The sequence below is a fragment of the Seriola dumerili genome, unplaced genomic scaffold (genome assembly GCF_002260705.1).
Source record: "Seriola dumerili isolate Sdu_G_001 unplaced genomic scaffold, Sdu_1.0 BDQW01000110.1, whole genome shotgun sequence".
Classification (NCBI taxonomy): Eukaryota; Metazoa; Chordata; class Actinopteri; order Carangiformes; family Carangidae; genus Seriola; species Seriola dumerili.
The window spans coordinates 4,150,956-4,219,347 of record NW_019174365.1 but is presented as its reverse complement, the minus strand read 5'-3'; the positions used below and the strand labels follow the sequence as shown (position 1 = coordinate 4,219,347).

Here is a 68,392-nt window from a genome sequence, read left to right as displayed (position 1 = left end):
AAACAGTGGATGATAAACATATTCAGTTTCATTTTTGAATAGCTTCATGAGGACAGTCAGGTATTGCTTGAATCACACTGCAGTCCAACTGAAGAGAAATGTTGTAGCCTTTCAATGTAGGAATGTGGTAATGTGGTTGTGAAACTAAATAAAAAGACTTCACAGTGGATCTGACAGTATTCTGTATCTGTTCCAGAATACTTCTGCAGAGAGACAATAATCAGGATGGATCTAACTATGTAAGTGATTAACCTTCCACTAGGTGACACTGTTCTGATCATACGGGTGGTGGAGGGGGTGAAGTTCATTTTCAAGCACCATTCATGTGTGGGGCAGAAAATAAAAACAGTTTTCTCATTTTTAAATTGTGGACATGAAATTTTGTGTTATGTTTGCACATTTTATTTGAAATTGAATTTAACAAAATCAGTCAGTGTCTATATGAATGTATAAAAGTGTGGAGAGAAAGATGACATTTTGAAACAAAGCAGAAACTTGACTTTTGTTTTGAAGAGAGTTCCTAGACAACTATATCAATCAATCACTGAATCACATAGTCTAACCATTACATAATTCTTAACCATAAAATAAAAATACAAGTGTCCTTACTGCCAATACAACAAAAACAAACACACACAATATTTCTCATTCCTCCTCTGAGTAGCTGTTGTGTGTCGTTGCTCACTCCTTTTTTAGGCAGGGTTTACTCTGACTTTCAAAAAGATTGGTTTGGCATTGGGATCGCATGTTTGACAATGTCGCCCGCTTCTGTGGCTGTAATAGCAGCAGCAGCAGTACTTGTGGAACTGCAGGATATTGTTACATAAACAGAAGTAAGTGATTCAAAACGTTTTCTAAAAGAGGCCTCTTCTTGTCTGATAAATTTGGCATAAATGTTGCAGCTTTATGTCTCAAGTATTCAAATCGTTTTTGTTTCTTTCAGGAAATAATCACCATGGAACCGCTGCTCCTCACGTCGAGAGGGGCCAGTTGAGTGGTTCGGGGCATCTGGTGAGGTTGCCTCCCGGACGCCTCCCTGGGGAGGTGTTTCGGGCATGTCCAACTCGGGGCCGACCAGGGAACGCTGAAGGGATTAAAATCTCTCGGCTGGCCTTGGAACGCCTCGGGATTCTCCCGGAAGAGCTGGTGGAAGTGGCTGGGAGAGGTCCGTCTCGACCCCTTTGCTGAGGCTGATGCTACCGGGATCCGGATAAGCACGAGACTACGAGTACGAGAAAGGAGTAGAGGAACTGGCATGGACTCGTGTTCTTCTTCAACTTAATGATATTCATGTCTAAGTAAGATTTTGAAGAAAATTTCTGAATTAACAACTTCAAGCTTACTTGATCTATATATCATTGTGTTGGTTGCTTGCAAACAGTAAAATGGCACTGATTCATTTTTGTTTAAATGCAAACAAGCTGATCTGGTGATCACATACCACACAGCTCTTTTTCCACCATTTTAAAAAGGACATTAAATTACCATTAAATACATTTTGGTAATTTAATGGTTTCTATAGGTTTCTCCGCTCTTAACCTCCAGCTTTTCCTAGAAAGTATAATCTTAAAAAAAGGACAAACAAAAGTTGTTTATCTTGATGACACACCCTGAACCAAACTTACAGGGTATTACAGCCCTCAACTTAACTCAGTTAAACTGGAGCTGATTTTAGACTATACTGAATGAATAGGTTTTATAGAAGTAGTATTGTATCACCTGTTCATATGAGGAAAGACAACTGCTGAAGCAAATAAATGGCTTTTCTCCATAGTCTGTTTCTGTGAGGCTGTAGCAGGTATAATGTTTAACTTACCATGTTTAGTCTCTTAATTCAGTCTGTTAACATGCTAACAACTGCTAGCACAATACAAAAAGTAATGTTGATGTGAATGTCATTGGTTACCAAATTTATTACAATCCACCCTGAGGGGAGCATGCCTTTATCAATTGTCAGGCATGAATAAAATGCATTACTGTCATACTGCAGTGAGTAAATATAGATGCAGGGATAATAGCTGTGTCGTTGCCAATTTGGGCACCACACCTATGTCAGTATTTGTTTTTGATGACCTTAAATTACCAGAAGCTTATTCTGTGTGACTCTGCAGATTCACATTGTGAGATAAGAGGGCATTAGTCTCCTAGATAAATACAGTAAATAAACTTGAGAAGCTCTGATGAATATCTGTGCTGCCACTAGGTGATGACAAAGCTTCAGAGTGTGTCTAGCAGCAAAGTGCAGTTGGTCATCTTACCTTTCCTACTGCACTGGTGAAGGTGATCACAACTGAAGCACCCTGTGCTATTTCCTGTATAAATGGTGGAATTTCTGTGCACTTTATGAATGTAAATCGGTGAGTTTTCCACTTTATATAGGGCATAGCAGTAAAATCACATTGTGGCTGTATGATAGGTAATATTATCAGATGATAATATAAAACACCAAGTGTTGGGGATATTTGGGGTGTGATTCTTGCATGAGAAAACATTCAGAGCTATTTAACTCTGGTAATTAGTGGATTCATTAAAGACTATTATTTCATCTTGAATGAGTAAGAATTAAACTTAAAGGGCAATACAGTGTGTTCTGTGGCAGAAATGGCATATATGAGATACATCTAGAAATAAAGTTAAATCACCCCATCTGGCTTTAGTCATTGAAAATGTCATATACTATTATTATATATTATTAATATTTTCATCCTGCTCTGAGTAACTGTTGTTTGTCATTGTTGCTTTCTCCTTTTCTTTGGGAGAGGTGAACTCTAACTTTCACAAAGCTCTGCATTGACTTTGATGGAGGGTTTGGCAACGTCGACCCCTTTTAGCTGTAGCAGCAGTGGTTTTTTGTTTCTTTCAGGAAAAATGACCAAAAACTAAAGAAGCACAAACAGAAGTTGTTGATCTAGATGATACACCCTGCACGAACTTACAGGGTATCACCTCTCAAGCTTAATTCAGTTAAGAGGTTTTGGAAGCAGACTTTAGACTCTACTCTAAAGTGAAAGATAGAACACCTGATTTATCTCACATCCACAGACTGATAAGATACTTTAAGCAATTTTTGTGTCACCTGTTCATAAGGGAAAACAGACACTGTGTATGAATACATTTATGTGATCTTTTTGTTATTGTTGTAATTTCCCAGAACAAATATAGTTTTTACATTTGGAGGTGTCACATCAGTGAAAGCAGCACATGTAATAATCCCATATTATTATGCTGAAATGGTGGCAATATGCATCCCATTGATCGTCCTTGGAATCTTCATGTTCGCCAAAGAGCATTCTTCATACACTTCTATCTACATTTGTTCACACTGCTCACACAAAATTTTTACTCATTGACTTTTGCATTGGATCAAATTACACTGTCTCCCTGCTGGGACACAGCTGTTATTTTCATTGTCTGTGAGACATTTATGAAGTTAGATTTAGAAAAGAAAAAGTTTAGTCTGTTCTAACTCATCTTGAATTAATTAATCTTTTTTTTTTCCAGAGAAAAAGCCAAGATGGTGATTGGAATGATCGCACTGAACGTCACTAATTTGATCAGAATGGAAACTAAGATGGCATGTGGATTCAATGCTTTGGTGATACTTGCCCTTGTCTATTTGTCTTTTAAGGAGAACCAGGGATCAGTTAAGAAGAAGGAAAACAAGTTAAAAAAAACAAGTTCAGAAAATATAAAGCCCAAGAAAATGCTATAGAGAATTACAATACATACACTGTAAATACACTGTATGCTGACAAGATGCCATGTTCGGAAATGCTTGTAGAAAACATTGAAAACATTGAATGGATTTTCAGGATGTCAAAAAATAAAATGAATGCATCCCTTTGCTTTGAGGTGTGTTACATTTATACTTTCAGTTTACAAGCTCCACACACTCTCAGAGCGGCAAAAGGGAAATGGCAAGCTGACTGGCTTTAATGTTGTGTAACTGCTGGGCACTGGGAATGTAACATGAAGATACACCCTGAAAGTAGAAAAGAGATTAACACATTTACCCTCAGTGTGCAAACATATCCCAGTAGCTCTATTATGGACACTGTCTAGGGCAGTGGTACCAAAACTGGGGGTCACAACCTTTATAAGGGCTTGATCAATCTGAGGGGGCTCAACATGATTAACAGGGAGGTTCTCTAGCTGAGTCTTTATCTTGTGTTGCCTCCGTGGAGCCCTGAACTTGACATATAGATCACATCTCGTACCTTACGTATTTCTGTCCTTTGTTTGTTCTCTCAAATAAATTGTGTGGCTTATAGGCCAGTAATACATTGTGCTGAAAGTTGAGATAGTACAGATGCCAGAGATGAAAAACCAATAAATTCTACGTCAGTTTTTGCGTTTAGTGTCTGTAAAATGACTAGAAGCTCATTCTGTGTTACACAACAGAAGACTCGCAGTGTGAGATGATAATAAGAGGACATCAGTCTACTACTACTTAAAGATGATTATTTTACCTTGAATGAGTAAGAACAAAAACTGAAAGTGTAATACAAAAACGCACTGTAAGATAGCAGCATTGGACAAGAAATATAACTCAAGATGTGTCAAAATTACATTGTAAAGAACAAATGCACAACTTTTGATTAAAACTTTCAGATATTTTCAACTGCTGAATGTCCTGCAGGAAGCCTGACAGGGAGCCCAATGGGAGGGGCTGATGCACAACAGAAAATAAACACAAAACCTATCATAAATCTGAGCCAGAGCTGTTGGAACGCAACAAGCAGGAACACTGTTAAGAGAGATATTAAGAAAAAAAGGAAAGTTGATGCTGGTGTGAATGTCATCACTATTACACATGTTTGTTTTTACACTAAAGTACAAATTAAAAAAGTGACAAAATGAGAAGTCAGAGGATCACCAAAAGTCATTACAATTCACCCTGAGGTGAAACCCTGAAACCTGCAGTTTGCTGATAATGGCAGTTGCAGTGGTGATGCTCGCTGTGATCTACTTTCATGAGTGATTCAATAATCTCTCAAAAAGCTTTTGTTTAAGAATTGAATAAATAGCACTATATTAATTTTCTTCCTTTTTTCTTATTTTTTAGAGATGAAGATAAAATGAACTTTATTCCCAAAGGGGGAAATGTGCAATACATGGCTGACAAATTTATTCATTAATTAACTTCAAGTATCGGTGGATCAATTGAATCATTACTCAGCAATAAAATAATTGTAAACAATCTGTGGTTTGAAAACACACTTTTGCATTGACAACTTTTTTTGCTGAATACTTTGTACATTCCTTACTGATGGTTGTACTGTAAACATTTTAAGCACATGATTTCAGTCATGGTTCAGTTAAAGTGAAATATGTCTTTTTGTAGGTGAACTGATTCAGTAATGTAATGGCTGCTATAACGTCCCCCGCCCCCATCCTCAAATTGTTCTAGTGTGATTGTCTGCCCCGCCCTAATGTGTTACACTTGCCCTGCCTTCCTGGTGTATTTAAGTCTCTGTCTTCGCCAGTTCATCTATTTTGCTCCTGTTTGTATCTGCTGTGGTTTTCCTGTTTCCACTCGTGCTCCCGTTTCATTCCTCAGTTTGGATTACTTGACTTTGTATCTTAAATTATAACAGATAGATGTTATTCAAGTTAGGTTAGGTTCAGTATCTAGGGTAAGTATCACTATCTTACTTGCTTATTTCACCGGTTACCAAAGTTATTACAATCCACCCTGAGGGGAGCATGCCTGTACCAAATGTCAGGCATGAATAAAATGCAGTAGTCGTGCTTCAGTGATTAAGTATAGATGCTGGGACAATAGCAGGGTCATTGCTAATGTGAGCTCAACACCTATAAATTCTATTTCAGTATTTGTGTTTAGAGACTGTCAATTAGCAGAAGCCTATTCTGTGTCTTAACATAGGATTCACAATGTGAGATGATAAGAGGGCATCAGTCTACCAGATAGATAGTAAATAAACTTGAGCAGCTTCGATAAATAGATGACGAAGCTTCAGAGTTTGTCTAACCGCAAAGTGCAGTTGGTCATCTTCTTCTGCAATGGTGAAGGTGATCAGACAACTGACGCAACTTTGAGGACACAAAGACAAGTCTCCCTGAAGCCAAGTACCAACTGCTGAACCAAATAAAAGGCTTTTCTCAAGATGATTGATTCAATCTCTCTGTGAGTACAGTCTGTCACTTCACTGTTAGTGTTGACATGATGCATTTCTGTGTATAAATACATTTATGTGATCTTTTTGTTATTGTTGTAATTTCCCAGGAGTAAGATAATAGTTGGATGTGGTGCATTAGTAAGCAGCACAATTCTGATCATTTTAAGTTGTGAATTTGGAATGCTGGGAATAATCATCACATTGATCTTACTTGGACTCTGCCTGTTCGACAACTGGCATTCTTCAGAGTAAGTCTATATTTGTTCACACTGCTCACACAAACTTTGGTTTCCTCATTGGATCAAATTACACTGTCTCCCTGCTGGGACACAGTTGTTATTTTCACTGTCTGTGAGATATTTATGAAGTTAGATTTATGAAAGAAAATGTTTAGTCTGTTCTAACTCATCTTGAATTAATTAATCTAATTTTCCAGAGATAAAGTTAATATCATCATTGCAATGATCGCACTGAGCATCTCTAATTTGATCAAAAATGGAAACTAAGATGGCATGTGGATTAAATTTTTTTGATACTCATACTTGCCTAAATGTGTTTGAAGGGAAACAAGAAACCAGTTCAGTAGAAGTACAAATAAGGAAGAAAGGAACATGACTGTAATGAAATTAATATCAAGAACTGACTGTTTGTGTAGGTAATTTTACCTTCAGTTATGGGTGATGCAGTTCTGTTGATTAGTGGTTGAGTGAAAAAGGGGTTCATTGTTGATAAAATTGGCATTGTGCTTCAAACAAGCAAAGTGATAGTTACAAGCTTTGATTTAATAATTGTTACAAATTTTTTGTGTTATGTTATTTCTTGGTCTTGTTTGAATGAACGGAATTAGTTTTTCTCTGAGGCTGCACAGTGGTTCTTTGACTTTAGTATTTAGCTATAATGTTTAATATACCATGTTGACTCTCTTAGCTTAGCATATTAAAATACAATGCAATGCATGTAAAAATGATGCTGGAGTGAATGTCATTACCTGTAGAAGTTTGTCTTTACACTAAAGTCCAAATAAAAAATGTGACCTGATGATGGCACCAAATGAAAGGTCTAAGGATCACCAAAGTCATTACAATTCACCCTGAGGGGAAGATGTCTGTACCAAATGTTATAGCATAAATACAGTACTGTCACTGTGACTGTGACTGAACAGACGGTGTCTGTTTCCCAACTTCTGTTGTAGGCAAATGAGGTCTTCACGATGACTCTTGGGTCATTAGAGTTTTTGCATACATCCACCTTCGGTTTGACAATTGCAGTTGTAGTGGTGATGCTTGCTGTGATCTCCTTTCATGAGTGATTCAATAATCTCTCAAAAAGCTTTTGTTTGAGATTTGAATAAATTGCACTATATTTAAACATTAAAGCACAACACACTTCTAAAACATCATTTTCAATTGTTAATTTCCTGTTTTGCTTTTTTTAAGAGATGAAGATAAAATGAACTTCATACTCCCACAGGGGAGAAATCTGTAATACCTGGCTGGCAAGTTTATGCTTCTCTAATTAACTTCGAGTATGAGTGGATCAATGGAATCATTACTCTGTAATAAAATAAAAATTCTAAACAATCTATGTTTGGGAAGTACATTTTTGCATCGACAACCTTTTTGCTTAATAATACCTCATAGATTTCTTACTGATGGTTGTATTGTAAACATTTTGAACACACAATTTCAGCCATTGTACTGATTCAGTTTAACCTAAATGCAGACTTGAGTTGATGTTGAGAGGCGACACTTCCCCGTGTCAGTTTTTCAAAAGGACAGTTTTAATCACCTCAAATAGTTCTAAATACAACATTCAGTTACTGTTACAGTGAAATAAATCTCTTTGTAATGGAAGATGTTTATCAATTTAATGGCTGCTATGAGGTCCAGCATCCTCCAATTCTCCTTGGAAAGAACCACGTGAGGGAAAGAAAACAACTTGTTTACATGTGGGACAGAATATTTTTGAAGTCCTGACCTCAGTAACCTAGAAACATTAACCCTTTAATGGTATTTTCCAGTGTTTGTTAATGCACATTTTGAGTTGCGATATCTTGAACTATCTCATTCATCAAACAGTGATTTCTCGTATATGTGTCAAAACTGACATAATCACACACACCCAGAATGAGCCAGTTGGACTGGGACAGACAATAAAACAGAAGCTTCATATAAAACAACTTTAATGAGTCGAGTTCAATCTGCAGATTTCTCAACTCTGACATCAGAGCACAAATATTTCAATATTTATAAATGTGTGACTACTGAGGAGTTACAGACTTCAATTTTAAGCAGTTGTTCCTGAAAATTTGCCAGTGTTACATTTTTATGTGTGTGTGTCCTACTTGCAGGAGGACTGCTGTGTGTGTTTGTCTTGTTTTCTGGTTATTTCAGCTGTGGGTGGACGCTGGAGGACCGGGCTGAGCTGGTGCGATCCCATCAGGCTGTGAGGACGGGTCTGTAGAAGAAGAAGTTATTGTCGTCACACCCACAGAATCAGATGAAAATAGCAACAGCATTTTAAACATATGACAACAGCTAAGACTACTCACACATGCCGTTCGGAGCTCCAGGGTGTCGCGGGGCCATCGGCTGGGTATTGCCTCCACTGGGCATCATACGGTTGGGCATGGACTGACCTGAAGAAGAAGGAAGGACTAAAATGTTAGGAGTACGCTCTTAAAAAATTAAGAGCTGAGTGTGAAAATGTGTCTGTAGTTTAACTTGACTTGTGGGTGCACAAAGTCCAAAAAGTGTTTGATTTTCTGCATGTGTGTGTGTGTGTGTGTGTGTGTGTGTGTCTGTGTCTGTGTGGCCTGACCAGAATGCTGCATTGTGTATCCTGGCTGCCCCTGCTGCTCCCTCTGCTGGCGGACCTTCATCTCTGCCTGTTTCAGCTGCTCGGTGTGAAAAGTCTGTCTCTCTGATAGAAGCTGCTGCCGCTGCTGCTCCAGCTGCATGACACACATACATATAAGACTTGGTGACACGAGATAGGTATGCTACTGTTGCTTCTGGACATAAACCTTGCAGAAAGTTTCATTGTCTTTGTTTTGGCCAGAAGCAGATATTAGGTTCACTCACAGCCTCTTTCTCGCGGTCCATGATGGTCTCCAGCTCCTCAAAGTGTCTCAGTTTGATCTCCAGCTTCTTCATCTGAGTCTCCACCAACAGAGCCACCAGGGACTTGATCTTCCTCTCTTCTACTGCAGCCAAGTGCTGTGAATACAGGAAGAAAAAGATGAAGACAGTTAGAAGGAGATGAAGTTAGAAGAAAAATGAAAACAAAAATGAGTGAGGGACTGGGTGGTAAGTGCCCGTGACACGGTTTAGAACAAAAGGAAAATGAAAGAAGTATCAGAGTTCAGATAAAGAAAACAATGAGGAAGAAGAGAAAAGATACGAGGCGAGAGGAGGTGGAGGAGGGTAGAATAAATTAGGTGTGCCAGAGCGTGGCAGGGATGGAGAGAGAGAATAAATGAGGAGACTGAAGGGAAGAAAAATAGCAAATCAATAATCAGCAAATAAGGGGTTGGACAGTAATTGATCTAACCATACATGTTGACAGGACACATTTTAAGTAATCACAATGTTGCAGGTTTATATTATTGCTAGAACTATATCACAGTAGTTGGCCAGTAGTTGACTGGACATAAACACATCTTTGCCACACGCTAGACAAAGACACAAGGCAGAGACTTACATTGAGACCTTAGATATAACTGCAGCCTTCTCTGTTTAGGAGAAATATATTATTTACTTTCTTGCCAGTTGGATGAGAAGACTGATACCACTCTTGGCAACCAGTCAGCTTAGCACAGACTGAAAGTAGGGGGACACAGACAGCCTGGCTTTTTTCAAGTCCACTTTTGGATTCAAAAATGATCAAGATTACAATGGACAATGTGTCAATTTTGTTTGTATATTATACTTTTTTTTTTTTTTTTTTTTTTAAATCAGTACATGGCTGTTACCAACAGAGGCTTGCTGGTGAAGTAATACGCCCTCTATGCCATATTCAATGTATTATACAGAAAACTACTAAGGGCAGATGATTGCATGTCTGAATTTTCTTCCCCTCCATTGCAACATAAAACAACAATTTTTGTTTTTGGCCGGAAAAACTGGATAATCTCAGCCTCTGCCAATTATATGTGCAAAGCCAGGTATTAAATTGGTTTCCGAGATGGTGGCTGTTTTGGTTGCTAGGAGACCTCTGACACAACTGGAAAAAAAAAAAAACTATTTAAAATGACGACCATTGCCTCACTTTATCCTCCTGTGATTGGTCAGTTTTGAAGTGGGAGGGCCGGCTTTACCTTGGCCTTTGTGGCAGCTGAGGCCAGAGCAGCTGCTGCTGCCGTGGTAACACTGCCCTCCACCAGCTCCAGCTCCATCACTCTCCTCCCCTCGTCCGCGTCTCCCTCTCGCCGCACTACGCTCTCGTCATCATCTCCCCTTCCTGGATCATAGACAGAATTTCATGAATACAGCCAGTCATATACACATGCAATATATATATACAGTAGATACATACTGTACATATTTATATACCATCTCTCTCCTCTCCAAGAATATTTTCCGCATTTTCCCTTTTGACTTGTTCTCCCTCCACTTTTGCCCCACTAGGTTCCACCTTGAGCCCATCCGCCCTTCCAGGGACCTGAAACACAGACAGACACAGACACACACACCGTAAGCTACAAAAATCACAAGTAGATACAATAAAACTCTCTCCAAGCTCTTGTTGTTGCATTACCTGATGGGAGGTGGAGTTTGTCTCCATTTTTTCTGCATCCATCGATTCTAAAGGACAGAGGAAGACAGAAAAAATATGCATCATAGACTGTATAAAGAAACAAATTCAATTGAGGGTGATTATGTGTATATTATATTTAAGTCTTACCTATTTTTTCGGGCTGATTGGACGTTTCAGAAACCTTGTCCACTGAGTCCTCCTGCACTCTGGAAAACTCCTCTGAAGACAAAGACGTAGAATCACAACACACACCCTGAACATATACAGTATACTATCTCAGAACTATACCATAACCTAGACTACACACAAATGCCCTCTCACCCAGTGCCGCCTTAGCTGCAGCTGATGCAACCCGTGGATCCACCACGGATGCCAGGAAGGCCACAGTGCTCATTACGGGATTCTCCGATTGGCTGAAAGGCACAGGCTGGTACGCCAGTGGACCCAGAGAGGCCGAGGAGTCTTCTAGATAAGGGTCTTCTATCGGCAGACGGAGGAAGTGGAGGATACACTCGTCCTGCGTTCTGGAGCCCACGTGCTCGGATACTTTGTTCCAGTCGTCTCTGTAAACCTCTAAGGCCTGAGAGAGACACGGGAGACAGGTGAGGAGGAAAGACAGAGGAACAGGCAGAACACCAGGGCCTATCTAATAGATTCTCCTAAATCAAAAACAAGCCTTTTCCCTTTTAGGGAAGCACTGAGTCATGTGTAAGATCCATGATAGAAAGCCAAAAACATACAGCAAGTGATTTCCTTACCTCTAATAACAAGAGTGTCTCTTGCTCTGTCCATTCCCTTCCTGCACTTGCTCCTTTAGTCTAAAGCAGATGGCATAAGAATATTAATATTATTAATAATAATAACGATAATTTTTCCTACAACTAATTTCAGAAAGTAATAAAAATAGGGGCTAGAAATATATATAAATGGAAAAAAATATCTATTCTACCAGACACAGTACCAGAATGTGAGAAAAATGAAAACTACAATGTCATTTTAAGTATATTTGTATTGTTACTGTGTGAGACCTTCGGGTGTTTCTTGGCATAGATGTCGGTGCGCAGACCGAAGTTCTGGCAGTCTGAAGGCTTCTCTCTGCTCTTTTCTGGGAAATACAACATGTGCTGCGAGGCGGCCACCTGCAAGAGTAAGAGCGAGCAGCAGAGGCCATCAAGAGGCGTTTCATATCCATCTGTGTTCAGCTCTTGTCACGTGCTATGCGTGTACAGTGCGTGTGTTTTTGTGTTACCTGCAGGGGTTTGTGCTGTAGTGGGGCCAGCCCGGACGGCGTGTCGGCGAGTACGTTGAAATGAGGGGTGGGTGGGGGTCCCATGGGGAGGGGTCTGCTCTCAGCATCCACTTGGTAGTTAATCAAACCCCACTGCTCCAAAAACGCATGAACCCTAGACACAGGTATATATTTTTTATTTTCTACTGGTTGCACTATAATGCTGGAAAACTCCCGCAACAAGAGAAAAAATATAAATACACTGACGAATCAGCATCATGTTGTAATTAAAAATGAAAGCTGCCTTTAAACTGCAGACTCACTAACTACACCAGCGTGTTCCTTCGCAACATTAACAGATTTAATTTGTTAACACATTTACAAACCTGAACGCCTACACACTACACTTAATTTAGCAGATGCAGCAGATGTAGCAAAAACACCCACACATACGTTATACCTCATGACAGCACAGACGTCTCCGGTGAGGTTGCGTCTGCAGGACGTTGAACTGAGGTATTCCTGGGGGTTGAGCCGGTATGTGTCGATCATGAAGTTGCGGTACGCCAGGTAACTGCAAAGTACAGGAAAGATCACGCTGTTGGTGAGGCGTTCTCCCTCATCTAAGTTAATGATGATATCTGAATGTCAGCAGTACTCACATTTCTGGAGATTTGGACTTGTTCTTGCCATTAAAGAATTCAGGCAGTGCACGTTTCTCTATTAAGTGAGTGCTGGAACACATGGACACAAAATGTTTTTTTTGGGTTTGGTTGTACTCTCTTGGCGAAAGAGAACAGGCCGGTGTCAGTAAAAGTTTGTGTATCTGTATGTGCTTGTTTACCTGTTGTAATTGAACCAAGATGTGTAGCTTGGTATTATAATGTGATGGGTTTGTTCTGTGATATTGTCCTCTCCCTCTGATAACCGTGGCATCTCTCCTCTTCCCTCTTCATCCTCCTAAACACATACACACAGTGTCAATTCAACAACTTTTTTTTACTTTGCTGAATCAAAAATACTAAAATCAATATAGATTACACAAACAAAAACATTCTGATTAAAGAAAAGTGGCATAATATTTACCCTTCCTGGAAAATCATCCTCCTGTTCATCTGGAAGAGAGACGGCGAAGGATGAAAAATCAAGATGCATTCACACAAAGAAGAGAACAAGTGAATATTAAAATTGTTTTTAAAATGTTTTGATCTAGGAACATTTACACATTCTAGTTTCATTTGGAAACATTTCCTATATGCAAGCTTACCCAGGTCGGCCATGGTGCCTCCTTTAACAGGAGTATTCTCACTGTCTTTTTTCAGGTTGACTACAAAGACAGGGTAAGATATTAAAGACAACTTGGAGAAGACATGAAATGCATCTGAAAACCTTTATGAAAAACTTGACTCGTACAAAACATTTTTAGTGAGTTATGCTGTTGCTGTCTTTGAGTGTTTTACCATTCTTGGGTAATATGACTTCCTCCATGTTAGGAACAGGCGTAGGGTCCTCCATGTCTTTGGTCAGGTCCTCTTCTGGCTCTTCCTCCTGTTGTCCACGCCTTCTACTGTACACACAAAACAATTGGTCCTGACACCTTGCACGGAAATGCCAAAGCCAGAAGTAAACCCTCATGCTCGGAAGAAACAGTTGTCTCTTACCCCTTCTTTCCTTTCTTCCTGCCTTCAGAGGAAGGAGGAGAGGGGGATCGTCTTCTCTTTTTGGATGGGGTGGACTTTGAGTCCTGGAAGATATGGTAGAGGTAGGTGAAGAAAAAAAAAACAAAGAAAGCAAGAGCGTAAGTGTCTTTGACTGAGCAACAAAGATCAACACCCTTCACATTAAAAAACGAAGGATCAAGGATCACACTTGCTTTCTCTAGTTGAATTAATTGTCCAATATTTAACTGATTATTAATAATAAGAGAATAGTGTCCTTCTACAAGCCCTCCAGACCTCCTGTGCCTTCAGCCAGACAAACCTGGTCATCTCGGAGGTGAATACGCTGGCGGAGGATTATTGGTACATTCCTCTCATCCACACAATAGTCTTCCTCGTTCATCCACTCATTGAAAACATCTGTGTCTAGAACCCAACCAGCATGGACCTGGAACAAACAAACACACACAAATATTAAATAAAGAATTCAGGTGTAGAGTATTGTGTGCTGGCCTATCTCATCATTGTCCAAACTAACACACATCAGATCACATTATCAGAGGCAAGTTAATCTCGCCGTGGCTTTTTGTCCCTGCCAACCATCATTCTCTCTCTAACGGTAAGTAAATCAAACTGCTCAGGAGCAAACAGGAGCAAACACACCCACACTGGATGCCTCAGCAGGTAGGGACAAGTTAATTTTGAACACTGTTTTGAGTGTGGTATAGAGAGTTGTAAGCCTATCCATGCTCACCCTCCAGGGTTTCTCTGGATGTGGTGGCTCTTCAACCTCTCCTTCAACATCACTTGAGGACAGCCAGCTGTCATAACTGTTAAAAAAAGAGACAAAAGACATAATGTGTAAGTGTTCTGATTGTGTGCGAGCACCTACGTGTGTGAGTGTGGGTGCTTGTGCATTACCTGTCAGGGTGCATGCCCCAATGTACCAATACATGCTTGTCTTTTCGCATGACAGGACACATCCATTCATCTGAAAATGGATGTGTATAAAAAAAATGTATCAAGTTAAATTGGTACTATACATTTACAACAATAACAAACACATAATGTGCGTGCACAAATTTCAACTGACCTTCCTCTGTAGAAGCAGATGAGGGGTAGACGTGGTGACTGGCAAGCGTTCGGTCCTCAGTGAGTGTACCCTGTGCAAGGACAAACTGTGACCCAGCAGCACTGAGAGGGAACTACATTACCATAGCTACAGTAGTTTTAATCAGTCAGATCAGCCTTAGTAAACTTCTAATCTGCATTTCCAGCATAGATTTTCTCTCTTCATTGGTTCTATTGATTTATCCCTAACTCTCTTCTGCAGCACTTTACCTGGTGCTTGGTGATGATATTGGTCAGTCTGCTTGCTAACTCCTGATCAAGAGTGGGGTCCAGATATACCACAGGCAGTGACATACAATTGTTCTGTAGACACACAAAACAGAGGTGCAAGTTCATCAGTGGTGTGTCTTTGATAGTCTGGTATCTGAATATATGTGTCTCATTGTCACCTGGATCAGTGCCCCTTCAATTGTACCAAACATCTCAACATTCCTCTCTGTTCTTGATGGATTCTGCAAGTCAAATCTTCGCCTGCGAAGGTAGGAAGAGGAACAAAGAGATATTACAGACACAGCAAGACAGAATCAAACAAATGCAGAGCAGGTTTTCCAAGGGAAAATCAATGTGAAATGGTCATGGCACATTAAGCTTGATACCCACCAGCCTTGCTCTGCTTTGAACTTGTAGGCAGTGCCAAGAATGTGGCAGAGTCCACCCCCTGGTCGCAAGTCCAGGAAGCACTGAGCCTAAAGAGAAACAATAATGATTGCTGTTTATCTTATTTTCTATGTTTTAACCCATTGTGTCATTTTAAGATCTGATTAGAGTAACATTCACCATGAAAGTTGGACACTTTGGAGTCTGCAAACAACCAAAGGAACAAGTTCTCTGATTTATAATTTTATAGTGGGACAAAGTGAAACAATGAGAGACAGACTCACAGGCAGTTTGGTGAGAGCAGGACTGGTAGCTTGTCGGCCAAAGGCATCCTCCTGAAACTGGAGCAGCTGTAAAGTGACTGCAGCCAGGGCCTGGCATGATGGAGCATCCACCAACACAAACTGACAGACACACACACATTTTGAAAGGGATATGAAGAGAATAATTTTTAATCAACATGCTTTAAATAAATAATAACACATATAATCTTTAACCTTAACAATGTCTTCCTGCATTTACCGACAGTCTCACGTACGTTAAAGCTGTGTATGGGCTGATAAATCGCTTGGATTTTGCAACATTTGTATTTCATCTTGAATAGGTAAATCACTATTCAGTCTCATTACACAAATCTTGATAGCCAGTGTAAAGGTAGCGTTATCCAGCATGAGACGTTTGTTTACAGTGTGAGCCATACTAGCAGGGGGCGGCTAGCTTGTTAGCTAGCTTCGTAGCCAGCTAACTACCTTTTTGTAGTGCTTCCCGATCCACTGTCGCACCACCTCCAGTTGGGCTAAAGTATCCGGACTCTCCCAGAACCTGGCGGACGGGCTGCTCTCTTTTTTCCGATGCACAGCCGCCCCGGAGCTGGTCTGGCTCGTCCCGGGAATCCCGAGGTTTGCTCCTCCGGACATTGTGGCCATAATAAAACGAGACTAATTTCAAACGGGAGAACAAAACTGCTAGCTTTTGTGTTCTCGCTTTGTCTCGCGAGAAGCGGCGTGATTATCGCAATTCGGTATAAGGGTTTGCTGCATTTTATTTTTTTATTTTTTACATTTTCAAGTATTCTTTAAATTTAAATATCAAAAATTTTTAATCCGTAGCATATGCTTAAAATATGCAAACATTTGATTTTATCCACTACAGAAAATACACACATTTGCAAGCTAGGACTTTTACTTTGAAGTGATACATTACAAGGAAGTAACTGGGCAGGAAATGTAAACAGAAGTGAAAAAGTGACACTGGTTAGTATGTAGCAACTCACATATTTTAATGCTGTAATTCAAAACTATCCTTCAAATATTAGTCTGAAAATGCACGTATCAGTTGTCTTCAGTGTTTTGTTGCAGTCTTTCCGTTCTTTAACAGTTTTTGGAAAAACAAACTCCTGTCCAGCTGAGGCAGCGAGTTTCTTTTACGTCGCATTCTATAATTGGATATCTGCAAAACCACAGATCCACACACCCTTAGACTAAGCAGACAGTGGAAACTTCTCTGCTAGGCACTGAAGCACCAGCACTCTTGTGAGTAACAAGAACTCATACAACCTCTCACTTCATGTTTTCCTAGGCCCTGAGATCCCATGGGTGTCCAGGGTCTGACCACTTATGTTGAGGGGAACAGACAATTTCTCCAAGATGTGAAGTTCAGGGACAGTCGCCTGGTTATTGATGGTTGCAGTCTGTATTTCCGCCTCTACTTTAACCACGGTTTGGACCAGCAGCATGGAGGGGACTATGATGCTTTCGCTCGACTTCTCACCCAGTTCCTCTCTGCGTTGGCTGCCTGCAACATCCAGCCGTATGTGGTACTGGATGGAGGTAAAGATGCTGTAGAATAACAAATCGATCAAATTCTTGCACCCTATAGGCTACTTAATTTTAGAACTCAACTCCTTACAATCAATAATATTAGTATGTATTTTTATTTGCAAGATACAATTCAAAGCAGTAAAATTTTCAAGATCCTTTCATTTCTTATTTTTAAAGCAATTCAGATTCACACCATCTCAACCAGACAGTCATCCTAACCTGGTAGTAGTTGGTAGTTTATTTTCCATTCTCTTTTATTAAGTCCCACAGAGAATATTTTAAAGCAACCTTAATTGCTGTTTTATAATCTTGTTCCTCTGTGTCATAACACAGATTTCTAACTGTGAGAATTATATATATTATATTTAGGTTGAGGTGATCAATAGCCCCCCATTTTCTTTCTTTCTTTTTCTTTGACTTAAATAATGACATCAAGTGTTTTGGTTAGTATAGACAGTGCTTTGATTAGTGAATTAGATTAAATGACAGCAGTTTGCTCATGTTTGATAGAAATTGATTAAATGGTTAACTTGATCCTGCACAAAGTCTGAAGTGTGTCTGCAGTTGTAACCCACCCATAATTATGTAATTTGGGTCTTTTTTTTTATGACTATAAGGGATGGACCCCAGTGACAAGAAGTTTGCCACTCTGCGTCAACGTCTGCAGTCCAAGATAAAGGAGGCAGACAATATCTCTCATGGCCGCAGTGGCTCTATTCTCCCCATCCTCACAAGAGATGTCTTCATTCAGGTCCTCAGCCAGAGAAGAGTCCCAATATACCAGTGTTCAGCTGAGGCTGACTGGGAGATTGCATGTTTGGCTCACCAGTGGAAGTGCCCAGTTCTGACCAATGACAGTGACTTTTATATCTTTGACCTTCCAGGTGTGGGTAGTGCCAGGACTTTTGTATCCAAATGCCCATTGTAATGAATTGGATTGATTTTTATTATCTTGATTTTGTAGTTGTTCCATATTGTTTTTGTCTTCTATGTGTCATCTTAGGTGGTTACCTGCCATTCAATTTTTTCCAGTGGACCAACCTTAACGGTAAAGCCTCTCATCGCTACATCTCAGCTCGGTGCTACACCACTAATGGCCTTTGTCACTGGTTTGGGGGAATGAACCCGGAGTTGCTACCCTTGTGTGCTGTCCTAACCGGTAATGACTATGGCACTCCAAAAGATGCTGAAACACTGCTTGCTGTGTTAGATGTTGGGAGAGGCGGTGGCAGGGGTAAAGGTAGAGCACCCTCCTCCCGCATCGAGGGCATCCTTATCTGGCTGTCTTCTTTTTCAAGCCCGGCGGAGGCCCTGGAGGAAGTGAGCAGGTTAATGGGGGAGGAAGGTTTTAGGGGGAAGAGAGGACAGAAAGGTGGGCTCAGCTCACAACTGTGGGCAGGTATGCAGGAGTACCACCTCACCCCTCAAAGCTCTCTGGCTTACTGGTTCTCTGGAGGCAAGGCAGCTCCAGGAGGCTGGACCTCTGGGCTCGCACAGCTACCAGGATGCCTTTCACTGGCTGCAGCAAAAGGGTTTTTGGCCCCCTTGGTGGTGGATGCTCTGGTGATGCATAGGGTCCTGCTCATTCCACAGGTGGAGAACAGCAAACTCTCCAGCAGCCACTGTAGTGCTAGAAAGATACGTCAGGCTATATATGGGATATTACAGCAAACAGGCAGTGTGCAGCTATTGAGGGGACCAGGGAGTGGTGTCCAAGCACAGGATACCATGGTACAAGAAAATTTCAGCCAGGGTATGAGAGGTGGGAGAGGGCGAGGGGGAAGAGCACGAGGAGGTGGTCACAGCAGTGGAGGTAGGGGTCAGGATTGCATTGAAAAAGCAGCTGGTGGAGGTACAATGCAGACTCAGGGCTCCAGTGCCCCCATTTGTGTGGAGGAGTACGACCGTTTGGACCTGAACTTGAGGAAAAACCAAGAGGAGGCACATCCGCCGAGAACCCCAATACATCTGGATACACTTGGCCAGGTGAACATGGCAACAAAATTTATTTCTTTTATGTATACCATATTTGTTTTGTCCATTTTCTAAAAGAAAATGTACATTGATTTTATAGGCTCCTGTGGCTGTTCGTCTCGGTGTCCTGTTAGAAGTCTTAGGAGTGAAGGAGTCTGATCTGGCCGCTGTTCCTCTCCACCTGAGGCTCGCTGTAGCAGTGACAGGCTTCTGGGTGCGAGAGGCAATACCTACACCCTCACAGCCCCAGGTCCAGGCTTTGGTGCTGGGCATGGTTTATGGAGAACTGTCCTGGAACAACCAGCCTGGAGCTACCCATTACCAATATGCTGGTTAGTTGCGTTCTATCTGTCATTTTATTCCACAAGGTTACAGAGACTAAAGTGTCCCTCAAGAACAAGGCAAATAGTGACCCATCCGTAATGATCTAAAACCTGTTGCTGCTGTGTATCATCCTAGTCCCACAGCTAAACTGGGCTGCGGAGCGCAATGTGTTGTCAGGGCTGGACCGACAACGTGTGAGACCAGGGGAAAGACGGGGCTTGGATGTCGGAGTGGCTCACAGTTTGAGCCAATGGCAGGCCTGCCTCTGGAGTGCACTGTGTCTCAATCAGCTATTGCTGCAGCCGCTGCCTGAACCCCACTTGTCATGGTAAGACACAGGGACGTAAAAGAGATAACACACAGTTTGCATTTTCAATGTACGTGCTGCAACAATGCAACTATTTTTATTATAGATTAATTAATTATCAGTTATTTTGTTGGTTTGTTCTATAAAATGTCATAAATGGCTATCACAAGATACATTTGTGCTTAATGATTTTCTTAATCAATGTTGTTGATAGCTAATTTTGTGGTGATTGGCTAGTTGATTAATTGTTTCAGCACTGATGAGAACATTATATAAATTGCTTTTGGCGATGGTTCCCAGAGCTTTTCACATAAGTGTAATTAATACAAGGGTAATAAGGGTTGGTTCACAGAAATTATAAAAAAAAAACTTCCAGTTAGTTTTAGTTTTATTTGCAGAGGTTTTGAGGTGACTGTCTCTTGATGTTTCTGCTGCCACCTTAGTAGAATAGAGGATGATGGAATTTCATTTGTGGTGCTTAAAACATCAGAAATCAGCAGCATTTTTGTCTGTGGATTTTCTAGAGTATCTTGGGCTGAGTTTCCAGAAGAGCACATTGCTGAAGAAATTTTTAAATATAATTTTCAAAGTGAAAATTTAAAACTTACATTCTCCTCCATTTTTTGAGAGTGGACCTGAAACAAATCTCAAACTAACTGCAGATACCACTGTGACAAATGGAAAAATTGTATTTTTGTTCTAATTTGGTTGCCTCCTTTCTCCTCACTGTGCGTGTCTCAGGTTGTTCAGTGGTACCTTGGTGCACGGCATCCTCAAGTATTTAAAGGGGGGCCGAGCTGCTGAATCTCTCCTAGCCGGGGGCTCCTTGTCTGGACAACTCTACTCCTCCCTCCTGGATGTTGTGAGGAACTGCAGCTCCAAAGCCCATCCCTCCTCTTCGGCTACAGGCAGAGGGAGGAGAGGCAGAGGCCGTGGAAGGAGAGGAAGAAGGGGAGGCGGTAGAGGAGCGCGGGGAAGGGGGCAAGGGACCGAGGAGATAAACAACAGGTTTGCTCTCTTGATGAGCGAGGAAGAGTCTGATGATGATTGGTGAGGAGGCGGAGAAAAATGAGCCAATCGATATGAAGCACTTGCGAGGGGCCAAATGAAGGAGGACATTCCAGTGGTTTATAAAACATGCTCAGGGAATGCTACAGTCATTTTCAAGTGAAGAACAACACCTCTTCGTGTTTACCACTGTGCGTCAACCTTTATAACTGTATTGCACTAATTTAACCTCCCTCAGTGTTAACTACCTGCTTATTATGTTCAAAGTTCTGTTGCCATCTCAAATCATGTGATGTCAAAACATATGCATGCAGCTTTTATCAAAGTAGTCAAGTCTCTGTAATTAATGCAATTTTTTCCAACCTGAGGGTTTTATTCACTTACGTCAGCACAAGATTTAAACAGTGAATGTAGAGATGTCTTATTTCATCATTGTTGACCAGAAAGTTGTATGGCAGCTAATGTCATCTTAATGAGCGATATATGAAATTTTATGTCATTTTATCGCAGATGCCTTAATACTGATGCATTTGGTGATCTTGCATTGTTTACTCATTTTTCTATATAAAAAAAAAAAAACATAAAATCAAACTCAGACGCATGTTTTTTAAAGCATCACTTTCAGCTAGTTTTTACTTATAACCATGTGATTTTGAGAATAAAATGTTTATTAATTCTCTGTAAAGTCAGTTATAAGTTACAGTGCATTACAGAGGCACTGTTATTAAATATATATACACACACAACACAAGATTCAACTATTGATAAATGCAGTATATCTACACTCTGTAACAGTACATCATTAACAAGCTACAAAAACAAAATTACAATAAAATAACATCTAACTCAAATTCTCAGTTCTCTGACTATATTCATCAGTATTTTTTCTTTTTTTAGATTTTTTTCAAAACCAGTTTGGGTATCCATGAGAGAGGTTTGTCTCTCTCATCAAAAGCCTCCTTATCCCCTAAAACATGAATTTGTGTATAGTGTCCCACTGGAGCTTTAACATAAGGATCTGCGTTTCAGGTACAGATAAAAGTTAAAAAAGAAATTTGGCTACTGGACATAGCTGAAGAACATAACTACTTAAATACACACATGAATATTTACATTGGCATGAGCTGTCTAGGCAAGACAGACTCTTCCTGAAAAGCCAGGTCCTGCTTCATGTAAATCAGCTCCATATACTTTTGGAGGCCTAATGTAGTGGCAGCCACAACTCTCATAAAACATCACAATGTAAAATACAATAAAACTTCCCCCTCATCCTATGAGGATGATGAGGTCGAGGCAGATGGAGGGGCAGCGGATGCAGTGTGTGACTGAGAGTCTATGAGTTCCATGTCTTCGTCTTCGTTGACTCCACACGTGTCGACCACGCAGATCAGGCAGCTGGTGACGGGAAATGCTCGCACTTTGCTGCAGGTCACCCACCTGAACACAGAAGAAAACTGATTTAGAAACAACATGAAACATGCAAGAAGATCAGAACTTTCAGTTAGTGTGTGGGTGATAAGATTTAGTGTTTAAACAAGCTATTGTGTATTTTTATAGATTCCCAGTATTCCCTATGAGTGACAGAATTAATTTGTGAAGAACTCCAACTCAGTGTGAACAACGGTTTGTCTTTACTAGTAAGAATATTGGTGATGAACACCAAGCTAAATTAACCACACAAAGTAATTCAAGAATTTGTGAATCAGAAACAGCCTGAGCCACAAAAGCAGATCACAATCATTTGTATTGACCAAACAAACAGACAGGAGAGATGTCATGGCACCGGCTGGCATGTCAGTTAAATAATTTTTAAAGTTTCCGCACCACTGCCTGCATCGGTGACAAAGACGTAAGGAATTTCTACTCATGGTGATATCATTTGTTTTATTTAGTTTTAATATTTAGTTAATACACAAACCTGTCAGTGTCAGTGTGGTACTCCATGACGTGTCCAAGCCGCCCCACACCCTGGAACCCTGCCAGCACATAGATGACATCGCCGACTGCCGCGCACTTCACCGTCACACCTCGCCACGGCATCGCCGAGGCAGCGCGCCACTCGTTACTAGCGATGTCGTAGTACTCCACCGAATCCAGTCCACCGACAAAACACACACACACACACACACAAAAGCAGTTTCATACAGACGCCGCTGGCACTGTTTCACATACCATGTACTACAGCTACTGTGTTCAACAGTATTAGTATTATTACAGTTTCAGTTTTATTACCTAGTGCCCCCTGCCCTCCAACAGCATAGATCCTGTTGTTGACCACCACCAGCCCGTGGTTCTTCCTGGCTTCTCTCATCCCACACAGCTCCCTCCATCTGAGGACAGGGGGAGGGAGATAAGTGATAAGTGTAGCAGTGCAACACATCATTATTTCATTTACCACTTTTGTGTGTATGTGCATACCATTATTGTCAGCTTATAATATTGTAACTCCAGTTTAAGATTTTATATTGGTAAAAATCTCCCTGCCTCTTTGTGGAGGAATTCATATGACCTATTTAATTGATAAAAGCCTTTAAAACCCATTGGTTACAATAAAAAACATTATTGCCATGTTAAAAAAAAATCCTACTTCATGGACAGTTTTGGGGACAAGTGATTTTCACCAAACAAATCAATGTTTATATGCATAATGGTGTAAATAATAAGGCCAGTATAGATCCATAATGCAACAGTCTCTTCCCTCATATTCCTTTTCATTATTATATCCATGCACGCTGCATATAAAGCCTATTGGGAAAAAGAATGTCTCAGGATTGTGAGCACACACAAACACACTGTGCATCATTCCTTAAGGGCCGTACAGAGCTGTGTGTATGTGCGACTCACTGTTGTGTGTTGGGGTCATACACCTCACAGTTGTTGAGGACCCTGCCAGACACGTTGTTGCCCACTGTTCCTCCACAGACGTAGATGAGCCCGTTAGCCTCCACTGAGCCGTGGCTGCAGCGGGCCAACAGCATGCTGGTTTTCACCTGCCACGACTCCGTCCTCGTGTCATAACATTCAAAAAGGTCCAAGGCTGAGCTACCTGTAGACACACACGTACAGTACGTAACACCGCGATTAGATATTTGCAAAAACGGCTGGTATTTCTTCCATTAAGGATCATCAATATAATTTCCTGTATTTTTTCTAAACCCAAGACACGGAAGTCAAAATGAAAACACACTGAACTCCAGCTCCCCTCTCTCCCACCTCCCCATGCTCACCCACTTCCGACCCCCCAGATGTGTAGATCTTGCCCTGGGCGGCGCAGGCAGCCAGACTGTCGCGTGGTGTGGGCGGACCCAGTTTGGAGTACCAGCTGTCCTTCAGGACATTGTAGCAGTCCATACGCTTTATTGGGAAGAGCTGTGAGCCGCCCAGGATGTAGACAACATTGTCCCAGAAGACGGCTGTGGCATCCCTGCGCTTCTCGAAGGGGCAGCGGATGTCTGTCCAGCTCGAGTCCTGCATGGAAAGCCAGACTGACCCTTAACCGCTGGCTAATATAATCAAAATAACTATACAAAAATAATTTACAATGTTTGTGCATCGTGTAATCCAGAAATGGTGAGAAATTGTACTTAAAACTTAAAATTCATGAAAATTAACCTTATGTTTAGCTTTTTGATTATGCTGTAATACTGAACAAGAGTAAATATCCATACGACATTTTACAGTTCTTGACTTGTGTGATTGTTCCTGTGGGTAAAAATCTGTTTGCAAGTGCAGTCTGGCACCTTGGGGTTGAAGTAGCGGCAGGATTGTGGCTGGGAGCCTCCAAACAAAGCGATGCGGTAGTCGTGCTTCTTCCGTCGCGGTCGGCTGCTCTCTCCCAAGTCCTCACGATCCTCCAGAGACAGCAGGTGGTAGCGCATCCCGCCTGAGACATAAAAACACAGACAGTTCCAGAATAACATCACATTTTCACACATAGCAGATGATATCAACCATTTGTGTGCCTTCATGAGTGCAATACACTCCTACTCACTGATGACCATCTTGAGACACTGCGGGTTGTCCTGGATGAGGGGCTCACCCTGCACTGTCTTAGAGAGGAAGGTTTTGGAGACCAAGGGGAAGCGAACACACCCCAGCACCTCCACCATGTACTGCTGTCTATTGCACACATCGTACTTAAGCCAGCGTACTGCTGCGTCATAAATCTTTGGGAAGAAATGCAACAACAAAACATTTGTAAACATATGTTATGGGGGATATTCTAACCATTATATTAACCAAGGCTATCAAACAGCTTTGTCCTGATGTAATGAATCCCATTCATTTAGTAATCCAAATTATACTTCATAAAAGGTTTTTAGGGTCTTTTCCAGATTTCTAGAAAAATTATAGCACAAATTATATGAACCATATAGTCAGAGAGTGTCTACATGTGTACCTGAGCCTCAGCACGGACAGTGAGTTTGTCTTGGTGCAGTAGATGTGTGAGCTGTGACACATCCAGTTGCAGGAACTCATCCAGTTTGTAGACTTCAGTGAAGTGGAGCTGGAAGAAGTCCTCTGCTGCTGCCTTCAGCTCAGGACAGTCCATACAGTCTGCAAGGGCTGAAATACCTGCAGGATGACAGAACAAGGATCAGTGTTCTACTCTAATGAGTGACATGATGGGCACACCTAACACCAAAATGTTATGTTGGAAAAGTAATTTAAATATTTGAATAATATTTGCTTTACATTTAAAGAAACAAAAGAGCTCTTTACATACCAAGCTCTTATCCTGTGTAAACAGGCACAAGTACTCAGCTGGAACATATTGGCCCTTGGTCCACTTATTATTCAATAACTGATGTTGGTGAGTCAATAAATGAAGCATTAATGACTCAACAAATTGTAGGGTAAAAACAAAAGCGATAAGATTTAACCTGGATAAAGGGTTCTTCTTACCCAGACAGTTTGTTGCATCAATCTGTCCTTTGAGGAACTCTACGCACATCTTCTTCACAGGCTCAATCTGGTACTGGTTGGCTGCATCCAGCAACGACTGGACATTACTGCTGTTCACCGAGATCCTGCCACGCACACACGCGCACACACACACACGCACGCACGCACACACGCACACACACACACAAAGAGTGCATTTGGCATAAGAAAACAAGAACATAGAAAAAAGAAACAATATGTCCCTTGATAAGAACCTCATATTGGCAGCATGAGACCACAGTCGTTTATATCATTTTTAAACTGTAATTCTCATAATTATCCTTCCTTTAAGCCTTCAAGCCTTATGCTCGACTTTAAGCCAAAATTCTTACCGAGCTGTGTAGATAAACTCAATCAACAGCTCAATGATCTCGGGCTCAGCACTCCTGAGCTCCACCTCATGGGACATTGACTCCATCATTCTGGCTGGAGGTGAGGAAAAAGAGGAAGACTCAATAAAAAATAGAAACAACAAACATTACGTGGCAGCATTAAATATTTTTCCTGCCTTGCTTGGCAACAGCTTGGAAAGAACAGTATAATTAATCATTCTTTATCATAAATATTATGATTTTGTTTTTTTGAAATTAATAATATTGGATTTTTTAATGTCTACGTAGAGGACCCATGGTCCTCAGTTATGGTTGCTTTTTTATTCTCTTTGGCTTTGGTGGAAAACAGAACTAATTTAGCTACTTTCAAACAAAACTGATTATTTCTGAGCATTTCCCCATCACGTCTCTATGCTTCCTGGAATATGGCAGAAAACTATTTGATATCAATGTCCCTATACTTCAGTGGGACGGTCCATGATAATGTGTTTATGTGTGTGCACACTTACTAGTGAACATGAGGCTGAAGAAGTGGCTTGCAGCTGCTAGCACTACTCTGTGGGCAGAAAAGTGTTTCCCCTGAACCACCAGTGTCACATCACAGAGGGTACCCTGAAGAAAACGCACACACACAAACATATATAACAAGTGTCAAGACAGGGTAGGAGGACATACATTTTCATAGCAGTACGCACATACACGCACGCACACTCATATAGCACATGAAAGTTCCTGTTAACACCCTTGTTTAGTGTCTACTCACACACACATACACACCTGTTTCCTCAGGTTGTTCATGACACCCATGATGCTGGACAGCTGTTTGTACTCCTCTTTGGTGGCACACTTCCTCTCGCTCTTCTTCTTGGAGCTGGACGCCTTCTCTGGAGACGCTATCCCCGTCATGTCAGCCAGGTTAATATTGTCTGTTCGGGTCAATGAAACTACGACACTTTGAGCACCACTGCCAGCAATGTGCAGCTGCGGTCTCTTTGTTGACAGTTGGCTTACCAGCCAAGAGCAGCTTGTTGTGTGTTTTTTAATGAATTAAAAAGCCGCCAGTTTGACCGCGGCTTCACCTTGAAAGACAGTAGAGATAAAAATGTATACAGATGAACTTGCTGTCATGTGTCGGAATAGTAAAATAATCCGTTAGCGTGGCGTATTTTTTTAAGCTACAACTCAAATCTTTAGCATGGGTTGTGGTTTCCTTCTTCTTCTACGGTTCGGATGTGGCTGGATAAAGTCGCGTTCGCCCTCTAGCGACATACGTGACAAATGACACATTGACCTGCAAGTTTGCAGAGATTTAACAATTTATAGATCTAATAAACACACAGAAAAACTTCACTAGGTGCATCCTTTGGGATAGCAGATTTAAGACTTAAATACATTTACACGGCGTGGATACAGCTAATGGCGACAGCAGCCGTTTGTTTACCTGGTGCAACTCACGAACTTACAGGTGCAACTGTCTGCCCTGTTCATACCTGCACAGCAACTTTCACCACATAACCAGGAAGAAAGGCTTTTCAGAAATCGCATGACGCTGACGTCACGCAGAATGGGGGCTACAAATACATAGCCTATTGTCAGAAATAACTGACCTGAAAACAAACTGACAGGCACCAGAGCTGCAGAAAATGCATCGCTGTCTCTGCTGTTGCTGCTTCTCTAGTGAAAACTCCGAGAGCGAGGTATGTGATTGAACTGTTTTGAGTTTTGTATAAATGCTGATGGGATTGTATAATAGCCTCCCTGGAGTTTAGAGTTCATTACCGATTTGCTTGAGTGAAATTACTGGATTAACCTATTACTACTAGCCTATTTAAATGCAAGCATGGCGGGGACTGCACCCATTATAAACCTTTAATGTATCTGAATCATGCTATAATGATGTCATAGAAACAAATCATTATGAATAATAATAATGATTATTATGATGATTATAAAAAGAATAAAATATAAATCTCCTAAATCACCATAACGTTATAGTTCTGTCACAAACAGCATGCTCAGTTTATGACAAAGTACTAATTATGGTTTCACATGAACACAAGTGCATATTTAGTGCTTTATGTTTGTCAGTAAAAAAAATGAAACAAAGATTATATTTATTCTGCTATTTCAGAGGCAGCCTCTCCTGCAGCCCAGAGCATCTGAGCTGAATGAAAGTGCATCAGCCAGGCAGATCCAACCAGCATGCAGTGGTACATCTCTCTAACTGTTTATATCTGTCTGTCAAACCTATACTCCAATGCATGCAACAGTGGATGAATCAGTGCTACACTTGCTCTTTTTTGTGTGTCTGTGTATGTGATTTTTAAAATTTTTTTTATCTGTACTGAAGCAAAGGCCGTGGGGCGGATTGGCAAGGTGGTGATTAAGCGAGTAGGTGTGCCAGAGTTGGATCAGAGGTTTTCTGACATGGCCGAGACCTTCAATGAACAGCAGGAGCACTTTGAGGCCATGGCCCGACACATCAGGAGCCTGCAACAGAGCTGCGGCTGTGTCCATGGTGATACCTTGGCTTTTGCTGAATGCGTGCGGAAGATCAGAGAGGAGCATCGTGAGTGACAGACTAAGAGCTCAAATTCCTCAGTAAAGTTCCCACAGTACCTGTCAGTACAGGCAATGTGATGGCAGGTTATCATGCTGTTGCTCTTCCCTGTGTTTATCTCAGTCTCTCTCTACTTCCAGAAGCCACATACAGGGTCTGTCTTAAGATGAATGGCTATGACTTCTCCCTCAGTGTGGTTCCTGTGGGGCTAGAGGGAAAAGGTGAAGAGGAACCACTGCCTCCAAGTCTGAAGTTGGCTCAGGAGGAACTGAGGGGCACTTCTGAGAGCGCCAGAGCCACCATGTCAAGGGGTACTACACTTAAAGAACTGCTCAACTGGCTGCTCCATAGCAGGGATCACATGGCTGAACAAGTTAGGCAAGTAGCACCATCTTACCAGGAGCACGGAAGACTGAAGACAAACCTGGAGGAGAACATGAGGGAAGTGAAGAGGGCGAAGGAGTTGGCAGTGGGATACAGACAACAAGCTGCAGAAGTCCTCACTGAGGCTTCACAGATCGCAAGGTCTTACTCATAGTTTATTTTAAATGCTTTCTTTGAATCCACAAATTACATTTTAAGTTTTGTGTATCTTTACAGTTTTTACACATTCTTTGATACTTATAGAGAAAACACTTTTGTCAACTCTTGCTGTTTTTCTTGATAAACTTGTCAGTTGCAAACCTAGTAAAAGTCACTTTGTGAACATGCACAAGGCTGCCACATATCAGAATCAGTAATCTGTATTCATATCCTGGCATCTCCAACAACATCAGGAATGTTTGGAATGTGACAGAACAGATAATACGACACATACACACAGAATGCCACTCATGTATGTAAAGATACCAACTGTACACTGTGTTTTGCAGGCCTTTGCAATGTCTTGTTTAATGTTTGTTACAAGGACATGAAGATTTGCGATCATACCTGCCTTTGAAATATTTTATTAAAATTATCAGGAATATAGCAGAGATTTGCACTCACACTCCTACTATAAAATTTGTTTGTGTGGATAATTGAATTTTCCTTTAGATGTGCAATTTTACCAACTAACATCAGGGGGCATTGCAGACCTACTTTACTATTGTAACAGCTGGTCTTTGATTCATATTCCTTAAATGTAGTCTGTCTCAGAAATTCCATTTCATGGATAAAGATTGACTAAATCCTAGAATTCCTGAATCAGGTATCCACATAATGAATGCATCACTATTTTTTTTTAGAATTTTGTACCTGATTAGACACTTTTAGCAAAGCTTTGCCTCGTGGGAAAATTGTAGTCAGGTTGTGTACTGCACTGGACATTTCTTCTATTGAGCCATACAGGACAAGACAGGATACAGTTTCTTACAGCGGCAATGGGAACTCAACTTGAGGTTTGTTGTGACTGTTTGTGTCCTTTTGCTATTGTAACATTCAGATGGAGCAGATTTGCTGCTTATTATCCACAAAAGTCCCATTGCATTTATTAACTGATTAAAAACTGAAGCTTTCCAGCGTCTGTTGATGTGAAAGCAAACAAACACATGGTCATATGCCATCTTGATGATTAATTTTGGAAAATCCATTGTTCCAGAGGTCATTGTCAAGTGGTCATGCATTATTTATCTGAGAGAGTACTGCTTTGGCCTTAAGCTTTACAGATTAATTTGGCATTAAGTGTGCAGGATGTGTTGGATAAAACCCGAGAGCATTCAATTAGTCTCATAATGAAAAGGTTCTGTAAATATAACAAGTAAATGAAAATTTTTTTTACATGTTTAATACAGACACCCTAACTATATGTCCTTGATGATTTTGACTAGATTCAGTGTTAGCGTGATAAAATGATTAAAATTTAAATTTATATCTGACTACTTTCATGATTAAAATGTGAATATATTGTATTTTTAATCAAACGAATCAAAGGTAAATTACAAGACTAAACATCATTAAACTGTAATTCATATGCTGAAGTATATTCTTACGATGCTATAATATTCAATGAATGAATGAATGAATGAATGAATGAATGAATGAATAAATAAATAAATAAATAAATAAATAACTTCTTTATATGATTCATTGTCAGCATTAATGGTAGATCACTCTGCTGTCAAAGAGCAATGACTGACAGCGACAACCTACCGTGATCGTGGAAATTATTAACATGCAGCCTAGACTCTAATTTGATTGGTTACTACAGTTGGGGGGTGCGGCAGTTAGATTACATACCGCTCCTTCATTGGCTCAGGCGTTCAGTTACTCCGGGCAAACCGTGTCCCCCTCGTCTAAGGTAGTCTGAGTGGAGAAAGTAATGAAGATGGAAGGAGCCGATGTTGTTGAATTATTGAGGAGATTTATAGAGTAGAGAACTAATAGCTGTTTACGCGTCTTGTCGGAAGCACAGAGGACAGCGATACCAGGATATTGACAGATAGCATGCCAGTAAGTAAACTAACTTCCCCAGTTTACTTGGTGTCGCGCCTTAGCCGCGCTAGCTAACTAGCTAATATGTAAGCAACCGTAGTGACAGCTCGAAGTCATTCAGCAAGCCGAGACAGAGAGTGTGACGGCAGAGGATAAATTTACAGCCTCTGGCTGATACTGGTTAAAAAATACATTGGAAATAACCAGGATGGCAGGGAAAGCTAATGTTTGTCATTGAGCTACCAGTGCGTTCAGACAGAATTTCACGTTGTTTAACTGGAAACTGTGTTACCAGTTGTCAGGGTGGTAAACTAGCTGATTAGCAGTGCTCAAGGACAGGTATAGTAATTAGTTAAATCAGCTAGATACCATGACGTAAAACATCAGTCGAGATGAAAAGGCTGTCCAACACGTTAGGTTAACGAGCTTTTCATAGCAACCATTTTGCTGCTGTAGAAGACTAATCTAAAGACTTTGTACTCGACTTTAACTGCTGTGTTTGTGTGTGTGTGTGTGTGTGTGTGTGTGTGTGTGTATGTATGTGTATGTATCTGTGTTGTCTGTGAGGACTTTGGTAAGATACTTGTAAAGATCCTCAGGTGATATTCCTCTGTGCATGTGTCTGTCAGTCAGTTTGGCAGTCACTGCAGACTGGTATTTTAGATAATGCGTTGTTAGGATTTTTCTAAATGCTATCATGTGATGCAGCTTTCCTCCGTGCCACTCAACTATTTGAGGGGTTTCCTGTATGAGGGGGACAGTGTGAAGCTTTGCCGCAGAGCCCCATGGCAGCCCTGCTGTATGACATGAACTCCCTCACTACTGCACATGCTGTCAGAACTTGAAAAACATTTGTTTTACACTCTGTCCTTCACTAAGGCTGCGCTCCTGGTGGTGTGCTAGTTGTTGTTCAAATAAGCTCTTACTTGTGGCTTGATTCATTGGTTGTCCTTTGCTTTACATATCCATGTTTGCCTTTGTCATAAGGGAGGTTTTCCCCTTAGCAATAGATGTGTTTGTTGTGTGAGTGATCCTGTACTGTTAAAGTGGTGTCATTCGGGTGTGGATGTGTGTGAGTGCACGCGTAAAAAGTATGCGCAGGCTTGTTAATGTGCGGCGTCTGTGGCTGCTAGTGTCTCAGACCTCTTAATGCTTTTTGACGGGGAAGCCCGGCAGGTCATGGAGCAGGAAGATCACACTGGCTCTGCTGTCATCCAGCATCATAGCTGGAGTCGCCCATGCCTACAGTTTCATGAGCAATTTGAGCAGTGAAAACTGTTTCAATCCCTGCCTCTCTAATTTTGCACCTGCATATGCAAACAGAGTATAGGTGAAATACAGATGTTAACTTACCCAGCCAAAGTATATTCTTGTAGACATAGATACCAGTAGATGTAGCATACTTTTACTTCTATGAAAAATCTTTTTGAAAGACAGCAAGCTAATTATTTGCTCCAAAAGTGGTATTTGAATGTGAAATTCTAAGGCTGAATATTGATAAATTATGAGAGAGCTATTTAACTGTGACAACAAAAGTTGCTTGCTGTGATAGAGAGAGAAAAGGGAAAGAGAGAATGTTAAAATTGAAAAATTAGTGATATTAATCATTGGTCTCTTCAAGCTCATTTGCTGCAGGAAGATAAGGGAGTTGGATTGGTGAGAGGAGGGACGAAGATGCATCACTGGCTTAGAGGCAACGGAGAAGAGAGCGTAGGCTGCTATAAGAGGATTCCTCCCTGTCAGATCTCTCTATCTGTCTCCCTCAGCAGCAAAAACCACACACACAAACCAGACTCTGTCATGTCTGCTTAGCTCCAGGCAGCCCTCCTGTTTGTGTGTAAAAGAGAAAGAAAGCAGAAGAAAAGCAGAACCACCCCCCCCCCCCCCCCCCCAAAAAAAAAAAAAAAAAAAGCTATAAGCAACCTGCTTATTGAAGAAGACCTGAGGGGAGAGCAAGGTGGGAGGCAATGATGCAACAGGGTTAACCACAGGCCAAGCTAGTCCAAATAAAGAAGATGGCAACAGACAGCGTGAAAAAGATTTGATGTAAACTGAAGAGAGATGTCAAACAAAATGCTAAAGTCCTAGGAATGGACCAGCAGTGTAAATGGCTCTTAGCAGCGCTGGTGAAGCTGTGAGCTCTGGGCATGTTAGAGGCTCTGCCCTTTATGACCACAATTATATAACCAGACTCCACCGTGGACACCCCACAGCTCCTCAAAATAGTTCCCTAACGGCTTTTGCATCAATTCAAGCTGAAATGAGTGTGTGTAGTCACAGATTGAGCTTGTTGACTGGCCCTAGGTTGGAGATTCAGCGGGAAGGCAAGTTTCTATAGTTCCTGATTCTGACTTTGGTCAGCACGGTTTAACAGTTATTAGTGGTTTGGGTGTGTCTGTAGAAAAGTTGAGTCAGCTGTGGAAACATGAGCTAGTTTAGGTTCATTTCAGCTCGGCTTATGTGATCTATTTCACAACTCCCCGTCTCCGTATAGCTTTCATTCCTTGAGGGATTAGTAATCAGCCTAACCAGGCTTGCACCCTGTATCACAGGAAAAAGCAGCTGGGGCAGCTCTGTTGCTCTCAAAACCACCCACTTCATCTATCTCTCTGCTTTCTTTCTTCCCTCCATTCAGAACTTCATTGTTATTGGCCCACTCACTTCCTGAAAAAAGAGAAGGCTCCAAAGCATGTGTGTAATAGGAAATGAGGTAATCAGCAGGGAGGGATGCATGCGTTTGTGGGTGTCCCCCTGATTCATTCTCACTTGGGCTAGCTTCAATTCTCTCTCTACCAGATTTCCCCGACAGGTATGTTCTCATTTCACCACCGAGCACCGGAGGACACTCTGAGTGTTGATAGTGCCGGTTGCCTGTAGTTTTTGTAATAATCCATGTTAAGACATTGGTTCTGTATTGTGTGTTTGCCTCAGGTGTTTTGTGGTAACTCTGTCAGGACATGCAAGCACACTTACAGCAAGGATTAGGAATGTAAACTCAAATGAGACCTGTTTGTGTTGGAAGAAGTCTTCAGAAGCTCATTTAGACTGCCTGTCGTGTGTGTGTGTGTGTGTGTGTGTGTGTGTGTGTGTGTGTGTGTGTGTGTGTGAGTGTGAGAGAGAGAATTTAAAGCAGAGGCGTGGGTGGAACGAACTGTCAACTTTAGCTAGCTCACAGGAACAAGTTTTGTCAAATGAGACATTGAATAAACACACACACACACACACACACACACACACACACACACACACACACACACACACACACACACTTGTGCAATGTATGACACATCTTATGTTGCGTCATTCCATCAAGTTGTTAGTTCCATCAGAGCTTTGCATTGGTGAACAACCCAGGGTGCCACAGCTAGGTTACGGAAACACATTGGTTAGACCTATTTCTTATTTAGATCAGAGAGGGGAGTGTTTATTGTGTGTTTCTCTGAGCCTGGGAGGTTGCCAGGGGCAGCGCAGGTAGAAACCTAATGAACTCTCCTTATTTATCGACTCTACGGTCTCTCTCTTCTTGAGTTATCCATCCCTTGGGTTGTCATACATTCCTTTTATCCCTCACCTCTGTACACGTCCATTTATCTCGGCCTCTATTCATTTAGCCATTGATCTCTGCTCTATTCATCCTCCTGCTCTCTCTGCCTCTCCCTCTCCTACATTTGTCATGCACTTCTTCATCACTTCACTGGGTTTATACTTGTGCCTGTCAAGCCTGCTCAGCCACTTATCCTTAAAACTGGTTTATCCATGTGTGTGTTTGTGCTGGTCAATGTGGTTGAGCTGCACAGAAGAAGCTCACCAGCTGCTGTATCATTTGTGTGTTCTCTGGCTTGTATCGATTTCTTTCATGATCTGTGAGTCTGTAATGACAGAGAGGGCTAACAAATAACATAATTACACTCTGTAGTGTACTCCCAGGGGAATTAGTTTTCTATTTTCCTCCACTATTTGCTTTTATCTGTCTGCAGTGTGTCAACAGTGCCTAAAAAATTCTCAAGACAGAGCATTATGTGCTTTTTGTTCCAATTTCTCTTGAGGTTGGAATGCTGTTTCAGATTGAATCCTCTCCATTTTCATGGACGAGTAGCTCCAATTATGGGTTTTTAGTGTGTTCATCTTAGCTAACATCATCTCCCAAAAAGCCTTTCATTCAACAGGAAATTTATCAGCAAGTATTTTGGTATGATATTTTCTTCTTTCTTCTAAACTGCAAATAAAAACAACACACAAAAGTTGTGTTTACATTCAGTGTTACTCACCAAAACGCATTGAGTGAACCCCTCAAGGTCTGACAAATGTGATGAAAGCATTTCCTTCCTCATAACACATTTTGCCACAGAAAACTTTTTTTTTTTTTTTAACATTTTGAAACCTACATTGTTTACACCCATGTTTGTTTGCTGGCAGTCTTCATCACTTTCGTTTTTGGCGCATTGCTCTGTTAGCACAGCATGTTGCCACCACCTGTAGATCAGTGGGACAGTGTGAAACCATTGGCAGAGATGTGTATTGCGTCACCCAAATGTGCATGCAAGTGCTTCCTTGTGCTTGTCTACAACAAAAGCAAACAGGGACCTACTGCTCTATAGGGTTACTAGTGGTCAAAAACTCCACAGTAAATAATGTGATGTAAATAATCGATAGCTACAAGCCTACACAGTATGATATTATCTTGCTAATTAGATTAGTAGAAAAAGATTTTCATTTTGTTCAACACATACATAACCGGTGAAAATAACTTAATGGTACAATGCATGATGAGGGCAGTAGATGTGCCATTGAATTTGTTTTGTTTTGGTTTTTTTTTAACTCTGTAACCACCATGACTGTCGCTCCTGTCCAGTCAATGACAGCATGAAATGTTGACTTATTTACCTTTTTTTATTGTGTAAAAATCTTAAATGCTGACTTTTGAATCTTAATATTTTTTGCACCCTCTACGTGTATCTACCAAAATGATTTTAATAATACAAATAATTTACACTAACTTTGTACCCAAGTGTCCAACCGCTTCTGCTGCTTTTGTGTCGCTGCAATTTCTTTCTTGCTTGCTGCTGAGGTAGAAGGCAAATATATCAAATGAGTAGGTGGCGTGGCAGGCGGCTGCTGATTTTGGTCTTCAGGTATCTTTTTCTGGATACAGATGATGCAGATGATACAGATGTCTTACCCCAGATGCCAGTGTGGACAGAGTGGATGGGTTGAAAGGGACTCTGTAGGAGGAGAACCCATCCTCTCACAAGACTGACTCATCCACATTCTAATCACAGCCTTTATTTTATTTTCATGTATTCAGTGAGCATGCCATTAAAACGCACATGCTGGCTTTAGACAATGCTGTCCTCCTTGTTGTCTTCACCAGCATGGCCTCCACAAAGGACTAATTTCTCTAAATGGAAGCTATTCTGCTTTATAATCCTTCCCCATTTCATGAGTCACTGGCTCCCCTCCCCCCCGTGTCATTTCTGTCATTGGTACAGTCCATAAATAGACACCTGGCTACCATGGAGAGACCAAGCACCAGTATCATACAAAATATAATAAAAGCATTTGGATGTGTGAAAAGACAGATTAGGAGGCAGGGAAGATGGGGAGAGAAAAATGATGTTGTGTGGGAGGATGAGCAGAGGGACAGAAGAGGCTAAGCAGGGACAGGGAAGACGAAAAACAATCAGAAACATGCACATGCATTATGCATACATAAATAGAGTAAATTTTGAGTATATACAGTTTGCATGCCATTGGGTTAGAGGGTATTTGTTTGAGTTCACTTCCAGAACATGTTTGAAATATTTTCTTTCACAGGCAGCCTGTTCATCAGCTGAAAATCTAATACTTCTTTGTGTGTGTGTGTGCGTGTGTGTGTGTGAGAGTGTATGTGTGTGTGTGTGTGTACGTACGTACACGTGTTCCACCAAGTGACATGTTGGAAGTGGAAGAGTTTTGAAAGGTGAAATTAAGCTATCTTCAGCTGAAATCTAAGCGCATGTTGTGTGTACATAGAAGGACTTCTTCCTCTTTCTCTTTTTTTATTTTATTTCTCAACTTCTTTTACCAGACATACCAAACATGGACTCTTTTTCTGCATTCAACTGCCAATTCAGCCTAGTACTTGCAGTTTCAGAATGCAGACACGACAGAGCACAGAGCACAGACATGGCATACTCCGCAGTGAAAACAGAATACTAGTTGATAATTAATCAGACATGCAAAGAGACGGTGTCGTCCTCCTCCTCCTCAGAAAGCATACTATAGGTCTCTGGTCAGTCGGCTGCATTGTCTTAGCCATTCATGGTGTCAGTCTCAATGCATAGTTGGTTTAGGTGATGTCAGTACGTGGGAAGACTTAGACTGAAACTACAGGTTATTTTAATTATCAGTCAATCTGTAGATTGTTTATTAATTTATTATATGTTTATTCTATAGAATACCAAAGTGAAAGAAGGCCTTAACAATTTCCCAGAGCCCAAGGTGACATCTACAATTTGCTTGTAATGTCTTAATGTCCAAACATAAGGTGTAAAATGACATGAAACAAGATAAAAAAAACCTTAAAATTGTTACATTTGAGAAGCTGGAACCAGAGAATATTTTTAGCGACTCCAGTCAGGCTAAGAATGGCAATGTTCTGTCCGATGAACGGGCAGTTGACCACTTTGGACCAAACTGAAATAACAACAACTAAAAATAATACAACTATTGTTTGGATAGCTATGAAGATTTGTGGAGATATTTATAGTCCCCTGAGGATAAATCGTAATGACTGGTGATCCCCTGACTTTCCATCGAGCGCCACCAGCAGTTATTGGTGAGGACAGTGTGGTTTTCTTCACAATGAGCATTTTACAACCTCTCAGAGCAGCTAGTGGGGCTGTAGACTAAGTCTTGCTGCTTCATAAACAACTAAATCTATTAGTTGTTCATTTCATCACAAGGGATGATTAATTGATTGGGGATGTGCATTGTTTCTTGGTTACATGATTGATTATTCATAAGAGACAAGAAGATAGGGTAACATTGGAGGTTCACTGGAAAAGAGGCTACATGCATACAAGTGGAGTGTCTAGATAAGGGAAAGACAGGAGCCAGGATGCAGACAATATAAGTGCTGGGATGATGGGATGGGACAACCAAAATAACAAGCAGGGATGGAGGAAGCAGAGAAGTCATTTCACCATGAGTAAATGTAAGCTAAAGCAGTTAAGAGCCTCTTTTTCTGTCTGTCTCCATTTAAAGACGTCTGAACTGTACAGCCTGTTCAACAAGCATCTAAATCTTGCTGTGCCACAGTTTTTTTTTTTTCCTCATCAGTGCTTCGACAGTGAAGCCAGCCAGGATTCTCTGTGTGGGTGATTTTCGATATGCCAGCCTGAGTTGAGAATAGGTTAGGTACTTGCTGCAGAGGTGTGTGTCTAGAGAGGAATGAGAGGGAAACGGGAGGAGAGAAGGGGGAAGGAGAGACTTGTGCTTCTTTGTGGAGTATTGACGCCTGGAGCGTGTACATTCACTGTGCACCACTGCCATGGCATTGTTTGCCACTTCTAATAGAAGATTTTTATCAGGATACAAAACAATAGAAGGCTAGCAAACATGAAAAGAGCCTTGTTCAAGCTGTAATTGCTTTTTCGTGTGTGTGTGTGTGTGTGTGTGTGTGTGTGTGTGTGTGTGTGTGTGTGTGTGTGTGTGTGTGTGTGTGTGTGTGTGTGTGTGTGTGTGAGACAGAGAGAGAAATTGCTCTATATATTTGTTATGTGTCAATAATTATGACAACTGTGTGTTTATACAGTATGTTTTTCTCTCTTAGGTAGAGGTGACTCCACTGCAGATGAGGGAACATGTTGGCTATGGACCAAGGAGTGGTGGAGGAATGGCTGTCAGAATTTAAGGTACCGCTTTACTGTTTGTGTGTATGTGTTTATGTGCATGGGTGCAAAAAAACATTGTTAAAAAGCACGCACCCACGATCAGTGTGCAGTACAATCTCTGCTGCTGCATTTTGGCAGAATGTCCTCCACACATGTAAACAAACAGTCTCTGAAGTGCTTTATTCCCAGAAAATCGCACGCTCCTACTCAAACATGAGCACTCAATGATACTTGACTGCTACCAAAGCCCGGGCTTGGTGAGGTGTAATGAAAGAGCAGATGAGATTTTCCTGTGTGAACATATGATGACCCATCTGTCATCCACTCTCAGTGAAGTTGACCTCTAAATGCAACCAGATCAATGTGACTAGCGGCTTCTTTAGACTAGAGTTGTTCCAATATTGATACCAGTATCGGAAATGCCTTCGATGCTGCCTAAAATACTGGATTGAATGGGCGAGTATGCAAGTCTATGCACCGACCCAATACCACGTAATGTATTGATAAACTTTATAGTTTCACACCCAAATAAAACAGCAGTTTTCCCAGAAATCAGTTCTTCGCCGCTCCAAAACAGTAGCCTACACAGGAAGTTGTGCTGTGCAGCCACTCGCAGCTACTGTTGGAGAGCAGTGAAGAAGAATTGATTTCTGGTAAATGGCTGAACGTTGGCTGAGGTCATTAATATGCGGACCGAAGTCTGGGTCCAGACCCAGTTGCTGTCCTATCCGGACCTAACACCTATAAATGATTGAAAATTATTAAATTTATTAAAGTTTCTGTTTTAACTGGTGCAGCTTTTCTAGCCTTTAAGGCAGTGGTCACGTGATGCTACTTAGCCAATCATTGCAACTCGTCAGTGAGTGCCACACACAAACACACACACACACACAGCGAGATGAGATGCGAGACAGCTGGAGAAATAAGTCGGAGAACCTCAGCATATGACAGTTTGCAGTAGTAGGCTACAACAGTTTAAATTCTTTTTACATATGTTGTCAAGTATGAAAAGACGCAAAATCAACACTGTAAGCAGATTACTTGATTCTATAAGCAAATGTTTAAAACAGCATTTGTATAAGAATGATTCTGTCCCAAGCTTTTGATCCATATAAACGTTTGATCACTGTAACTGTGATCACCATAAGCGGTTTCCACTGTAAAAAGAGATTTTATGGCATTCATGTATTTGCTCAGTATGTTTTACAAAGGGTTTAAGCTGAGCCATGCCTTACAACAATGACATCAATCATATCACATTCATACAGGTTTAGTAGTATGCTGTTAAGTTTTTTTTCTCATTGGTATTGGATTGGTATTCTGTAATGAAAAAATGAGATCGGAACATCTTTACTTTAGACATTATCATTCTGTCTCTGCAAGCCTTACATGCTGTCATTGGCTGCAGTTACAACATATTTGATGTATTGTTACATTGCTTACTCTCGTTGATGCTTGTTTTTTTCATTCAGCATCGGTCATAATATTAGGCAGATTTATTGCCTTAAAATGATATCTGTGTATCCTGGACTTCATAGGTGCCAAGCTTGAACAGATCACATTTAGGCAAATGTTTGGCTATTCCATAGTCCCCTCTCAAATGACCATGCTGTGTTATTCTTAGAGTACTGGTTGGCCTTAGGTCAGTACTGTATCAAACTTCAACTGTTTGTGTGTTTTTCAGACCCTCCCTGACAGTGCTGTATCCAACTATGCCGCCTCACTGAAAGACAAAGGTGCTCTGGTCCCCGCGCTCTACAAGGTCATCCGAGAGAACTACAGCGACGTATGTACACACACTGTAATACATTTGTTCATGTAAGCAGACCACACAACACTTTTGAACAACACTTTTAGTATTTTGTCATGTTTCCAGGCCCATGACTGTTTTATACACATCATTTTACAGACTCCTGATTATCTTATGTTGTTTTTGTCTTACTGTCCTTTTGGTTTATTGATCTGTCTGACTGTCACACGCATTGTGAATCCCATCCTTACATTATTGAGGAACCATAATTGCCAAATACAAAATTTGATACAGTTGCAGTTGTTGCCTGTGTGTGCATGATTTTTGGGTTATCTGTTCTCCCCAGTTGCTGGAGCCAGTGTGTCACCAGTTGTTTGAATTTTACCGGAGCGGTGAGCCGCAGCTGCAGCGTTTCACGCTACAGTTCCTGCCAGAGCTCCTGTGGAGCCTCCTGTCTGTCAGCGCAGCCAGAGACCCCCACACCTCCGGCTGCATCGAGGCCCTGCTGCTGGGCATTTACAACCTGGTAGGTGGGAGGATGAAGGTGATTGTGTGTGTATGTGCCTGCATGCGTGTGCATTAAATTTTCAATACCACATTCTTATGTAACAGCTGATCCTTTTTTATTTATTATCAGTAAAAGAGAGCTGCTGTTAATAACAATAAAACCTTTCCAGTGTGATGAGTGCAAAATAAGGAAAACACAAAGAAAAAAGTCCTTGATTCAAGTGGGTGTAATCATGCAGTTTCAGAGACTGGGGACTTAACCCAACTTAACTGGGATCTGTGTTATTTGTTTTAAACGATATCTTGATGCCCTCTCTGCCTTGCTAGATAGCTATGCATGGGGAGGGACAGAATTTCAATGCACATATACAATATGGATGGGTTGCTTCTTGCAAATGCCATTAAACTTCCCACAGAGAGTTGCCAGCGCTAGTAATTATTAAAGTGTGTTGAGTTCTGTTTTCATCCATTCTCGCTGTGGATGATCTATTTATCAGCAAAGTGCAGTGTCCCCTATCTTCCTCTCTGAATAGCAGAATAGGTCAGCTGTCACTCAACACACTGCTGCCTCCCATTAATCTTTTTGACATTAACATGTCCACAGGGGACACCAAAACCCTGGAGATTGTGCGTGCATTTTCACACAATGTATGCACAAACACACACACACACACACACACACACCAGCAGAATGAGTGGGGAAACGCAGACCCTGAGGTCCACACACAGATGCCCACGCATAACAGATGAGTGTGCTTGAAGAGATAAGCACACACTCTTCAGAGGTTTATGGCACACACAGGAAAAAAAAGCTTCTGTTTTTCTCGCCTACAGAAACATTTTTTCTTTGTCTTCCTGTCTCTTTCTTTCACAGGAAATAGTTGATAAAGATGGACAAAGTAAAGTGTTATCTTTTACCGTCCCTTCCCTCTCCAAACCATCAGTGTACCATGAGGTGAGAAACACACACAAGTGCACACAGATCTTTTAATTTGCTTTTGTAGAAATGTTCAATGTAAAAATGTCATCCTCTCACCTCCAGCCTTCAACCATCGGCTCCCTGGCCCTCACAGAAGGGGCTCTAGCCAATCACGGGCTGAGCAGGGTGGTGTACAGCGGGCCACACCTGCAGAGAGAGACCTTCACAGCACAGAACAGGTAAAAAGGCTCGATGGGCGCACTTGTTTAAAGTCTCCAGGCCGGGCGGGGATTTGTCAGCAGGGAGGAGATTGTGCTCGTTTTAAAATGGGCAGGCTGTCAGTCTGCCTGCTTAGAATTGGCAGCAAATGCCAGCCAGCCACCAAAATAGAAACACACACGAAAGAGGATGTGCAATCTGACAAAGAAGCACTGACAAGTTGTGATGATGTGTTAAAAGAAAAAGGTTATTGACTATTGACGTATTTATGAGCTTTTGAACGTCTTATCCTCAGACTGTGGTGATGGTGAGTTTAGCTGCTGCCAATTATTTTATGCATGGTGTGTTTGCTTCAGTGGTGGCCTGTGGCAGCTGTCTTTGTATTGTTGCATTTGAAGTTTTTAGATGGCTGTTAGGGTTTCTTAAATTACTGTAATGAGGCTGTACTGCAGCCAGACTCTGAAGGTCGAAGGTTGAACATCCTCAACTTTTTTTCAGTCCTATTTTCTTACACCATTTCAGACTGACTGGCTAGATAATTAAAAATAGGTGACGAATGTTTTATTTTTAGCTTGAAGAATTTTTATGTGACAAAACAAGTCTGGCTGCTTTTTTAAGATCATGCAGAGATAATATCTCAGTCTCCTTTTTTGGACTGTTTGTATCGACAGTGTGGATGGAAGCATAATTGCCTCTATAAATGTCCGCTGTATAATGTTATACGCTTTGGTTTGTCATGTTGTGATGTGGTTGGAAGAGAGACATGCTATTTTAAGTGTGTGTTTATGTTGTTGAGATTTGAGGTGCTGACCTTCCTGCTGCTGTGCTACAATGCTGCTCTCAGCTACATGACCTCCACCTCCCTCCAGTCCCTCTGCCAACTCAGCTCCAGGTAAAGCACAAACACAAATGCACAGACATCTCACCATATCTCAACCTACAGTAGCAACCCATGGGTCACCTTGTTATGAGGCCTTGAGGAATTAATACACACACACACACACACACACACACACACATATCATACTTTGTGACCTTTTTGTCACTTTCTTCATTGCTGATATTTTTAAGTACACTTCTTGCAAACACACACACACACACACACCCACACACACACAGAGTTTTGCAAGCTCTTGCTTATCTGATCCTCTTATAGACTTTGCTGCCAGCGAGAGCCAAGATACCGCTATTTGGCAAAGAGCTGTGATGTACACACATCCAAGCTCAACCCAGTGATTTTGGTAATCTGCCAACTGCAGCTGAGCATTGGGCTGATAAGCACAGAGCGAAAGAGAAGTCATCAGTTTTGATTTCCCCTCGACAGTTTGCTGTGTATCTGCTGTGTACAGTGTATATAGCAACTCCTGCAGCTTCAACAGGTGCCACCTCAGTTTAAGTTGTTTCCTCTTTGTTGCAAGTTGTATGAGACCATTTGAAAATAATTAACCATCTACTGTTTATGCTCCGATGTTATTCAATACTTTCAAGTGTTATGGGTTGTAAATCATGAATAAATAATATATAGAATTCATTGTATGCAGTATGTGCGTGCGTGCATGTTTATAATCAGCCATTAATTGTTCATTGTTGAGTTTTATATCTGCTTGTCACAGAGAAGTAAATTGCCTTAATGGAAGTGCCGCCAAGCTGCTCAGTTGAGTCGTTTCCCAGCTTGAAGTTTCCCTACTTCACTGATACAAACTTCCCTATTGGGTTTTTATTTGTTGTCCTCCAGGGTGTGCATATGCGGTTACCCACGGCAACAGATACGACGCTACAAAGGCATTAGCACGCGGCTGACAGTCACGTCAGAGTTCCTGGTTCAGCTCATCACGGGCATACACTACGCCTTGTGAGTGTTCACACATGGCTGCACACACAGCCAGACCAACGCAGCACAGCCTCACTGTTTCAACTTTTCATTTGTCATGTCTTACATTTCAAGTCTCTGTAATGCCACAACTTTTCTTACACACTCTTCATTTTGAGTCTCAAAAAGGATTAATCTGCTGTCTCAACCAATATCTACCATTGTGTATGTGCCCGTGTGAAGGTGTAATGGGGAAGTTGAACTGGGATCGAAAGCACTGGATGACGTTCTGTATCGAGCCCAGCTAGAGCTGTTCCCTGAGGCTCTACTGGTGGGTACAATGATATTTTTCTGCTACTATCACATCTCCCTCTACTCTGTGTGTGTGTGTGTGTGTGTGTGTGTGTGTGTGTGTGTGTGTGTCTGTCTGTCTGTCTCTCTGAGTGTCTGAGAGAGCATGTGATTTAGACGCACATGCTGGCTTGTGGTTTTGATTCATACACGGCACACTATGCTGTATTGTGTTGGTCTGTGTGTGTGTGTGTGTGTCAGAGACTGCAAGCAGAGTGTAATCCCACTAGATTATTTACATGCTTTCCTCTCTGCTCCGTTAAGCTGTAATCCTTGAGGTCCAGGGAGTAGGGGATTGAACCTGAGGTCACAGTATTACTACACAAGTCAAGGTGTACTCTTCTACAACAATCAAAACACACAATATTAAGAATGGTGTTGGAGTTTAAAAAATGTTTTTAAAATAAAGAAACAGCTTTGTGGATAAATGCCATGAACACACACAGTCGACTGTGGAAGGGTTCACATATCAAATACGTCCAGTGCGTGTTTGCGTGTTTGCTTGCTGCAGTGGAATGCACCAGGTGGCTGCTAGCTTAGCATAACTTGGTGACGTCTCCCTCATGAGACCAATGTGTTGCAGCCACACAGACAAAAGACATGTTGTGTGGTGATTATGATGCTGTCTACCTCATGTTACCTACTCAGCTGTTACATGATCATTAGCGCAAGTGCTGCTTGAGAATTTCCAGTGAGAGCAGAGGTTATTATATCAGGACTTGTGAAATAGTGTTATATAGAGTTAAGTACAAAGCCTCGTTTGTTTGATCTTATTTCACTAGTCTGTGTAACTCAGTCAGTTTGTGCTAAGCTTTTAGTTTGATCCCTCGGCATAAATCTGGTAGAAATGGGATTATTGATCAGGTGTCATTGGTTCAGTCACATGATCTGAACTTCATTCTGACTTAGTGGTATCAGTAATGCTGCTTTTACAGACACTGTGAACTGCGCCAGTACTTTTACACTTGGATCTTTTTTTGTGATTTTTTGCGACAGACAGCTATTTTTCTGTAGTTTTACTTGCTACACAGTACTACTATGTTTTCACTGATGCAAATGCCCAGCAGGCAAAACTATAAAAAGACACTTTTTGTAAGCAAGAGTTTTGGTAATGAGCAGTCAACTGCATAAAAAAGGCTTCTCTTCTGTGTTTGTCTAAGGTTATGTCATATATCTAAAACTAGAGCTCCACAATTAATCGAAAATCAAAATTGCAATATGGCAAATTGCAGGAGATGCATTTTTTATTTTTTTTATTTGATAAAGATAAAATGTGTCACAACACACCAAAAATAAGCATTGTGGCGCAACAGAGATGCCCCGGACTGCAAATCATATTCTCCAGATGTAAGGGAACATGCTTCTTTGGTATAAGCCCCAACAAAAATCACATCATCATCATTTTTATACTCCTGACAGTGAAAATGAAATGTAAAAATTACCATTCCAACTGAAATCGTGACTCCTATCATGATCGCAATCTCTTCCAAAATATTTTTTGCATATCGTTCAACCCTATCTAAAACTGATTCTTCCTTATTCTTTTTTGTCAGTTTTGAAAAATAAAAAAATGTAAATATAATGTCACAACTTGTAGAGTGGCTACCATTCTTCGAATGACCTGAATCGATACAGATGAGTGTGTTGAAATTGTGACAGTGTCTCGGTGTGAACCTAATAAAAATACATAGTAATTTCATTTGAGTTTGTGTTTGCAAGCAACAAAGAATGAAATAATTTGGGCTGGTTGCTAACCTTTGAGTGGGCTAGTTCAGCTTCTCACTGGTGGAGGGCTGTTGTCTTCCAAAACGTTGTAATTAACAATTTTTTTCTGCTTCCCATCGCCCTCAGGTGGGTAATGCCATCAAGTCGTCACTGCACGGCGCAGCACTGAAGAGTAACAACAAGGAGGGTGCACGAAGTATCCAGGTGGAGATCACACCCACCTCCTCCAGGATCTCCCGAAATGCTGTCACCTCCCTCTCTATCAGGGGACACCGCTGGAAGAGACACGGTGAGACGCATAGGCAGGGAAAAAAAGCGAGATGTAGGGACATATCTATCGGACGTCAAGTCACTGGAACATATGAGCTCTCACACACACGTTTCACATGTTTCTGTAATCATTTTGCAATCACATTTTTGTGGGGTAATAAAAAAAAATTAGAAGTTTGTTTGAAGAACAAATCCATGCCAAAGGAGAGAGCATGAGGTTTAGATCAACTCATTTCACCATATCATTTCACTGTCCTACAGTCACTGTGTACAAGTGTTGTCATCTTTCAGCTCCCAAGCCCATAGATCGCATTTCCTCAGCTTGCTAGCCAGTGCTGTCCATCTTCTTAGAATCTCTTCATTCAAAACCATGATTTCCTTTCTGATCTGTTAGGATTTATCCAACTTGATGGCAATACAGAGTCAGGTGAGCATTCACAGTTTGAGGGTGGTCAGAGAGATGCAGAGAGATGCAGCCAGACAAAGAGAGAGACAGCGCAGCACATGAGCCTAATTTGACAGATAGGAGAAGACAGGAAACCAGAGAGCAGGTAGGGTATTCATAGTATTATATCGATGAGTTGCAGTGTGCAGTATACACTTTTAATATGTCATGTTTTATGTAGTTTCTTATCTGTGCCAAAGAAAATATATAATATTTAGATAACCATAGAACAAAGGAAATTTCGCCATCACTGACTCTTCAGAAGCACACAATAAAAGACAGTCTGTGGTTTAGGATTAAGAGAGCCGCTCTCTTTTCCTAGAGTACAGATGAGGCAGGTAAATTACAGCCTTCAGCTAGTTTAATGAGTGGGTTCCATCTCGAGCCTAATTACCCTTTTTCATCTCATGGATCCTGCTCATTGATGCTCTTATCAGAGCTGCTTGTTTATGCATAGAGCTTTTGTTATGAGCAGATGATGTAGGAAAACACTATTAAATATTAATTCACGTGTCACCGTCAGCGGTGACCTGTATGAAATGTGATTCCATTCAAATACTGTGGTCATATTCATCTCCATATAGCATGTATTTTGACCATGTGTTATGTTCTGATCAATATGATTTTTGTCTTTTTATTTTTCTGCCATTACATTGATTACCTCTGTGTGTCTTGTGTTACTGTGGTCATGTGTGCCTGTGCACATGGCCGTCTTTTTGTTTGTCACGTACGTGTGCATGATGTGTGTTTGTCTTGTCCGTGTGTGTTTGTGTGTGTGTGTGTGTGTGTACATATATATATGTCTGTGTATTGTCCCATTACCCCCGACATGCTCCCACACCACCAGAGTCCCAGGAGGTGAGTGTAGACAGTGAGGCTGCGCTGGGGGGCGTGGCTATCCCCGAGATCAGTGTGACAGGCGTGAGCGGCGAGCGAATGCCCAACGGAGACTCCCTAAGGCCACGCTCTGACGGTCGCACCCAGCCCGATGGCGACATGTTGGGCACCACCTCTGAGGTCAGCCTGGACCCCCGAGGTCATGACTCCGGCACGCGGGGTCAGGAGGTCAGGAGGCAGAAGTCTGTGAGGCGAATGGTGGAGAATGAGGGTTCTGGGTCGGCCTCCACAGGGAGGAGCCAGTACTAAGGTCCTGCCCCTCCTTCCCCCTGCCCCTCTCCCGGGGTAACCTAGGTAACCGTTTGTGGGGGGCGTGGTCTGAAAAGCTGCATGATGACTTCCCCTTTTACCTTTTTCACTGGGCTCCACCACCCTCTTCGCCTAATTGCACTATTCCTCTCATCTGTCTATCCTGATGTCATTCATTCATTTACTCTCTCCTTTGTGGCTAAAGCTTCCTCATGAAGACCTCCTGCTGAGATTCCTTAAAATCAAATTCATTTTTTACGATCTAACTGGATAGCAGATCAATATCCTAATAAAAATGCATAATAATGAAATGTGCTTGGCTTAATCACATAATAAAAAATGATGTGATGTGTTTATGTTGAGCAAAATTAAGTGGTTCCTATTTAAAGCAGAACATCAGTTAAACAAAGACCATAAACAACAGGTATAGGTATAAAAATAGGTTTATGACAGCACTGGTAACAGAAAGGCCTAATGACCTTGAATCAGAAAGCCCAGATATCTCTATTAGCAGTAGCAGAAGACTTCACTCTTCCAATGTTGTTTGGAGATCTAACTCCTGGGTTTTTACTGGAGGGATCAGTAAGCTTTGTGTCTCTTACAACACACCTCGGTACGCCTCGACACGTTACTCCTGGGTTGCACCTGGAGACAGATTACTTCCTTCTGACCAGTAGCTAGGAGCTGAGGAAAGATATGCAGGTCTTTGAATTATCTGAAGCAGAAGCTTGTCACAATGTTACATATGGACTTGAATCGGGCATCTCCTGATGTTGTTCTGAACAGGCTGAATCTGACCATAAAAATGATGATGATAAAAGAACCTGCATATCAGTCTGTTTACCAGCTGTTTACTGGTGTTCTGTTACAGTGATAGATCAAATCAGAAGTGTGCATTTGTGTGTGGTTGGCTACTTGGATGGGTGTGGATACATGCCTTGAAGATAGCAGAAAAGCTGTTAATGCGTGTGTGTGTCTTTAGAGTTAGTAAAGAGAAATGCATTTAAGGTGTACTTATCTGTGCCTTTGTTTGCCTTCCTTTACCTTCCCTTTGTGATCTTTCCTAGGCTTATGCTCTTAGACACTGTCCACTCCTGCCTTTGGGACAAAACATGCATTCCTCTGCCACTGATTATTGTCTCGCAGGTGCTGCTGGTTATCCTAACATGTGTGCTGTACTGGAAGTTACAGTGGCAAGATCTTGCTGAGGTTAAAGTGTTAAGGCGCCACCTGCTGGACAGTGACAGAGCTCCTCTGTCATCCAGCCAAACTTTCATGCAAAGAATACAGAATATATTCTTTTTAAACCATGTATTCTTAATAATTAAAATAAATAAATAAATAATAATAATTTGAATGGATCAGGTGGGCTGGATGACAGATGAGATGGTTGTATTTTTACTAACTCCTGTTTTTCATTTCATTGCTTGTTCTTGTCTCCATCCGTCCGTCTGTCTGTCTCACAGACGCAGTGGATCTGGGTTCCCCGGATGAGCTGATGGATATTTCGGAGGTGGATGAAGGGGTGTGGCCAGGCGGGGTGGGGCCTGACATGACCCCACCCACCATCACTATCAGCAACAGCGTCACCACGTTGAACCTGGGGGCCAAGGCCATGAAGAAGTGTCGGCTCGGCGGGCGCACCAGCAAGGACAAGGAGGCGGGCCCGCTAACAACAGGCCGGGCTGCCAGTGAAAACACAGAGCTGTCTGTCAAGCGACTGACGCTCACCTCCAGCCAATCAGTGCCCAAGGCAGGAGCTCTCACCAGCCTGACGCGCACCGCCAGCGCTGTCTTCTCCCGCTCCTTCGAGCAGGTGGCCAGCGGCAACGCCCCTCCCTCCAGCAACCACAATGCCTCCGAGGCTGGTCGCTACTCATGCAGCCTGCAGGAGGAAGGGCTGGGGTACTTGAGTCCCACGCCAAACCACACGCAGCGGTCTCCCAGCATCAGCGTGCACCTTGGCTCTGACCTTTGAACCCTCTGTGACTCCTGACTACCTGAACCCTCGCCTCGGACCCTGTACCTGTGACCTGGAACTCCAAGCCATGCCAACTGCAAAAGAACCACAAAGACATGAACAAACACTCCCACTGTTTCCTCTGTAACTCCATTTTAACGTCTTTGATTCTGTGTGGTGTAAACCAGCCTGCGGTCCTGCTCCATTCAGATATCCAGAGCACCATCAGCTCCTCTCCTCCAGAAGAGTCGACTCCTCTGGGCCTGATGGAGGCAGGATGTCAGGAATACCACTTCCAGCTTCACTGATTTTTAGTCGTGCACTGTTGCCGTGAAGTCGTGCCAGGACAGAACTGCACTCCCTTGCAGAGCAGCCTGTTGTAAAATGGGTGCACTTAAAACTCTCATTACTAAAAACTGTGTGGAAAAGTATTTGGAAAGTATTTTCATTGGCATTTGTTGCCCTGCATGGCTTGCCCATACATCCATCCTGACCTTGCCCAGGTTTGTCAGAGGGCAGATGTTGAGTATGTGTGAGCATGCTTGAGTGTGTGTACTGTATATGTGTATGTACAATTGTTTTTAGAATAAAGGCTGCTGATTGATACAATGAACAAGGTATGATTCTCCTAGCTGAAACAAGTGTTTCTACTACTTTTTAAAAAAAAAGAATACATCCCTTCCCATAGCAATACAAATTTCTCCTATTCAGTGTTTTCCATCTTTTGGGAAGATCACCTAAACTCCCTCTGTTCACACTTCTTTTTTTGTCATCAGTTACAGCTATGCTTCTTAAAAGAAAGTCCACATTCTTCCCATAAAACATCAGGAAAAACGACCACAAAATAATCAAGCCAGTGTGATAAGAATCAGTTCTTTATGTTTACATTTGCACAGTATTGTAATCATGATGGAGAAGCAATATTTGTGTCCTTCCCTCTCGCTCCTCTAGCACCTTCCTGAATTGCTGTGTATTTGATGGCAAAAATAAAAATCCAACTTCTCACAAATGACAAGGATGATTTTGATTTTGGGGACGATGGGTGTGTGTGATTTAAGTATTGAATTTTGCACTTGAAGGACAAGTGAGCTGTGTTTTCAACTTTGGTATTTTCTTATGATGAACAAGAGAGATTTGACTCTCAACTGTGGTGTTTTCCTGTGAGAGAGGGGGAGAGATAGATGCTTTGTTGCTCTGTACAGATTTCCACGTCTCTTGCACCTAGCCATGATCCAAAAATTTAAAAAAAAAACACCTGGACTTGCTGTCAACCTACATGCAGGAATATAAAATAGTACAATACCTCTGAGTAAAGTTTTGTTAACTCGAATGAAAGTGTAAATTAATTCCTGTGCTTTCTGCAGTGGGACAGCATTTGGGGCAACAAGGCACCCCCTCGCCCCCCCTCAGATCAACCCACCATTCCAGCTGTTTGTAGTACTTTGGTGATGTGTTTCCTGTGCCCCTCCTTGTTGTTCACAACATCATCATGTCACAAGACATGCTGATATTCTTGTACCAAAAAAATAAAGTTTAGAATAAATAAATCTCCACCCATCTGCTACATTCGGTGTCCTAAATCAAGTGTTCATGCTGCCCCACCCTCAAGCAAAAGTGTATTCTGTTGTCCGTGTACTAGAGCTGTCGAGTGTCCATGGCTTGATGGGACAATAACAATCATCGTGTTTCTGTATGTGGGTTTACAGAATGTGAATGGGTAAGCTCTTGTTGTACATCATACTGTTGTACTAAAGTTGATTTATATTGGCCTTTTATTTGTCTGAAGATAACTCAACTGCTACAACTTCTGGGAATAAAGTGTTTCTATATTTCACTTGTGTGCTCGGTTATATTTTCCTGTGTCTGCCAGGGAGCATCACCAAACACCTCAAAACATGAATTTCAGGCACTTATGTAAGATATTTATAAGATTTTTACATATGTAGACCTTGTAAGCATATTCATTTTTACCCTGACACATGCTATATGCTATCTGTAAAATGTAGGCTTGTCTAACTACTACAGCTGAAAGCCCTATTATATGAGAGATGACATGTAAATAACTTTGTGGTAATTTTATTAAACACATTTCATTTAGGAATATGGCCCATGCGAGCATAATATAACTGCACTAAAACAGGTAACTACATGCCTACATTTTGACACTCAGGTCAGGAAACAATGCAGAACACACTTTAGTTATTATTGAATGTCAATGGTTCAAATTTTGCAACATTATTGACACATTTTCAGGGGTTGAGGAAATATTCAGATCCTATACTAAAGTAAAAAGAGCAACACTGCAATGTAAATATATTCAACTACAAGTAAAATGACTTCATTCAAAAATTTACTGGAGAAAAAGTACAGATGTTTTGGCACCAAAATTGTGTGTCAAAAATTAAACTCCACATTACACAGATTGTCTCCTTTCAGAGTGTACGGTATATACAGTAGTATCTTGTATTATTATCTCTTTGTTAACATCATGTTAATGTTATAGCTGGTCCAGGTGGAGCTCATTTGAACTATTTCATATACATTCATATACATACTCTTCTATAAAAATATATAGTTTATCATCATTTATAGTCATATTTTAGGAGTGGATCTACATGAATGTAAAAATATTCATGTATTTTTAAAAGCAAGTATTCCAGTACGAAGTTTTCAAATCCCAAACGTCACTGTTTCTTTTCCCTTGTACAAACACTGTACTAGTTAATCCAATGTGATCCAATCTGAGTCTTGTCATAATGATTTCCTCCCTTTTGTGCCTACCTTTATAGTTCTCTTACTTTAGTTTATTATAAGTTCTCCCTTGCAGCTACGCGTCTTTCCACAAGATGGCGACCTATGACAGAACAGCTAGCAGCTAGGTTACCGGTTTCTTCTACGTCACTTCCTCCTTCTCCTCGTCCTTGGCATCCTCGGTGGTCAGGATAAACACATGGCTAAAATGAGCAAAGAGACCAAACAGCGGCTGCAGCAGCTTTTCCAGTGCGGCCAGTTTGTCATCCGATGGGGGTTTATCCCAACCGTGCTGTATCTCGGTCAGTATCCGAACATAAGCAGGGTGGGTGGGGGATACTGCGAGAAGACTTGCCTCGCTAACGTTAGCCAGTTAGCTTAGCTTATTACCATTCTGCTTCTATACCCGGCTTTTATATGAAAAAAAGAAGGTTTCTAGTACCAATTTTGCTTTATTGGGTTTACTTGAATTGGTTCTACAGCATTTAGGTGTAACGTTTATGGCTCCCAAGTGGTAGTAGACTGTTAACTACCTCCACCCTAAATCCTGTAGAAGTAATGTAGTGCATGATGATGGTGAGTAGGTGTAATCTTTTTTGAATGATCTCTTCTATGTCGGAATGAGGACTGTGTAACTTTCCATCGCCTTTGAACAAAAATATGTAGAAAGCTGTTGACCTTGAAGTACTAAAGCAATAAGTCCTGGATAGCTGATCTCAAAGTGGTCCTCTTGAAAGTCTAAGACAAGCCTGTGCACATGTATTTCACAGCAGCATGTATTGGGTACTAAAAATGCAGGTTGTGGTTTGGAGTAAAGATGGGGAAGTTGAAACTGTGGAGTTGCCGATTGTAAGTGAAACTTGTCTGACTTCAGCATATTGGAAAGACCATCAGTGATGTCATACTTTCACCCTTCCCATTTAACTTTCCTTTGCCTTTTTTTTTTTTTTACACATTTCTCTCTTGCTCATTTACCTTTAAGGTAATTTTTTCTTGTATTGAGCATGTGTTGCTCTTGTGTTAACACCATCGAATAATGCTGCATGTTTAAGGCAGTCATAATATAAAAGTCAATTATACAGTACTTCATGCAGAGTATGATTGAAATGACGTCGCAACAACTTGCCAGTTAAATAAGTATTTATCCACTTTAAAAACATTATCATCATTTATCATAAAATGCCACAATTTTGTAGGTTTCAGCTTTTCTAATGTATGGATTTGAAAATTTTTACTATTACTAGCATTAAAGGGAACGCCGTTGGGTCTTTTAATTGTCTGCCTGATGCCACAGGCTCTGAAAAGATAGGCGATTGGCATTTGCCCTTATTTCCGTGTGTTTCCCTGATGTCTTTTTCTTAAGAATCTGTTGCAGCATGCTTGACCGCATTTGTGACCTATGAATGACGCTTTCTGCGTGCGTGTGTGTCCGGTGGAGACTCTGACTCAGATGCTCTGCTCAGTACATTTCAGCTATAATTACTCCCTATTTACTATTACTCCCCAAAAACTGGGTCTACAGGTTAGAGGTCAGAGCACTTTGATGCAATTATGCTGTTTTATCAGCAGGAGGTGTTTTGCCGGGGAAAACTATAATTTGGATGGACTAGATTCTGTTTTCCCTGTGTTTTATTTCTGGGTCCTTGTCTTAAATGTAAACCAACAATTCCTTCAATTCTTCCTCATGGTTTTCATTTCCAGGTTTCAAACGTGGAGCAGATCCAGGAATGCCTGAACCCACAGTCCTAAGGTAAGGACGGATTGCTGTGAGATTTGTGCTTCCTGTCAAATCATGTATTTGATTCCACAAGCAGCACACAGAATAGTGTGAAATGCGACACTAATGAGTTTATCTTTAATCGTGGAATGGCAGGGCTAACTGTCATTTCAAGTCATTTTAATAACTAACAGCAAAGTGAAATCCCTAGTTGTGCACGTTGTGGCCTGTGTATTAATATTGTGGTGATAGTGGCAAAACAAAAAACCTAATTATTTTGTATGAGGGGATGATTTTAGTCAAATTGCGCTCGTTATTTTCAATAATTTGGGAATGAAAATAATTCTTCTGCACATTTAGCACTCATCAAGATGTTGCTATTTTATGACTTTATAACAGTCTAGAAACTGCTAGACATAAAGAATCAACATCCAATTTTTAAAACGTGAAGACCTGCTGAGAGCAGGTCAAGAAGGTCAACCATTTTCTCCCTCATGGCCATATGAATTATCTTAGCCAAGAATTTAGCGTTCCAGTTTTCACTTAATCTCCCAGAAGACTCCAGATGTAATATTGAGAAATCTAAGTACATGACAAAGATGCAGAAGAAGAAGTAAGACACTAACAATAATCGATAGTCAGTTCTGTGAGATGTAAGTTCAAAATTCAAACTAAAGAAATGGTGTGCTCATCTCAAGTGTCTTCAGAGTATGATGGGTGCTGACCCAAAAGGTGCGGAAATTGCAAGAAAGTTGTCAGTACTTGAAGATTTAATATCCTAATCCACAGTAGCTGAACAAAATGAACACGTCTCAGCTTTCTTTAGTGTGGAAGAAAGCTTAGAGTTGGAAAAAAATGCATTAGGAAATAACAAAAGCAGCAGAAACCCTGAAATTAAGAGTTGATAATGATAATGGTTAACATTAGGATTCTGTGTCCTGAATCTACCCTAACCCTGAAAAGCTCAACAAGCTCCTCGGTGTGGTGTTGTCTTCCTAAAGATGATTGTATAGGTGTATGAGGTGGTAGTATTTTGATTTGTGTTGTGTGTCATATTCAAGAGAGAGCTTCACACCTGGGCACTGACCCCAAGATGGGGGGAGTCCAGCTTCACACACGTTGACAGTCAGATAGCAAGACATTAATACAGAAACAGCTTTGGCTGTGCATGTTATGATAAAGTTCTCCCCCCCTTAGATAAGTTTGCGTAGTGATTGACTTTGTAAGTACAGTTCTCACTCACAAAGAGATCTAACCCTTTGTATGCCACCTGGTAACTATATTTACAACATACTGTAACCATTTTCCTACCTAATGTCACCATCTTCAAAGACTGGAAGTTTAGTAGTGTACGTTTTGTGTTTTATAGTGATGACAGTGACATACAGTATGATACAGTGGGAAAGAAGCTGACTGCTATGTGGTGGTTTGCCTTGTGTGGGTTCATTGTAGTGTGGTTAGTTACTTTACTTACACAACCTGTGCTTGACAGTCCCTTAGACATGCAAATTGATCCAGTATCGATGACGCCAGCATTGTCTTCATTTTATCATCATCATTTTGAATGTTTATTACTTTTAGTTAAGACAGAAAAACAAGACACTTATCTTTGTATATTCATCCATATTAAAGGAATTAAACATTTTACCTCTAGTAAACAAAGTTTAAAACAAATTTGTCTCCTTAACACCTTGAGCTTCTGACACCTGTAAATCCTGAGCATCCAGCTATTTGTAGTGAGCAAGATGAATTAAATAGTTAATGTACTCAAAACATTGCAGGCAGTAACTGGAAAAGATATGGTTAATATCTTATTGTGTGTCTGTGTTAACGCATGTGTATACAATGTACACCACATTAAACCCCTTGAGATGTACCATTTTGTTGTCAAGGGGATTTCTTCGGTTCGTGATGGTGAATCTTTCATGAATATTTAAAAAAAAAAAAAAAAAAAAAAAAAATGGATAAACTTTCAAGGGCGTCTTGGGTATCTTCGGAAGTCAACTTGAACCTTTTATTTTATTCTTTTCTCTAGTTTGCTTTGGGGCTGATGAGCATCTCCACATAGCCAATTCCCTCTCCTCTTCAAGACCATGTGACCCACCTGTCTGTTGGAAGTCTGGGAAAGGGACATTATTTTTCACTTTCCTCTCCACAAATCATACTGTCCAATGTCTGAGAAGTAATGAATAGATGTTATCTGTGGTGATATTCTGTATGGCATACAGTCATATGGATAGTGTTGGCAACAGGGATGGAAGATATTTGGATAAACAAAATGGAATCAAGACTGTCCCTGAAAGTATGTTGTGCTGACTATCAGTTGGTATTTTGTTTATGAATGTATGACACCGATGTTAGGATATACCATTCGTTCCATGTTTTCCTCTTTTTATTTGTAATTTAAAGTTTCAGAAAATAAATCCTTGACAAAATGTCACTCTTGTCTTTTCTTTATCTTGATTGTAAAAAAAAAAAAAAAAAAAGTTACAAATTGTGTTGCCTCTTAAATGTGGAAAGTGTTGAAATGAAGAAACTTGCTTCTCTTCTATGCAAATCTTTTTAATTATTATTTATTAAGTCACTCACTGGTAGCATGTGTTCAAAACACAGCTTAGTTTGCAGTTTACACATGGTAATTAATAGCTAACAGTAATATAAATAAAACAAGTTTACAATAATAGATGATAAATTATTTATTTTTTATTTATTAAAAACAATTCAAGTAACAGCAGAAGAGTCAATTGTCACAATCCACAAATGAATCGACATCAAAATCATTCTATCAAGTACAAATTGTATTTTCAGTGCAAGTATCACACAGTCATGGATTTTCCTATGACCAATAAATAACTTTTCACCAAGTATAAATAGGTTAAATAAGAGATGCAGTAGTGGGTGATTCAAGTTGTCAGGCGTACAATATTAAATACAGTACATTGCTATAGAGTCACCATACCTACTGTTAGTGCACTCACTGAGAAGAGTAACAGTGTTAACACCATCTAGTTATCTGAGGCATTCCTTCACAACTGATTTTTAGTAGTGCCATGTTTGTAATATTTAGGCATCAATACTTGACGAATTTTTCGTCTGTTATCACAAAGGAATTGACGGAGTTGCTGCAGGATGCTGAGTGTGGTCATCCTTCTGTGGAAAACATCAGGGTTGTTTATGTGCTGCAGCAGCTGCTCCTCCTGGAGGCTGGTCAGCACTTTGACCTTGCCAGGTTTCCCCATCTGAGGGCCAGAAGCAGCAGTGGTGATATATGAGTAAGCAGTGTTGTGTCATGGTAATAAATCTAAGATATAACACAAGAGCGAACATTACAAAGTCCTTTACAATATGATATTAACATGTCGTATGTATCCTGTCATGTATCATGTACAGTATATTTGTCTATGACAAAAAGTGAGCCAAATCAAAAGCTATAACATACAGACCCCCCCCCCCGCCCCTGCATGTGTGTTCATGCAGCACATCAGACCCACCTCTTCTTTGATCTGGCTGATCAGGCCCTGGCTGTTGTTTCCAACTTCTGAGAGGCTTGAACTGTTGGGGTACTCCTTCTCCACATGCTTTAAAAGAACCATGTAAGTTTCAAGGCCTTCAGCCACCCAGCGGAGACAAACTTCCTGAAGAGAGGAGAGAAGATCACTCGGTGTTCAAATGAACCTCATCACCTGTGTGTTTTATCAGTATAACTGAAGCAAAGAGGAGGAGACCTACTACCTTGTTTGAGCTAGGGCACTTTGCAGGAAGTGAGGAGATTTTATATTTGACCAGAGAAGATTCTGTTACTTGGAATCCATCTTCTTCACCTACCTTTGGAAAATAAATGTAAAAATTGATAATTACTCATCTAAGCAACGGCAAAAATACCATAGTCCAGATAAGTTCCTGAAGGATAAAGCACTTACCTCCTTAATGAGGCCTTCGAGTTGATTAATGATCAAGTCCCAAACCTGGGAGCCACTCAGTGGGGCAGTGGGCATCCCCTCCTCCTCACCTGAGGTTTCACCTGCTGGACTGTTGGTGGGCTCAATTTCAACTGGAGCTCCGAGACCGCACAGCAGCAGAGCTGCCAGCATCACTGCTGAGACCAAGCAGGCATCTGTCCAGAGAGGAAGAGCATGAATGACTGAATGAATAGAAAGAGGAAGAAACTCAAGAAACATGCGCACCACAGGCTGCAAATCACTTACTGTGTGTAGAGGGCATGTTGCGCTGCTGGGAAGCACTTGTTGAGTTTCCACTGATGCTGATGGCTGTCAGGGCCAGAAGGAGTTGTCCTTTCTTAGCGATGGGCCGTCATTTTATATTCTTCAGTTTGGAGGGATTTCCCAATATGTCTCTGCTAAAAGCAGGAATTAATAGTATGTGTCAAGCATCCGGTCTGTGGGATAAGTTAGTGGTTAGTGATTTTGATGAAGATGGATGAATATTCATCTTCAGTAAGCAAGATCAGGGATAGAACCTTATGTACAAGAAAATCCCTATGATATTTTCAGCCATACAATTTAAAGGGAAAATCCTCTCAAAACCATACATTTGCATATAGCGGTATTCCAATAATGTGTGATGGTAAAATCAGTATCGATTGATGAGTGAGGAAAAGTCAAATTTACGGTGGATTTTTGGATTTTTAATTTTTAATTTTACTAACAAATTGGGGGATTCGTTTTAGTTACTTCCTCAAGCCTTTCTTCCCCAGTAAGCAACCCTTGTGTGATCGTTTCATCAGCCTCACTTTCTGATGAAATGATGTGTAAATGTCACACAGGTAGGCCCATATATTCTTAATTTAATTCAGATAATAACTTAGGAGCATGTGAAATATAAAATTATAAATGTGAACAAATTCAACTGTTACATATGTTTTTTTTCTCCTGCAATCAGTGATTTTCTTGTTTCTTCACAGTGATGTTTTCCTGTTCAAGTGTTAGTCATGATGCCAGACTTTCTTATGTGTGAGCTTGATCGATAGAATTAATGAAAGGATGAGGTAGTTCTTTTAATATCCTGATCACACAGCCCAGAAGATCATATCTGAAGTGTAATTGATTTTGAATATATTAGTCAATAAAATGATCATCTGATGTTTGCCACTTTTTAATATGATAGCCTATCCTCATTGGTCAGGGTCCTGTCAACAGCTTCACCTGGAATTTTTCAGTCTGATGATGGTTTGTCTGGGTTTAAATAGCTTTTAAACTGATTATTTATGCTAGTGCATTCAAGTGTTTCAATTTAATGCTACTTTATTCTTCTGCTTCACTACATTTCAGGGGGAAATATTGTACTTTCTACTCCACTACATTTATCTGACAGTTAGCTACCAAAGTCTGATTAGGATTTTACATACTACATTATTCCAGATCAAACCAGTGCTTGCCAACCATTTTAGATTACGACTTATTACAAAAGAGCAGCGTGTAGTTAGGAATCCATGTTATGTTTCAGATTTGTGAGTTAGTATTTGGTAATAGTTCTACCAAAGAGACAACTCCATCCCTTTAAATAACCATTTGATGCCCAAAGGTCAAATGATTACATATTTCCCAACAAACGCAAAAAACGTAAAAATATGAATACATATTTGTTTCACAATTTTGTTTTTCCCTTCTCCTCTCCCATGTATTATATCGTGACCCCCTCAGATTCATCCTGTGACCCTTTGGAGGAGGCCTGACCCTGAAGTTCAGAACAAGCTTCTTAATGCTAGCTTCACCTGGACAAGCATGCTAGCTAGTATAATGCTGCCTGCACACTAATGTATCAACAACCTAATTAATATCACATATATCAGTCATATTGGACATTTCACTGGAAAACATAACGTACATTTCGTTGGCAGTGCTTTTGTATTTTTACTTAAGATTTTGACAGAGATGGGGACTCATGTTTGCGACCTGCACTCAAGTTTTGTACTAAGGTACTACACCGAGTTATACCGAACTTGGTTAGGGTATGGAACATGGGCTTTAAAGAACCTGCTACATTTTGGGGCAGATCTGGAGTATTTCCCGTCATTTAAATTTTTTCTAGGAATTGCGGTGCATGTTGGGGATTGCCACGGGCGGCTAGGGCAAGAGAGAGAGCAAGATTGAGAGACAGGAAGAAGGAGAGAGATGACGCTGTGTCCGTTATGATCCTTCCAATGGAGCAGGCTCTGCAGCCATCATCTTCCCCTGCGGCAACAGGCAGGAGCAGAGTGAGTTCAGGACCACAGCTCATGGTGAGTCCAGTTTTTCAGAATAAGCAGTAGGCTCAAGATATCAGGTATCTAGTTTTATATAGCAAGATAATGTTGTATTGTTTCGTTTTCTGCTGTTGTTTTATCAGAAATTCTAATATGTAGTACTCAAATTCTGTGATCAGCTCAGATCTACAGAATTTTATTAAAAGTCCCATAATTTACAAAGTGAGATTTCCATGTCTTTTGATTATAAAGCAGGTATAAGTGCTATTTTAAACACTGTGAAATTATCAAAACACTAAATCCATGGAGAAATGCATACAGCCCATATTCAGAAACAAACAATTAGGATTTACATAAATTTGTGATGTCACAATGAAACAGTCACCACGCTCAGCTATGGCCCCAGCACGGCCATGAAATCTGCTATAGTCTTCATTAAGGAATCTTACTAATGTTTTGTTTGGCTGATCTTTTCAGCTTCTCATCTTTTGCCGACCCCTTTGCCTAATGGGTGAGTTGATGAGAATCAGTTCAGTCATCCTCTACAAAATGTTTTCAAGAATCCGATTAACATTTGTTATTCTCTACACTGTACAATTAAGAAGTTAAGAAAATATAGTAGTAAGTTAAAACAGTCAAAACATATATTGTCGAGTCATGTTATCTCACTTTCCAAGAAAAGAGGAACTATTGAGATACATTATTCCTTATTAAGAATAAATGCGTATGCTCAAGGAGTCATGTGTCAGGGTGGAGTAAGCATTACAATGTACTGTAAGATACAAAGTGCTGACCTTTAGGTGTTAAATCTGTCAGTCCCCTGTATTGACTTGTGTCCAAAATAATTAAATATCGTCTCAGGATATTTTTTTAGAATGTCTCAAGAAAGCTAGAAATTTGTCCTGCTGACTTGATGATAGTGATAGAGAGGCTTAGTTACTACAGGACTTGCTTACTTCTGAAGCAAGAGGATAACTTGGTTTGTTTGCAAACTTACAATTTTAGTTTGAATACAATTAATTCATATTTCTAAGTCAACTTGTTATTGTTATTTTGCCAGTTTCAAATATTGTGCTTGGTCCTTTTCTTTTTTTTTTTTAAATGTATTTTTTTGGGCTTTTTGTGCCTTTATTGATAGTGCAGTAGAGAGAGACAGGAAATGGGGAGGCAGAGAGAGGGGGATTGACATGCAGCTAAGGGCTTGTCCGATGCGGGACTCAAACCAGGGCCATCTGTAGCGAGGACTGTAGCCTCTACACATGGGGCGGATGCTCATCCAACTGAGCTACTCGACGCCCCATGCTTGGTCCTTTTCAATAGCAGTGTTAATGCCTCTGCCTTAATCTGAAAAACTGAATAAAATGAGACTAATGTTGATTGTAATATGAAATTGTTGGTGTTCTAGATATGATGCCTTTGTTTGTTATGTTTCCATAGACAGATCGTGTCACATGTTTCACAAAATCAATGTTGGGACACCCCAAGGCATTAGTCTAAGCCCACTTATATTCTCCCCAAACAAAGTCTTCCCCTCACTATCTGTAAAATGTATGACAACAGCCAGTCAAATGATTTATCTATGATCAAATGTTGGATATCTTTAAAAGTCCTGCATCTTAGTTATTTTGGATATTTAGTCAGATACCTCTCTAAATGTTAATAACACTAATGGCATAATTAAGGGGCATTTGGTTGGTCCAGAACTTTGGTCCAGACAGACAGCTTTTGAATGGATTACCATTGAGGTTTGTACAGACATTCATGGTCTCAGAATATGAACTGTCATAACATTGGTGATCACCTGACTTTGCCAGTTAAATTTGTTTGCTGGTTGTCTAATGTATATGTTCAATAGTTTGGGTTCCTGCAAATGGGAATTAAGTCGTTGCATGTACAATTTGCACTTGCTGTGTCTTTTCTTCTCAAGTTGTAGATGTGTCATTTGTGTAGCTATGGCCTGCTATGACCAAGGTGGGGTTGGAGTCCTTCCACAGGGACAGAAGAGAGGAAGAGTTTCTAGTCTACTCAAGCCTGTTTTGGAGGTGGTCTCCCAGGTATTTGTGAGAGTGCAGCAGTGTTTTGACTTTTGCTTCCTGATGCCAGAATAATAAGACTATGTTTGAGTCAGTAAAAGTGCAAAAATGTGATTTGACTTTTGTTTTGTGGTCTTCATGAGTTCAACTTGCATCATAAAAAAGAGTGTCACTATCCAAGATATTCTACAGGATTTCATCATTCTGTGAAACTTGGCTGGGATATGACGCTCATGACCACAATATGACCCAAACCTGGATGTGAGCTGTGTGCTTCACATGAATTGTATACCACTTACTCACACATATTGTTTCCTCACTGCTTTCTCAAGATAGTGAAAGTGCATATGAAAGAGTTTCTGATAACTCATTTCCTTTTTCCTTAGACAATCAAAGCAAAGTCAGTCTGCCGCCAACTTTCAGACATGTTTTTTCAACTTTATTTCCTTTTCAGCTACCTTGCTTCTATTCACTTCACCATTGCAGCATATGTAATCATTAGTACTTCACACCACAGCCTCTCTGATATGCTTCATAGTCAAAATATCAATCTTTTTAATTTCCCCTGCCACTATTTTTGGTAGGTAGTTTTCCCTCCGCCTTTCCACATTACTCATGGGGAATCAAACTGGAGAACTCCCAAAATGGGTCAAAGAAAAGAGTAAGCTGTGGGTTTGTGACCACTTTTGACTGGGGAGTGTTTTGGTACTTTTAGTGGACAATTTGAGTCTTCAGAATAGCTCAGTGGTTGCAGAGCGGTGCCTGAGGTTATTGGGAAGTGCTGATCCTGGACATTCTCCTCCCCTGCTGAATGAGTGCTCAAGACACATTTTCACCCACAGAATTTTTGGTTGGGGCAACATGCAAAGTTTTGGATTAATATACATTTTTCACTTCTGAACCTTTATTTTAATGAGATGCACTCATGGATTTGGTCTATGTGTGATCACCAGGGTCAGTCTTGTTTGGGCTTTACTCAGTATAATTAATTTACTCAATATATCCTTAAAATAAAAAAAATTCAGCTCAAGGTCCATTTAGAAGCTGTTTTGACCATATCACATCATAAGCTCAACTCCAACAGCAGCTTCCAAAGTCAAAAATGAACTTTTGAAACTTGTCTTTTAAGACCATGTGGATGAAAAGTTCTTAAAATGTTCTGAAGACAAAAATGGTAATGTGAAATTTTACAATTCCATAAGCAGGCCACCTTTCTCTCAAAGATCAAGTGATGTGGTTGACAGCTGCAGAACGGCTATTAAATAGTCCTGGATATAGTCCTGGATATTATTATTATTATTATTATTATTATATATATCATTATATTCTCTGTCTCTGCCTTTTTGCTGTATGTCCTGTATTATGCTGCATTATTGACAAATCTTGAGTTTTGTCTATTTACTGGGTAGTCTGAGGCCTTTATTCTTATTCAGTCTCATTTTTAAGTGTAGATTATTGTCAATATCATCTTTTTCTTTATCAATTTAGGTCGTATGAATGTACACACATCATGTAAAATATTGTTATAACTGTATATGCTTTATATGCATTTATGAACATCTTTATTTACCAGTACCTCTAGCGGTTCTTGACATGTGTGATTGTTCTTTAACTTTTAGTTTAATTGTTTGTCATCATGTGATGCTGTTGTCATGGCCACACCTCCCTCTTTTGGGGTGTCACTTCTGGGGGATTCTTTCACAGATGTATCTCATTACGCAATCATGTAATCTCTTTGTCAATTGGAGTTTAAACCTCGCCTAAAATTTTCACATCCGCTACTATTGTTTACGCTGATGACAGCTCACAGGTCAAACACGTTTGTTCTTTGCCCCACATTAAACAAGAAGACTATTTATCTGTGAGTTCCAGCATTTTGTTTGTACAGTGAGTATTGCAAGTGCAAGTAAGTTAGTGAAACCTAAATTGTCAGAGGTTGCTCAATTTCCTTTTTCACAGTTTCTGCAATAGAGAAAGTTGACTCAGAGTCAAAGGGCTCAAGCCCGTACAGCCCCCCTGCTGACACATATAGCTGAGACACTCATCTCAACATCAGGACTGACATTACAACCCGTATGAGTGAAAACATCATAGCATTATAACTTATATACTGTTGCAGTGTTACAGGTTAGGGTCAGGGTTAATGTTAGTGTTAGTGTTTAGGGTTTGGTTTTGGGCTTAGGGTTGTGTAATTTAAGTTGTGGGTGTCCTGAAGGGGGGTCCTTCATCTTCTTCTGGGCCCTCTGGGCCTGAGCTGTCCTTCAGGAGAGGAGGTCCTTTCTGGGATGTAGTCAACATTTTGGGGTTCGAAGACAATGTGGAAGAGGACCCACAGGACGGAGAGGGAACCTGTTGATCTCTGGTGCATGCTGGAGGAGGCTTCTTCTTGCAGTAGGATGTGTGTGCTCATGTGGGTCTCACCCTTGGTGGTGAGCAGGACGTGTTGTGGACGTTGTGGCTGTCACTTAGGAGGACACTGGACAGCTTCTACTTGTCTGTGGATTTACTCAACAACAGCAGTTAGAACACAGCAAAATTTTCTTGTGCATGGTGTAGATCTTGAAGCATATCAGTCTTTCAACACTTGTTGACACATTGACAAGTCATTAGACATGTGGGTTAGTCATAGAGAAAAGGTGTGGGAGCCACAATGCGGCCATCATTGTGGATCCACAGATTTACATATTTACATCGATGAGAAAGCCAAAACCTTCACATCAGCAGTCTTCTTGCAAAAAGATCCACGTCATTAGGGGAAACAAGGTTGTTAGCAGGTGTGCGAGAACAGAAGTTTAAAACTCTGACAGTAGTTTTGGCCGCATGGTCGGGCAAACAGCTTTTGCCCACAGTGTACAAAATATGTAAACATTTAAACATTCAAAAATTGTCTGCAGTCTATGTAAATTGTAATAGATACCTTAGGCAAGATGACAGGCCTTCATCAGTACATATAACTCAGCTACTTGGGCGGAGCACAAATTACATACCCTGCCTATGGCACATTGTCTCTAAGTCAAGTCTCTAAATCAAATTGTATGTTCATAGCAAGATCAGACAGTTCCACCAATCCTGTTAAAAAAATATAACTACATGCAATCATTCTTAATCTAACCATTACATTTTTACACATACACTTACTCACTCTACTTAAGTCCTCGTTATAGTGTCTATATGACTGTTTGTGTTTTGCTGATGTTTAGTTTCTGTGATTGTCTCTGTTCAATTCATATTGTAATGTGCTTTGTAGTCTATGTGTTGTTTGAATTACCTTTAACTGATACCAGTTTAATGTTTTTCCATCTTAAACTGAATCTTTTATGGAGGTGCCATAGATCTTTTTTTCTTTTTAAATTTGGTTGCTGCAAATCAGCCATTTTTTCACCACAATGAGAGGGATTTCCAGAGCCTTTATCCGAGGAGGGTGGCTTTTTCCAAGGTGTGAAGTTCCACAAGACACCTCTGCCATTTTCTTTGCTCTGCCTGTTTAGAGAGACACTTAAAACAAAAATATTAGCATATTGATCAGTGGTGATGTTAAACTTTGGAAGGAAAAAAACACATAAATGACACATTCCACAACTATAACAAAGACACACATGAAATGACCAATCTCAACAAACCTCATAGTAACAAACATCGACAAACAGTAAAAGCTTGATCTTTGATTCAGATTTGTTTTGGTGCTTTCGGAAGACTTATCCCAATACACAATTCTTCGTCCTATTTTATTTATTTATTTATTTTTATTCATTCTTTGTTTAAATGCTTTGTGTTGTTTTAGTTAGTCCTAGTTTGCACTAGTTTAACTCTGCGTTGTGTTTTTTGTTTGTGCAGTTAACTAGGCTTAAAGGTTTAAAGTAGGATTTTACACTTAGCTAATTTCTTTGTAGTTTCTATTGTCAATTTTTAATTTTGCTATAAATGCTGTCTCTTCAACATTTATTTTCCTCAGATTTTTGATGTGGAAGTATGTTGCCATCGGGGTGACGGCACCATTTGTTGAAGAAAATTCACTCAAGTCCTTAGTTCCAAGTTTGCTGTAGTGGTGTGAGTTTATTGGTATTCCAGAATACGGTGAGCCCACTGACACAGAGCGACTCTGAAGCAATAGACTGACCCAGAGTGAAGGGCAGGGGGACAGTTATACAGTTGAAGAAAAAGAAAAGCGGGGGGGGGGGGGGGGCCATGAGGCCACAGTATGGGGGGGCAACTTGATACAGTTGACTTGGGGTTACAGACGTGATGGCCAGAGAACAGGATAACAAGGTGAATCAAAAGGTGTAGAAACAAAGGTAATTTCTCTAGAGGCCTTACAGTGTAACACCTAGAGTCAAGTTACCAGGGGGCCAGGAAGGGCCTTTAGATGAATCAACTAGTAAGATAAGGGTATTGTAAAATAGTGAGGAATTTAGAAATACAAAGGAAGAGGGCATTGCATACGGCCAGACAGGCGTCAAGTCCCAACTACCCAAATTTGTATTTTCTTCCTCAATGCCAAAGCACTGTTTTAAGACACATTATTCAGCATATTTGTAGCTGTTCACTATCCTGACTTCCTTCCAGGCTTGCTCTTGCTTATGTTTTAGCTTCTGTTCCTCTAATGCTTCCACTGAAATTCTTATTACCGAGAAAGGGAGGGATCCAGTTGTAATAGAATATATATTTTCAACTCTGCACTTTCACTTCAAGGGTTTGTGTGTCTGCATATTCATATACATAAAGTAATCACATATCTTCCCTTGTTTATTTTATTGACTTGTACCATTTATATTAGAGATAATATTGACTTTAGTCATCTACTGTATTGTCATATGTGTAATGAAGGCTCCATGAGGGGAATGATAGGATCCATTGAACTTCCCACTTGGTCTTTCCGAACTTCAATCTGTTTGTCGACAACCACATTTCAATTACATACTGGGAAAAGTCAAGTGAATCTAGTACCTAGATGGATCAGATCCTCTTTTAACTTTCATTATCAGTGAACTCAGTTACAGTGTCAGTTTTGTTCTCACAACTTTAATATAAATTCATCTTGAATTAATATTCTAGTGATGTAATCTTTTACATTCTTTCCATTTGTCAGACTAGGGTCATGTAGAACCCTGTGCATAATTTATAGATTTTTTTACATGAACAATGTCTGTATATGTGCGTGTAGTGCATATTTTGTATATGTGCGATTTAATAACCTGCTTATATGGTATACAGGAAACATTAAGTCACTTTGGAAAACAAAGCGTCCATCAAATGGTTGTGATGTGATGTAGCAGAACACATATGACACTTGGACACACGGAGCAGAACCTAAGCTCTACAACTGATAACCTACCCACTCTACTAACTGAACTATATCCATCTCATTCTATATACAGCCACACTATACAGTAGGACATACATGTCATAGCGTCAAAATGTCATATACAAAAAACATGTAATACTAAACACAAAAAAGCACATAAACTCAGTGTGAAATAAACTTTGAAAACAATCAGATGGTAATGTCTGTTTTTGGATAAG

General features: G+C 40.7%; 7 protein-coding genes across 11 annotated transcripts; 4 read left to right on the top strand and 3 right to left on the bottom strand.

Moving 5' to 3' along the window:
- Positions 1-8,017: 8,017 nt before the first annotated feature.
- On the bottom strand, positions 8,018-16,479 carry LOC111223052 (SWI/SNF complex subunit SMARCC1-like). Of its 2 annotated transcripts, none has more exons than XM_022747030.1 (28): positions 16,262-16,479; positions 15,797-15,916; positions 15,516-15,601; positions 15,305-15,386; positions 15,126-15,218; positions 14,878-14,947; positions 14,706-14,775; positions 14,539-14,614; positions 14,107-14,232; positions 13,788-13,870; positions 13,587-13,693; positions 13,394-13,453; positions 13,213-13,241; positions 12,971-13,086; positions 12,789-12,860; positions 12,587-12,700; positions 12,148-12,301; positions 11,927-12,037; positions 11,657-11,716; positions 11,220-11,478; positions 11,046-11,117; positions 10,899-10,945; positions 10,694-10,802; positions 10,459-10,601; positions 9,224-9,358; positions 8,961-9,093; positions 8,692-8,778; positions 8,018-8,597 (listed from the first exon to the last, which is right to left on the bottom strand). In XM_022747030.1, exons 1-28 carry the CDS (start codon positions 16,436-16,438, stop codon positions 8,530-8,532), a joined length of 2,859 nt encoding a protein of 952 aa, XP_022602751.1. In that variant the 5' UTR covers positions 16,439-16,479; the 3' UTR covers positions 8,018-8,529. The 2 variants fall into 2 exon arrangements, with proteins under 2 accessions (XP_022602751.1, XP_022602752.1); XM_022747031.1 differs by having other exon boundaries at positions 13,587-13,690.
- Positions 16,480-16,743: 264 nt separating this feature from the next.
- LOC111223356 (protein asteroid homolog 1-like) lies at positions 16,744-22,206 on the top strand. The gene is made up of 7 exons (XM_022747461.1): positions 16,744-16,765; positions 17,091-17,341; positions 17,950-18,216; positions 18,336-19,318; positions 19,407-19,638; positions 19,766-19,958; positions 20,679-22,206. The coding sequence occupies exons 2-7, from the start codon at positions 17,104-17,106 to the stop codon at positions 20,989-20,991; spliced, it is 2,226 nt and encodes a 741-aa protein (XP_022603182.1). The 5' UTR covers positions 16,744-16,765; positions 17,091-17,103; the 3' UTR covers positions 20,992-22,206.
- A 3-nt stretch (positions 22,207-22,209) lies between these two features.
- Positions 22,210-27,395, bottom strand: klhl7 (kelch like family member 7). The gene is made up of 12 exons (XM_022747462.1): positions 26,999-27,395; positions 26,731-26,833; positions 26,222-26,315; positions 25,851-25,975; positions 25,345-25,520; positions 24,937-25,111; positions 24,686-24,828; positions 24,173-24,413; positions 23,790-23,991; positions 23,178-23,275; positions 22,864-23,050; positions 22,210-22,382 (listed from the first exon to the last, which is right to left on the bottom strand). The coding sequence occupies exons 1-12, from the start codon at positions 27,125-27,127 to the stop codon at positions 22,217-22,219; spliced, it is 1,839 nt and encodes a 612-aa protein (XP_022603183.1). The 5' UTR covers positions 27,128-27,395; the 3' UTR covers positions 22,210-22,216.
- A 438-nt stretch (positions 27,396-27,833) lies between these two features.
- LOC111223443 lies at positions 27,834-30,308 on the top strand. Of its 3 annotated transcripts, none has more exons than XM_022747596.1 (4): positions 27,834-27,918; positions 28,353-28,428; positions 28,577-28,790; positions 28,922-30,308. In XM_022747596.1, exons 2-4 carry the CDS (start codon positions 28,390-28,392, stop codon positions 29,317-29,319), a joined length of 651 nt encoding a protein of 216 aa, XP_022603317.1. In that variant the 5' UTR covers positions 27,834-27,918; positions 28,353-28,389; the 3' UTR covers positions 29,320-30,308. The 3 variants fall into 3 exon arrangements, with proteins under 3 accessions (XP_022603317.1, XP_022603316.1, XP_022603315.1); XM_022747595.1 differs by having other exon boundaries at positions 28,572-28,790; XM_022747594.1 differs by having other exon boundaries at positions 28,353-28,431; positions 28,572-28,790.
- Positions 30,309-31,046: 738 nt separating this feature from the next.
- fam126a (family with sequence similarity 126 member A) lies at positions 31,047-51,975 on the top strand. Of its 2 annotated transcripts, XM_022747536.1 has the most exons (12): positions 31,047-31,211; positions 39,007-39,088; positions 40,752-40,853; positions 41,164-41,343; positions 42,199-42,279; positions 42,367-42,482; positions 43,259-43,354; positions 44,198-44,314; positions 44,516-44,603; positions 46,475-46,637; positions 47,911-48,254; positions 49,676-49,761. In XM_022747536.1, exons 2-11 carry the CDS (start codon positions 39,038-39,040, stop codon positions 48,207-48,209), a joined length of 1,293 nt encoding a protein of 430 aa, XP_022603257.1. In that variant the 5' UTR covers positions 31,047-31,211; positions 39,007-39,037; the 3' UTR covers positions 48,210-48,254; positions 49,676-49,761. The 2 variants fall into 2 exon arrangements, with proteins under 2 accessions (XP_022603257.1, XP_022603256.1); XM_022747535.1 differs by lacking the exon at positions 47,911-48,254 and having other exon boundaries at positions 49,676-51,975.
- A 1,101-nt stretch (positions 51,976-53,076) lies between these two features.
- Positions 53,077-57,077, top strand: tomm7 (translocase of outer mitochondrial membrane 7). Its single transcript, XM_022747311.1, has 3 exons — positions 53,077-53,222; positions 54,622-54,670; positions 56,673-57,077. The coding sequence occupies exons 1-3, from the start codon at positions 53,120-53,122 to the stop codon at positions 56,686-56,688; spliced, it is 168 nt and encodes a 55-aa protein (XP_022603032.1). The 5' UTR covers positions 53,077-53,119; the 3' UTR covers positions 56,689-57,077.
- A 179-nt stretch (positions 57,078-57,256) lies between these two features.
- On the bottom strand, positions 57,257-58,908 carry LOC111223243 (interleukin-6-like). The gene is made up of 5 exons (XM_022747310.1): positions 58,843-58,908; positions 58,558-58,751; positions 58,370-58,462; positions 58,129-58,272; positions 57,257-57,876 (listed from the first exon to the last, which is right to left on the bottom strand). The coding sequence occupies exons 1-5, from the start codon at positions 58,856-58,858 to the stop codon at positions 57,664-57,666; spliced, it is 660 nt and encodes a 219-aa protein (XP_022603031.1). The 5' UTR covers positions 58,859-58,908; the 3' UTR covers positions 57,257-57,663.
- Positions 58,909-68,392: the final 9,484 nt, after the last annotated feature.

Bases quoted from the DNA above. Each gene is read 5' to 3' on its own strand.
- LOC111223052 (XM_022747030.1), bottom strand. From the start codon at position 16,438: ATGGCCACAATGTCCGGAGGAGCAAACCTCGGGATTCCCGGGACGAGC. The intron at 15,219-15,304 runs GTGACAATGAGA...GTGTGTCTACAG, and splicing joins TTGAAGGGGCACTGATCCAG to AACAATTGTATGTCACTGCC. The intron at 13,694-13,787 runs GTAAGAGACAAC...TTGTGTGTACAG, and splicing joins AGGAAGAAAGGAAAGAAGGG to TAGAAGGCGTGGACAACAGG.
- LOC111223356 (XM_022747461.1), top strand. From the start codon at position 17,104: ATGGGTGTCCAGGGTCTGACCACTTATGTTGAGGGGAACAGACAATTT. The intron at 19,639-19,765 runs GTTAGTTGCGTT...GTATCATCCTAG, and splicing joins TACCCATTACCAATATGCTG to TCCCACAGCTAAACTGGGCT. The intron at 19,959-20,678 runs GTAAGACACAGG...TGCGTGTCTCAG, and splicing joins CCTGAACCCCACTTGTCATG to GTTGTTCAGTGGTACCTTGG.
- klhl7 (XM_022747462.1), bottom strand. From the start codon at position 27,127: ATGACGGGGATAGCGTCTCCAGAGAAGGCGTCCAGCTCCAAGAAGAAG. The intron at 25,976-26,221 runs GTAAGAATTTTG...TGTGCGTGGCAG, and splicing joins GAGTTTATCTACACAGCTCG to GATCTCGGTGAACAGCAGTA. The intron at 24,829-24,936 runs GTGAGTAGGAGT...TTTATGTCTCAG, and splicing joins GTGTCTCAAGATGGTCATCA to GCGGGATGCGCTACCACCTG.
- LOC111223443 (XM_022747594.1), top strand. From the start codon at position 27,865: ATGCATCGCTGTCTCTGCTGTTGCTGCTTCTCTAGTGAAAACTCCGAG. The intron at 27,919-28,352 runs GTATGTGATTGA...CTGCTATTTCAG, and splicing joins GTGAAAACTCCGAGAGCGAG to AGGCAGCCTCTCCTGCAGCC. The intron at 28,791-28,921 runs GTGAGTGACAGA...CTCTACTTCCAG, and splicing joins GAAGATCAGAGAGGAGCATC to AAGCCACATACAGGGTCTGT.
- fam126a (XM_022747535.1), top strand. From the start codon at position 39,038: ATGTTGGCTATGGACCAAGGAGTGGTGGAGGAATGGCTGTCAGAATTT. The intron at 42,280-42,366 runs GTGAGAAACACA...TCTCACCTCCAG, and splicing joins AACCATCAGTGTACCATGAG to CCTTCAACCATCGGCTCCCT. The intron at 42,483-43,258 runs GTAAAAAGGCTC...TATGTTGTTGAG, and splicing joins ACCTTCACAGCACAGAACAG to ATTTGAGGTGCTGACCTTCC.
- tomm7 (XM_022747311.1), top strand. From the start codon at position 53,120: ATGGCTAAAATGAGCAAAGAGACCAAACAGCGGCTGCAGCAGCTTTTC. The intron at 53,223-54,621 runs GTCAGTATCCGA...TTTCATTTCCAG, and splicing joins CCCAACCGTGCTGTATCTCG to GTTTCAAACGTGGAGCAGAT.
- LOC111223243 (XM_022747310.1), bottom strand. The intron at 58,463-58,557 runs GTAAGTGCTTTA...TATTTTCCAAAG, and splicing joins TCGAAGGCCTCATTAAGGAG to GTAGGTGAAGAAGATGGATT. The intron at 58,273-58,369 runs GTAGTAGGTCTC...TCCTCTCTTCAG, and splicing joins AGTGCCCTAGCTCAAACAAG to GAAGTTTGTCTCCGCTGGGT.